Source organism: Leopardus geoffroyi, chromosome B1 (genome assembly GCF_018350155.1).
Source record: "Leopardus geoffroyi isolate Oge1 chromosome B1, O.geoffroyi_Oge1_pat1.0, whole genome shotgun sequence".
NCBI classification, from domain to species: domain Eukaryota; kingdom Metazoa; phylum Chordata; class Mammalia; order Carnivora; family Felidae; genus Leopardus; species Leopardus geoffroyi.
This window is the reverse complement of record NC_059327.1, coordinates 30,694,419-30,766,507: the sequence shown is the minus strand read 5'-3', so window position 1 is coordinate 30,766,507 and position 72,089 is coordinate 30,694,419. Positions and strand designations below refer to the sequence as shown.

Below are 72,089 nucleotides of genomic sequence, written 5' to 3'. Positions count from 1 at the left end.
CACTGAGACCATCAAAAATCAGTCAGGGTACCAGAAAAATCAAAATTCGACTCTTGAGTTTATTTGAGTGTCTAATTTATACTAGGCTGAAAATTGCATAGGAATGTGAACTTTGTTTAACTTACACATCAGGGAAATGCCTTTCACAGTAGATGGGCCTGTTCCCTACCCTTACGCAGTCCTGAAGACAACTCTTGGTGATGTAATCACCAGAGAGTCTCCAGATCTGATCCACAAATAACTAGCTCATGACCAAGATAAGAACTGGTTGCAACTCATTAATTCAGTTACTTAAGGGACATTCACCAAGCAATTAATATATTGCAGACACTGAGTTAGATGCTGGTACTACCAAAAGGAACAGAGGAGTGTTGTTTCTGAAGGGCGAGATTCACAAGAATATTGAGGCAGAGACTTCATGGTGTGAGTGAGAGTGGCCAGGAGCTCAAATTTTAGACTGTGTCCATTTTTTTCTTGAGCAAACATTTATGAAGAGCCCCTGTGTGCCAGCATTGTACTAGATGACGGTGCAAGAATGCGAAGCAAGGCCGACCCTGTCCCTGACTCTATGACTATCAGAGGATTCAGAAGACACAATAAGCAATTACAATAATGTGCTATGATAGGGAAGCTCGGCACCATGGAAACGTGTAGCAGGGACATCCTGGTCTGGGAGGGGGTGGGTCAGGGATGTAATTCAGAATCCGGAGACTGACACATACAGCTATCAGTGACAGGCAGAGGGCAACATCCACAGACTTCAGCTGGAGGGGGAACAAAATCCATTTTCTTTTATATCACTGTTTTATTCACACATCAGCATCCCCTCATTTCTATCTACTTATTCCTGAAAGCAGTCCTTTTATAAGCTCTACACATGGTGATTAAACAAAGGGGATTCTAGAAGGGCGGACAAAGCATTAGAGAAGGTTTCATTTTATATAAATGCCAAATTTTCTGCCTCAGTAAGGTTGCAGCTGTGACAAGAATTAGGCTGCTTGCTAGGTCATATATTTTCTAAAGTACCATGCAAAGAAAATATTAATACATCAGGGAAAGCGAAACAAATAGACTCAATTATTTTAAAACCTTGTGAGTAGACAATTTTTATAATAAAATGAATAATGCAGCATGTTGAATAAACAAAGAAAATTATATTGTTCATATGAAGTGAAGAAGGATTCTCTACTTAAATCTGAGCGTACGAAGAATGGATCCTAAATGTATTCTCTTGTTCTGCACAGGATTCGGAATGGAAGTTGGGTTGATCGGTATTTAATTAGCCAAACATCATTTTCTACATAATAATCTTCGATGCATTTGTGGCAACTTAGAAATTAGAATTCTATGAATCACAATTTTTTTTTCATTAACTACAAATAGTCTCTGCATGTGGGGTGTATGAACTAGAAGACTGTTCCCCGACGTATGGCCAAAGTGTGAATTTTAACCAATGATTTAATGATCTGATTCACAGCAGAATGAATCAGCACGGGCTGAATAATGTTTAGTCATAAACTAGATGCAGATCAGTAATTAACACCAGGTTGGTAATTAGCTATGCTTCCCGGTTGCAAACAGCACCTCTCCATGCAGCACAAAATAACTCCTTTTGTATTCTGCTCTGTTTTCTTTCATCCTGTGTTTGGACTTTAGTCACAGAGGGATTGATGTTTACCGCAAAGAGCCTGGAGTCAGAAGATCTATATTCGGGTCTCCAGGCTGCTGGAAGTTAACTGTTTGACCTTAACAAAAATAAGTCCTACACTTCTCTTCAGCTTGCATATCTGCAAGATGAAGGTACTTCATAAAGCCGAGTTGTGAAAAGAATAAAAGATCACGAATACAAAAGCGTGCTGAGAACAATGCTAACAGGCAAATGTAAGATATTCAAATGGTCTATGCATAAATGCATAAATACTTAAATACAATTACATATCACGATGATAATTAATGTTAATCAAATTACCGCTTAAGGGATATCAAAAAGAGCCTGTCAATATAATTTTCATTTCTAAACCAACAAAAGCCAGTAAGATGGTCTCTGTGTGTTTTTATGTTTTAAGTGATGAGACCCTTGCTAGGTATTATAGTCATATATAACAGAATGATATATGCCATATATGCATATGGTTTTTTAAAATTCAGAACTACGCAAAGGAGGCGATGATCACTAATTTATCTGGCTGTCCAGCACATTTTGCATCACTTCTCTAAATAAAAAATCAATAAAGAAGGCTGATAAATGGGCTCCTCTCAGGAGGGCTAAAGACAGAGACAGATAAAGATGCTTTGTTTCTGAAACCTCTAGCCTGGAATAAATTACCCAGTCATGAGCCAAAGTCATCTGCAATTAATTCCAGTTATAAATTTCAGTCGAGAGACGTGAGGAGCGCCTGATATAGCATCATGTCATTGGTTTGCATATTTTTACCAAGTGTATGTGATTTTAATAGTGAAGATCTTTAGTCTTAAACCTTGTGCAATTTCTGTAAGTTGTTTTAAACATGTAGTCTCGAGAAGACAGACATATGTTTGCATTAATATTTAGCTTATTTTTTCTTGTGTTCATCAGTAGGAAAACTTCATATAGCATCACTATAGAGAAAAATCACTTTTTCTCTATTTAATTCTCAGGTTTGCTTCTCAAACAAGTACTAGTCATAAATGTGTCTAAACTTATGGAGGATTAATCACATTAAAATGATACATATATCCACACCATGCTCATTTTTCATACTGTTTAGTGTGATAATGCACAGAAACCAACGTATTGCATTTGTGAAATCTTTTCAGAAGTCATTTTCTAGTTTTTAGCAAAAATATTATGATAGAACTTCCAGCCTGACAAGATGACACAGGCTTGTTTCTCCCCATTTCTTCTTCCCAAGCATAACTGTCAACTCCGGAAATAATGCAAAAATAATAATAATAATAATAATAATAATAATAATAATGAAAATAAACAAGAAGTCTGAATGGTGGTAAGCAGAAGGCAAGCTGATTTGGAAACTTAGGACTGGAGGAACACTTCAGTGCAAGGGTATCTTGTGTCTTCTCGCAACCAACAGAGTAAGGTCATTGAGACCCAGCATTTCCTGACCCTCAACCTGGCAACAAAATACAGCCCAGGTAAATTCATTCCTTTCCCGGATCGAATGGGAGACGCTCCGACAACATTAGTGAGCCTGACACCACTAGCAAGGCAAAATAATTAGGAGCCTCATCAACGAAAAAAGACAAGGGCGTGTACTGTCCCCAGCAGCCCCCATACTCCTGCACTGTTGAGATTCACTGAGGCAGGGGGCCAGAACTGGCAAGAGGGACCAACTTACCACAACAGACTTAGTCTGGGAAGCCTCCTTTATCCCCTGGGCACCACAAACCTAATGCTAATACTCCTGATATCCCTTCTCCTACTGGGAGCCACCAGGGTCAACATGTGGAACCAGTGGGAGGGACTCAGCCATAACAAATGGCCAATCCCACTCTCCGAAAGGCACCAAGGTGGATGCTTGGACCCAGCTATAGGGATGCAGCAACATAAGCAGCAACCTGAAAAGACGTTTTGATATGCAGGTGCAAGAATCCTCTATCGTGCTCAGGGACACCCGAGAAGACAGAAAGCACCAGTTAGGGGATCTCTACGTAGTGCTCCTTCAGAATCCCAGCCTGGGAAAATCCTTTCTGTCCCCATAGGCAGCACAAGCAGAGACCTGAGGAAGCCTCAGAAGACTCAAATGAGCCAAAGTAACGCTTCAAATGCACAGCCATTGGAACCACAGCCCACAAAAGCAGCCCAAGGTTTGACTGTTAAACCTAAACAGGGAGACTTCCTACTAAAATAAAAGATATAGGGGCGCCTGGGTGGCTCGGATGGTTAAGCAACCGACTGCCGCTCAGGTCACGATCTCGCAATTTGTGAGTTTGAGCCCTGCGTCAGGCTCTGTGCTGACAGTTCAGAGCCTGGAGCCTGCTTTGGATTCTGTGTCTCCCCTTCTCTCTACCCCTCCCCTGCTCATGCTCTGTGTCTCTCTGTCTCTCAATAATAAGTAAATGTTAAAAATTGTTTTTTTTAAAAAGATACAGCAGGACCCACACTCCTAATGCATTAGACAAAATGTCCAGGATACAATAGAAAATGATCTTTTGTGTCAAGAGTCAAGAAAAACACCTTGAATGAGAAAAGACAACCCATTGACTCCAAAATGGGGATGAATTAGATGTCGGAATTCTCTGACATTACCACCAAGGATTTTAAAGCTTACAGAATAAAAATGCTTCAACATTTAAATGCTTCAATTTTAAAATGCTTTTAAAATTTGTCGAGACAAATGGGAAAATAGAAAAGCTCAGCAAAGAAATCAAATATTAAAATAACCAAATACAAATTATAGAATAAAAAAATACAAGAGGTAGAAAAGCTCAAAACTCACTAGATGAGCTCAGTCATAGAATGGAGAAGACAGAAGATAAAATAACTGAACTTGAGGACAGATCAATAGAATTCCCCTTATCTGAACAACATGGAAGACATACACTAAAGAAAAAGAAATTCAACAGACCCTCAAAGACCAGTGGGACAATAATAAATAATCCAACATGGGTATAGTCAAGAATCCTAAGGAAAGGGTGAAAGAGAGTGAGACTAAAAGAGTATTTGAAAAAGTAATGGCTAAAAACTTCCCAAACTTGGTGAAAGATATAAACCTATAGATCCAAGAATCCAAGCAAACAAACTCCAAATGCCATCTGTATTTGGATATCCATATCCAAATTAAACGTTTAGAAATAAAGGACAAAGAAAAATCTTGAAAGCAGACAGAGAGGAAATGAATTGGGGAACACCATTCAAATAACAGATTTCTTATCTGAAATCACAGAGTCCTGTAGGAAGTAGTGCAATATCTTGGAAATGCTGGGGGAAAAAGAACTGTCGGCTACAAATTCTACATTTCACGAAACTATCCTTCAAGTACGAAGGGGAAATAAAGACATTCTCATATAATGGAAGAGCAAACCTATCCTAAGAGAATGGCTAAAAGACATTTTAACAGACACAAAGGAAAGAATAAAAGAATCCTGGAGCATCAAGAAGGAAGAAGAAAAACAGCAGAAATATGGGTGTATACAACAGATTGGCCTTTTCCTCTTGAGTTGTATAAATCACATTTGATTTATAGCTTCATAGGATACTCAAGACAATGATATTTTAAAATGAAGAAGGGAAATGAAAAGAATGCTTCTATACTTCATTCAAAGTGGTAAAATATTGGTATAATATACACACATATATTGTAGTACCCAAAGTAACAACAATGAAAACTAAAGAGAGAGATATTATACATAATTATTCCCCATTTCTTGTCCTACATGTAAGGATCTTAGAACTCATCACTCCATCCTAACAAGAGAAAAGCTGAATAGCAAGGTAAATTATCAGGGGTACAGAATGGCATTACATGTTTATAAAGTTCAATTCTCCAAGAAAACATAATCCTTAATGTGTGTGCACCAAACAACAGAGTGTCAAAATCTATAAGGCGATAACTGGGAACCGCGAGGAGAAATAAGTGAATTCATTATCACAATTGGAAACTATAACATCCCTCTATCAGAAATGGACAGATCCATCGGGCAAAAAATCAATTAAGGAAATAGTTGAACTCACCAGCCCCACCAATCAACTGTACATAATTGAGATCTATAAACTATTCCATCCCAAAACAACAGCATCCACATCCTTCTCAGGCTCACGTGGAGCATTCACCAGGATAGATCACATTCTAGGCCACAAAACACAACTTACCAATTTAAAAGAAAAACGATTATGCAATGTCTGCTCTGAGACCACAATGGAAGTAAACTAGAAATCAATAACAGAAAAATAACTAGAAAATTTCCAAATATGTGAAGATTAAACAATACACTTTTTTCCAAACAACTAGACACCTAAAAGTTCTTAATTTATTAATCCTCTCATGAAAAATCTGCACAACCATCACAGATAAAGTCACTACAGAATCTTTACTCCTATTGTCCAATCTCCAGCTCACTTTTTGTCAGCAGCACCACTGGATTTTGCAGTTCCCCTGACTTTCTCCATTCTGTTCTTGAGTTCCTTTGGCTGAATTCTTGAGACCTTTTTCTTCTCATTCAGGCCATGTCTTGCAAGTCTACATTTGGGATCATTTTTCTTTGCATAATCCAAAGAATCATAAATCATGCCAAAGCCAGTTGTCTTCCTACCATCAAAATGGATTCGGAGTCCAAATACAACAATGGCATCTGGTGTGGCCTTGTGCACTTTGGCTAGTTTTCCCCCAAATTTCTGTCTTAGGTACTGTTGCCTTTCCAGGGTGAAGAACATCAATGACCATTCGTTTCCACTGAAGTAGTTGGTTGGTCATAAACTTCCTGGTCCGGATAGTTACTGTGTCATTCGTTATGGTGGCCGAGCCAATAACACACATTTAAATGTGTTATTTAAAGAATAACACATTTCTCTCAAGAGACATTTAAAAATATCTTGAACTACACTAACATAAAATAAAACAAAATTTGTGGGATGCAGAGAAACAGTGCTTTGAGGGAAATTTATAGCACCAAAAGGATGTGTTAGAAAACAACAAAAACCTAACATTAAAAAGCTAAGTTTCTACCTTAGGAAACTAGAAATAGAAGAGCAAATTAAGTCCAAAGTAAACAAACAAACAAAAATGGAGTTGGAGCAGAGATTAATGAAATGTAAAACAGGAAATCAATAACGAAAATTATTGAAACCCAAAGCTAATTCTTGGAAAAGATCAATAAAATGGATAAACCTCTAGGCAGGTTAAGTAAGAAAAAGAGAGAGAGGGAGAACACACTACTAATTACTAATCTCAGAAATGAAAGACAGGATATCACTACACCTTCCACGAAAATGGAAATAATAATAAAGAAATACCATGAATAACTCTATGCCCAAAATTTGATAAAATAAATGAAATGGACCAATTGTTTGAAAGACACAGTCTGTCACAACTCACACAAGAAGAAAGAGACAATCTGAATAGCTCCTATCTAGTAAATAAATCTAATCAATAATTACTAATCTTCCAAAACATAAAGTACCAGGACCAGTTGTGTTCACTGGTGAAATCTACCAAACATTTAAAGAAAAAATTATGCCAAATTCTTTGTAATCTCTTTCAGAGACAGAAACGGAGGAAATACTTCCTAACTCATTTTATGAATCCAGCATTACCCCAATACCAAGACCAAAGACACTGCAAAAAAATAGAAAACTATTAACCCATATTTCTCATGAACATGTCTAAAAATATCCTCAACAAAATATTTGCAAATAGAATGCAACAATGTAGAAAAAAGAAGTATACACGTGACCAAGTGGTAATTATTCCAGGTATGCAAGACTGCCCAAACACTCAAAAATCAACTAACATAGTCCATCCTATCAACCAGCTAAAGAAAAATTATACGATTGTATCAATAGATGGCAGGAAAAGTATTTGACAAAATTCAACACCCATTCATGGTGAAAACTCTCATTAAACTAGGAATAAGGAGGAGTTCCTCAACTTGATAAAGATTATGTACAAAGATCCAAGTAAGGGCAGCTCCTGCTAGGTCTGAGTGTTTCTATTGGCTGCTCCACGGTAACCATGTGCAACCAAACGGCTCAGATGAAATGCTCAAAAATGCCAACATGTTGGAGGAGATGTAACAGGATTCAGTGGAGTGTGCTACTCAGGTCTTGGAGAAATAGAACATAGAGAAGGACTTTGTGGCCCATATTAAAAGAGTTTGACAAGAAGTACAACCCTACCTGGGACCTCGTCGTGGTGAGAAACGTTGATAGTCATGTGACACATGAAACCAAACGCTTCATCTACTACCCGGGCCAAGTGGCCATTCTTCTGTTTAAATCTGGTTAAGAGCCTGAACTGTGTCACACACCCAGTGATCCATCCCAAAACAAGGACTGCAGCCTTGCAGTATTTGGAATTTCCAAATACTGAAATCTTCAGTTTTGTCTAAGGGGACACCTTGATCTTCAAACCTTTATTGTGTTGTTTTGTATAGGGCATTTTCCGTGCAAATTTTTTTGATTATAAAACAATTAGCAAAACAGTTTACATTTGTATTTATTTTCTTTCTTTTAAGATTTTTCAACATTTATTTATTTTTGAAAGAGAGAGAGCATGAGCAGGGGAGGGGCAGAGAGAGAGGGAGACACAGAATTCGAAGCAGGCTGCAGGCTCTGACCTGTCAGCACAGAGCTGGACATGGGGCTCAAACCCACAAACCCTGAGATCATGACCTGAGCTGAAGTTGGTTGCTTAACCAACTGAGCCACCCAGACACCCCTTTTTGTATTTATTTTCTATTCCAAACAACTCTCCCCATGTTTTTCTCTTCAAAATCCATTCTTTTCAAAAAACAAAACAAAACAACAAAAAAAATCTGTTGGAGAAATAAATATATATACAAAACCCTAAAGCTAACATCATAGTGGTGAGAAACTTGACATTTTTCACTAACATTATGCATAAGACAAGGGTTTCCACTCTTAACACTCTTTTTCAATATTGTACTGAAAGTCCTTATTAATGCAATAAGTAAAAAAAATACTAAAATAAATATCATGAAGAAATACATATAATTATCTTTTTTCACAGATGACAGGATTGTCTATGTAGAAAGCCCAGAAGAATCAACAAAAAAAATTCCTAGAACTAATAAGAGATTGTAGCAAGTTTACAGAATATAAGATTAATGTACAAAAGTCAATTGCCTTTTTTCCTAGATACAAGCAACGAACAAGTGGAATTTAAAATTAAAAACACATTACCATTTACATTAGTCCCTCCATAATAAAATACTTAAGTATAAAACTAACAAAATATGGACAAGTACTATAGGAGGAAAACTACAAAACTCTGTGAAATCAGGGAACTAAATAAATGGAGAGATGTTCCATATTCGTGTACAGGAAGACCCATTATCAAGATATTAGTTCTTTATAACTTGATTTGTAGATTCAATGCAATCCCAGTCAAAATCTCAGCAGTTGTTTTATGGATGTTGACAAACCAATTCTATTTTTTTTTTAATTTTTTAAAAATTTTTTTTAACGTTTATTTATTTTTGAGACAGAGAGAGACAGAGCATGAACGGGGGAGGGTCAGAGAGAGGGAGACACAGAATCTGAAACAGGCTCCAGGCTCTGAGCTGTCAGCACAGAGCCCAATGTGGGGCTCGAACTCACGGACCGCGAGATCATGACCTGAGCCGAAGTCGGATGCTTAACCGACTGAGCCACCCAGGCGCCCCAACAAACCGATTCTAAAGTTTATATAGAGAGGTGAAAGATCCAAGATGGCCAAAACATACGGAAAGAGAACAAAGCTGGAAGACTGATACTACCCAATCTCAAGATTTACTATAAAGCTACGAAAATCAAGACAGTGTGGCATCAGAAAAATAAGAGACAAATAGATCAACAGAACAGAATAAAAGGCCCAGAAATAGACCCACAAAAATAGAGTTAACTGGTCTTTAACAAAGGAGGAAATTCAATACAATGAAGCAAAGATAGTCTCTTTAACAAGTGGTGCTAGAACAACTGAACATCCACATGTAAAAAAAAGGAATCTGGATGTTTAATGTGATTTCTGTCAAAGTCCCAGCAAGGCTTTTTGTGACTATTGACAAGCTTCTTCTAAAATTTATATAGAGGAGCAGCCAAGATGGCGGAACAACATGGAAGTTTTTTTGTGTGTCTCGCGTCCATGAAATACAGCCAGACCAACACTAAACCATCCTACACACCTAGAAAACTGATTGGAGGATTAACACAACAATCTGCACAACCTGAACGACAAAATTCAGCAGGTATGCGGCACAGAGAGGTGAACTTGGGGAGCAAGAAGGAGCAGGAAGGGAGTTGCTTTTGCAAGCAGAGAGAGGACAGAGACTGGGGGAGGTGAGGGAATACGGGAAAAGCACCCCTCCCCAAAAGCAGCTGGAGAGAAAATGGAAAATTGGAAACAGCCACAGGAACTAAACTAAAAAGAGAGAAAGGAGAAAGGAGAGGGTTTGAATTCCATTAAGACTATAAACAAGGGGATTGCAATGGCTGCAACTCTGCAGCTCAATACCTGGTGGTGCTCTGGTGGGAAGGGTGAACCCCAGGAACAGAGTGGGGTCAGGGAGGTTCTCAGGCCACACGGGGAAAAACAGTTCCACTGCTGGAAGGACATTTGGTAGAGACTGTTGAAGCCACCTGGTCCCAGCAGACCCCAGAAAATGGCCACATTCGTTGGTGCTGGAACAAGGTTGTTAAGGGTGAAGACTTGTGCCAGGTGTGTTGTGATTTTCCATAATCCCTGAAACACTGCTGCTACACTATCTTGATAACTTTTTCTGGGGCGGGCTGGCACCTGGCCGCAGTCTCGGGGCACCGGCAGCAGCAGGGTCCAGCGGGCGTTCCTGGGTACAGCCGACATTCGGCCATTGCTCATTCGGCCATTGCTTGGTGAGACCCTCCTGCAGAGGGGCAGAGCAGGTGAAAGCTGCAGTCCTTCGGAAGTAAGGGGCCTGGGAAAACAGCCACATCTGAGGGAGGTACTGCCTGGGGCCTGGTCACGGAGAGTGAAAAAGTGGGGAGTGCACGAGAGCTGAAGACAGAGGATGGGTGCCCGATTGCTGATCCGGGAGAACAGACTGGGTAGCTGGGTGGCGCCATTTTCACCGCTCCCGCGCATGCGTATATGCACCTATTAACCCGCGATAATCCACCTCAGTAGGCTAGCAGCACCGTCTAGTGGAGAGAAGAGCCATTACACTGAGCCCCGCCCAACTGGGCCAACTTTGCTCTTTAAGAACACAAGTCTCACTACCTGCATAGTTTATGAACTATAAAATGCTACATAGACTGACTTTTAGGGGAAAATGAAGCAATTTCAGTTCTACTTCAATCTGTTAGCAGGTTAATCTATTCAATTTTCTTTCTTTCTTTGTCTCTTTTACCTTATTTTCTTTTTCTTGAATACAGAAAGAAAAAAATCATTTTTATTTTCAATTTTTATTAAAAATATTTTTCTTTAATTTTATTACTATATTTTTTACTTTTGTGTAAATTTTCTCAAATTCTATTTTACTTCCATCATTTTATTTTAGTCTACTTCAGTGTATTCACCTTTTCAAATTTTCAATTTCCTTTTTTCTTTCTTTTTCTTTTTTCTCTTTTTTGCTTCTTTTCTTTTTCTTGAATGCATAAAGAGAAAAACTTCATTTTTACTTTCAATTTATATTAAAAATATTGTTATTTATTTTTTTACTGTATTTTTTGCTTTTATGTAAATTTTTCAAATTCTATTTTACTTCCATCATTTTATTTTAGTCTACTACAGTGTATTTACTTTTTTCAAATTTTCAAACGATTTCCTTTATTTAAGTCTTTCTTCTCTTTGTTTCTTTTCTTTTTTCTTGAATACAGAAAAAGAAAAAATTCATATATATTTTTAATTTTTATTAAAAATATTTTTCTTTAATTTTTTTCTACTATATTCTTTACTCTTGTGTATATGTTTTCAAATTCTATTTTACCCCATCATCTCATTTTAGTCTACTTCAGTGTATTTACTTTTTTAAATTCTCAAACGATTTCCTTTTTTTTTTCTTCCCTCCCCATTTTTTTTCCTCTAATCTGTCAAGCCACTTTCAACACCCAGACAAAAACACACCTAGGATTTAGCATCATCTATTCGATTTGTGTGTATGTGTGTGTGCGAATGTGTGCATGTGTTTAATTTTTAATTTTAATATTTTTTTAATTTTAATTTTTTAAAATTTTACTTTTTCTATCTCATTAATTCTGTTTCTCCCTTCAAAATGACAAAACAAAGGAATTCACCTCAAAAGAGACAGGAAGAACAAACGACAGTCAGGGATGTAATCAACACAGATACAAGCAAGATGTCTGAACATGAATTTAGAATCACGATAATAAGAATACTAGCTGGAGTTGAAAATAGATTATAATCCCTTTCTGCAGAGATAAAAGAAGTAAAAAATAGCCAGAATGAAATTAAAAATGCTATAACTGAGCTGCAATCATGGATGGATGCAGCGGCAGCAAGATTGGATGAGGCAGAACAGAGAATCAGTGATATAGACGACAAACTTATAGAGAATAACGAAGCAGAAAAAAAGGGGGAGATTAAGGCAAAAGAGCACGATTTAAAAATTAGAGAAATCAGTGACTCATTAAAAAGGAACAACATCAGAATCATAGGGGTCCCAGAAGAGGAAGAGAGAGAAATAGGGGTAGAAGTGTTATGTGAGCAAATCACAGCAGAAAACTTTCCTAACCTGGGGAAAGACACAGACATCAAAATCCATGAAGCACAGAGGACCCCCCCCATTAGATTCAACAAAAACCAACCATCAACAAGGTATATCATAGTCAAATTCACAAAGTACTCAGGCAAGGAGAGAATCATGAAAGCAGCAAGGGAAAAAAAGTCCCTAACCTACAAGGGAAGACAGATCAGGTTTGTAGCAGATCTATCCACAGACACTTGACAGGCCAGAAAGGAGTGGCAGGATATATTCAGTGTGCTGAATCAGAAAAATATGCAGCCAAGAATTCTTTATCCAGCAAGGCTGTCATTCAAAATAGAAGGAGAGATAAAAAAAGTTTCCCAGACAAACAAAAATTGAAGGAGTTTGTGACCACTAAACCAGCCCTGCAAGAAATTTTAAGGGGGACTCTCTGAGGGGAGAAAAGATGAAAAAAAAAAATATATATATATATATATATATAGAGAGAGAGAGAGAGAGAAATAAATACCGAAAGCAACAAAGATTAGAAAGGACCAGAGAATACTAGCAGAAACTCCAACTCTACAAGCATCATAATGGCAATAAATTCATCTTTCGGTTCTCACTCTAAACATCAATGGACTCAATGCTCCAATCAAAATACATAGGGTAACAGAATGGATAAGAAAACAAGATCCATCTATATGCTGTTTACAAGAGGCCCACTTTAGACCTAAAGACACCTTCAGATTGAAAATAAGGGAATGGAGAACCATCTATCATGCTAATGGTCAACAAAAGAAAGCCAGAGAGGCAATACTTATATCAGACAATCTAGACTTTAAAATAAAGACTGTATCAAGAGATGCAGAAGGGCATTATATCATAATAAAGGGGTCTATCCACCACGATGACCTAACAATTGTAAACATTTATGCACCAAATGTGGACAAAACCCAAACATATAAATCAATTAATCACAAACATAAAGAAACTCATCAATAGTAATACCATAATAGTAGGAGTCTTCAACACCCCACTCACAGCAATGGACAGATCATCTCGTCAAAAAATCAACAAGGAAACAATGGCTTTGAATGACACACTGGACCAGATAGACTTAACAGATATATTCAGAACATTTCATCCTAAAGCACCAGAATATACATTCTTCTCCAGTGCACATGGAACGTTCTCCAGAATAGATCATATACTGGGACACAAATCAGCCCTAAGTACAAAAAGATCGAGATCATACCATGCATATTTTCAGACCACAACGCTATGAAACTCAAAATCAACCACAAGAAAAAATTTGGAAAGGTAACAAATACTTGGAGACTGAAGACCATCCTACTAAAGAATGAATGGGATAACCAAGAAGTTAAAAAGGAAATTAAAAAATATATGGAAGTCAATGAAAATGATAATACCGCAACCCAAAACCTCTGGGACACAGCAAAGGTGGTCATAAGGGGAAAGTATATAGCAATCCAGGCCTTCCTAAAGAGGGAAGAAAGATCTAAGATACACAACCTAACCTTATGCTTTAAGGAGCCAGAAAAAGAACAGCAAATAAAACCCCAAACCAGCAGAAGACAGGAAATAATAAAGATTAGAGCAGAAATTAATGCTATCAAGACCAAAAAAAAAAACAGTAGAGCAGATCAATGAAACCAGAAGCTCGTTCTTTGAAAGAATTAACAAAATTGATAAACCACTAGTCAGTTTGATCAAAAAGAAAAAGGAAAGGACCCAAATAAATAAAATCAAGAATGAAAGAGGAGAGATCACAACCAACACAACAGAAATAAAAACAATAACAAGAGAATATTATGAGCAATTATATGCCAATAAAATGGGTAATCTGGAAGAAATGGACAAATTCCTAGAAACATATACACTACCAAAACTGAAACAGGAAGAAATAGAAAATTTGAACAGACCCATAACCAGTAAGGAAATCGAATTAGTAATCAAAAATCTCCCAAAAAACAAGAGTCCAGGGCCAGATGGCTTTCCAGGGGAATTCTACCAAACAGTTAAGGAAGAGTTAACACCTATTCTCTTGAAACTGTTCCAAAAAATAGAAATGAAAGAAAACTTCCAGACTCTTTCTATGAAGCCAGCATTACCTTGATTCCAAAACCAGAGACCCCACTAAAAAGGAGAACTATAGACCAATTTCCCTGATGAACATGGATGCAAAAATCCTCAACAAGATATTATCCAACAATACATTAAAAAAATTATTCACCACACCAAGTGGGATTTATACCTGCGATGCAGGGGTGGTTCAATATCCACAAAAACAATTAATGTGATTCATAACATCAATAAAAGAAAGGACAAGAACCATATGATCCTTTCAATAGATGTAGAGAAAGCATTTGACAAAATACAGCATCCATTCCTGATAAAAACCCTCAAGAAAGTAGGGATAGAAGGAGCATACCTCAAGATCATAAAAGCCATATATGAACGACCCAATGCTAATATCATCCTCAATGGGGAAAAACTGACAGCTTTCCCCCCAAGGTCAGAAACAAGACAGGGATGTCCACTCTCGCCACTGTTATTCCACATAGTATTGGAAGTCTTAGCCTCTGCAATCAGACAACACAAAGAAATAAAAGGCATCAAAATCACCCAGGAGGAGGTGATGTGCAAACTTGCACTCTTTACAGACGAAGATACTCTATGTGGAAAACCAAAAAGATTCCACCAAAAAACTGCTAGAATTGATTCATGAATTCAGCAAAGTTGCAGGATATAAAATCAATGCACAGAAATCGGTTGCATTCCTATACACGAACAATGAAGCGACAGAGAAATCAAGGAATCAATCCCATTTACAGTTGCAGAACAAAACCATAAAATACCTAGGAATAAATCTAACCAAAGAGGTGAAAAATCTATACACTGAAAACCATAGAAAGCTTATGAAAGAAATTGAGGAAGACACAAAAAAATGGAAAAAGATTCCATGCTCCTGGATAGGAAGAACTAAATAGTGTTAAAATGTCGATACTACCCAAAGCAATCTACATATTCAATGCAATCCCTATCAAAGTAATACCAGCATTCTTCACAGAGCTAGAACAAATATTCCTAAAACCTGTATGGAACCAGAAAAGACCCCAAATAGCCAAAGCGATCTTGAAAAAGAAAACCAAAGCAGGAGGCATCACAATCCCAGACTTCAAGCTATACTACAAAACTGTAATCATCAAGACAGTATAGTACTGGCACAAGAACATACAGATCAGTGGAACAGAATAGAGAACTCAGAAATGGACCCACAAACGTATGGCCAACTAATCAGGAAAGCAGGGAATCAACAAAGCAGGAAAAAATATCCAATGGAATATAGACAGTCTCTTCAGCAAGTGGTGCTGGGAAAACTGGACAGCGACATGCAGAAGAATGAACCTGGACCACTTTCTGACACCATACACAAAAATGGATGACACCATACTCAAAATGGATGAAAGACCTAAATGTAAGACAGGAAGCCATCAAAATCCTCAAGGAGAAAGCAGGTAAAAATTCTTTGATCTTGGCCGCAACAACTTCTTACTCAACACATCTCCGGAGGCAAAGGAAACAAAAGCAAACATGAACTACTGGGACCTCATCAAAATAAAAAGCTTCTGCACAGTGAAGGAAACAATCAGCAAAACTAAAAGGCAACCGACAGAATGGGAGAAGATATTTGCAAATGACATATCACATGAAGGGTTTGTATCCAAAATATACAAAGAATTTATCAAACTCAACACCCAAAAAACAAAGAATCCATTGAAGAAATGGGCAAAAGACATGAATAGACACTTCTCCAAAGAAGACATCCAGATGGCCAACTGACACATGAAAAAGTGCTGAACATCACTCATCATCAGGGAAATACAAATCAAAACCACAAGGAGATACTACCTGACACCTGTCAGAAGGGATAACATTAACAACTCGGGCAACAACAGATGTTGGTGAGGAAGTGGAGAAAGAGGATCTCTTTTGCATTTTTGGTGGGAATGCAAGCTGGTGCAGCCACTCTGGAAAACGGTATGGAGGTTCCTCAAAAAACTAAAAATAGAACTACCCTACAACCCAGCAATTGCACTACTAGGCATTTATCCACGGGATACAGGTGTGCTGTTTCGAAGGGACACGTGCACCCCCATGTTTATAGCAGCACTATCAACAATAGCCAAAGTATGGAAAGAGCCCAAATGTCCATCGATGGATGAATGGATAAAGAAGATGTGGTATATATATACAATGGAGTATTACTCAGAAATCAAAAAGAATGACATCTTGCCATTTGCAACTACATGGATGGAACTGGAGGGTATTATGCTAAGTGAAATTAGTCAGTCAGAGAAAGACTAAAATCATATGACTTCACTCATATGAGGGCTTTAAGAGACAAAACAGATGAACATAACAGAAGGGAAACAAAAATAATATAAAAACAGGGAGGGGGACAAAACAGAAGAGACATAAATATGGAGAACAAACTGAGGGTTATGGAAGGGGGTGTGGGAGGGGGGATGGGCTAAATGGGTAAGGGCACTAAGGAATCTACTCCTGAAATCATTGTTGCACTATATGCTAACTAATTTGGATGTAAATGTTAAAAAATAAAAAATAAAATTAATACAAAATTTATATAGAAAGGTGCAAACCCTAGAATAGCTAAAATGATCTCGACAAAAAAATATAAAATATAGGAATTACTCTCCCCAATACTAAGACTTATTGTATAGCTATAGTTATCAAGACCTTGTGGTATTGGTGGAGGAATAGATACATAGATCAATGGAGCAGAATAGAGAATCCAAAATCCAGAATCACAAAAATATGCTCACCCAATTTTTGACATCAATCCAATGCAATTTAATGAAGAAAAAAGTAGTTTTTCAACATATGGTGCTGGAGCAATTGGACATCTAAAGGCAATGTGCATTTCAACCTAAACCTTACGCCTTGGGGCACCTGGGTGACTCAGTCAATTGAATGTCCAACTTCAGGGCTCAGGTCATGACTTCATGGTTCGTGAGATTGAGCCCCGCATTAGAGTCTGTGCTGAGAGCTCGGAGCCTGCTTCAGATTCTGTGTCTCCCTCTCTCTCTGCCCTCCTCCACTTACACACTCTCTCTCTCTCTCAAAATGTAAATAAACATTAAAAAAAATTTAAACTTTACACCTTATACAAAAAAAAATCACAATAGATCAAGGACAAAAAGCAAATGTAAAACTATTAAACTCTTAAAAAGAAAAAAAAAAAAAGAGAGAATTCCCAGGATCTAAGACTAAGCAAAAAGTCCCTAAACTTTACACAAAAGACACAATCCATTAGGGAAAAAATTGATAAATTTGACTTCATCAAAATTAAAAACTTTTGCCATGATAAAGGCTTTGTGAAGAGGATGAAAAGCATAGCTACATCTTGGGAGAAAAAATTTGCAAACTATAGATTCAAAAAAAAGGACTAGTATCTAGAATATATAAAGAATTCTCAAAGTCAACATTAATAAAAAGTCCAGTTAGAAAATGGCAAAAGTCATGAACACTAAAGAGGATATACAAATGAAAAGATATCCAGCATCACAAGGCATCAGGGAAATGCAAATTAAGACTGCAATAAAATATCACATACCTATCAGAACGGCTAAAATAGGAAATAGTGACAACACCAAATGGTGGCAAGAAAATGACGAAGCTGGATCACTCACATATTGTTGGTGGGAATGTAAAATTGTACAGCCACTCTGGAAAACAGTTTGGCAGTTTCATACAAGACTAAACATGCAATTACCATATGACCCAGCGATGATAGTCTTGGGCATTTATTCATAATGGCCTGAAACCAGAATCAACCCAGATGTCCTTTTACAAGTAAACAGTAAACTGTGATACATTCATGTCAAGGAATACTACTCAGCAATTAAAAGGATGAACTATTGATACTCACGTGACAACAATTTAGAAAATCTGCAGTGAATTATGCTAAAGGGCAGGGAAAGCCAATCGAATAAAGGTTACGTATTGTATGGTTCCACTTATATAACATTTTTTAAACGACAACGTTTTGGAAATGGAAAAACTGGTTAGTGGTTTTCAGGTACGTGGAACTGTGAGCATTGAGAGACGTCAGGAGGGAAGTGGCTTTGCTATAAAAGCAACATGAGGGATCTTCATGGTGATGGTTTAGTATTTCAACTGTGGTTATGGATACACAAACCTACACGAATGATAAAATTGTATAGAACACACACAGGCACAAATGAATACAAGTAAAACTGGGAAAGTCTGAGTAAGACCAGAAAATTATGTAGAAGTGAGTATCCTGGTTGTGATATTATACTATTGTTTTGCTCATGTTACCATCGGGGGGAACTCAGTAACGTGTGGGATCTCTGTATTATTTCTTAAACTTCGAGTGAGTCTCCAATTATATTAAGAATAAGTCAGACAGAGAAAGACAGATATCATATGATTTCATTCATATGTGGAGTTTGAGAAACTCCACAGATGAACACAGAGAGGAAAGGGAGGAAAAATATGATAAAAACAGAGAGAGAGGCAAACCGGAAGAGTCTTTTAAATAGAGAACAAACTGAGGGTTGCTGGAGGGCAGATAAGTGGGAGGACAGGCTAAATGGGTGATGGGAATTAAGGAGGGCACCTATTGGGATGAACTGGCTGTTACATGTAAGTGATGCACCATGGGTTCTACTACTGAAGTCAAGACTACACTGTAGGTTAACTAACTTAAATTTGAATTAAAATTTTTTTTAAAAAATAAATGAGAAAATATTCAATTAAAAATAAAATTAAATAAAATTTAAAATACTCATTAAAAAAGACGAACATGGTAGGTATTCTGGGAGGATATAAAGAAAATGTTTGCCTTCAGCTAGCTTATGTCTCTGGAAAGACAGTTAAGTCTTATGAAATACATTAAACCAATTCAACATTTAATGAACCAAGAATTGCATTAGGCAATGAATGGGTATTCCTTTTGCGTGCAGGGACTCCTCTCCACCAATGATTCTATCTTTACTCCTTATCTTTTATTACTAAACTTTTTCAAATAGTTGTCCACTCTTGAGTCTGTATACCCTTGTGCGTCCAGGGCTCTGCTCTGTTCCAACAGACTCTGTTCTCACCCTTCTGAAATGCAGAGATGACCACAGTGACTTTCTAATTGCCAAATATGAAAGTACAACAGATGATGTTATGTGAAAAAGCCAACAATAAATTTCATCGATTGTAACGAATGTACCACTTTGGTCGGAGATGTTGGTAATGGAGGAGACCGTGCCTGTGTGGGGGGTGGGGATATATGGGAACTCTCTGTACATTCTTTTTAATTTTGCTGTGAACCAAAAAAGAAAAAAGAAAGAAAGTCTTTTTATAACAACAGCAACAAAAAGCCTGGAATATTTGTGAAAATATTTTTCTGAAGATATCATGGGCAATTTTTATATATCCTAATTTTTGCTTTTGCCTAAATTTTACAGTAAGCAAAAGAAGAGGAGGGAATAGAGAAGAAGAAGAAGGAGAAAAATTATCCATAATATATTTGTGCATAAGCGTTTTCAAATGCAAATAAGTCACAGTATCTTTATATTTCCAAAATGAAATCATGCAACAAATGTATGATTGGGCATATCAGTATATCATGACAATCCTTCCCTTTCCAGGAGTATTTTCTGCAGTGTCATTTGTAATAACTGTCTAATCCTTTCGATTACTCTATCATCGTTAAATCAGCCAACCCTGTTTGTTTAGCAATTGGTTTATGATTTTTAGCCATAATCAACATCTTTGTAGCTAAATCTTTGGTACATTGGCAGTGATTTTCTTAGAATATATCAATTTTTAAAGCTTTTAAAATTGATTTTCAGTTTTTACTGAAAGTTGATGAAGAGTCAACCTCTTCACCACTTTGCCAACTTTGGAGATTGTAACTAAAGGAAAAAAATCTTTGTGGGGCGCCTGGGTGGTTTAGTCGGTTAAGTGTCCGACTTCGGCTCAGGTCATGATATCACGGTCCATGAGTTTGAGCCCTGCATCGGGCTCTATGCTGACAGCTCAGAGCCTGAAGCCTGCTTCAGATTCTGTGTCTCCCTCTCTCTGCCCCTCCCCCGTTCATGCTGTGTCTCTCTCTCTGTCTCAAAAATAAATAAACCTTAAAAAGAATTAAAAAAAAAATCTTTGCTAACCTACAAGCAAAAAAAAAATTTTTGTCACTGTGGTTTTAAGTTGCACTCTTTTGTTTACCAGGTAAAATTGATTTTTTTAAATGTATTTTAGGCCAACATACCTTTTCTTTTTTGAAATGCTTGATTGGGCACTCTGCCTATTCTTCCATTTCTTAAAGCTTTACAAGAGCTGAGGCACCTGGGTGGCTCAGTCAGTTAAGCGTCCGACACTTGATTTGGGCTCAGGTCATGATCAGTTTCCTGAGATAGAGCCCAGCATCAGCTCTGCACTGACAGTGTGGAGCCTTCTTTGGCTTCTGTGTCTCCCTCTCTCTCTGCCCCTCCCCCATTCGCTCACGCCACACTCTCTCTCTCAATAAATAAATAAATAAAAATTAAAAAAAAAAAAAGCTTTACAAGAGCTGATTTTAAAGAGCTGATTTTTATACCAGAACTATTCAACTTCCTTATATATGTTACAGACATTTTCTCCTACTTTGCCCCTTTAACCCTGTTCGTTATGGGTTTTGACATTCAGGCATTTTAACAAAACGTGTTGTCAAAACTAAGTAATGGATGTCATATCTAGAGGAACAACGGGTGATTTGTTTTTTCCTCTTCTCGTTTTTCTACAAAGGATCCACTTTCTTCGTGTATTTTGAAAAAGAAATCAGTCACAATGAAAACATACATAGAAAATTAAATGCTGTTAATAAACATATCAGAAGAGGGGTGCCTGGGTGGCTCAGTCAGTTAAGTGTCTGACTTTGGCTCAGGTCACGATCTTGCAGTTGTGAGTTCGAGCCCCGCATCAGTCTCTGTGCGATGGCTCAAAGCCTGGAGGCTGCTTTGGATTCTGTCTGTCTGTCTCTCTCTGCCCCTCCCCCACTTGCACTCTGTCTCTCTCTCTCTCTCAAAAATAAATAAACATTAAAAAATTTTTTAAAAAATGTATCAGAAGAAACCTTATAGCTTTTGATGCTTTTGTTATTAAACATGAGCTCATGAATGTGGGTGCACTGGACATTCAACTTAAGGTATCAAAATAAATGAAATAAGAACCTAGCTAAGCAGAAGGAGAGACTAATGATAATGAATTTAAAGGGAAAATACAGTAAAACTGACTTTATATAAAATGGGTATAAAATCTGGTTCTTGAGTAACTTCATCAAGAAAAGAGACAGTAATAGACCTAGCAACAGAAAGAGTAAGGAGAATAAAGAAGTCATGGGGATGAAAAAGTACAGTATAAAAAATATACAGAAATATTGTAATAACTTTGCATGGTGACAGATGGTGACTACACTTATGATGAGGGATTTTGTGTCATGTACAGAATTGTCAAATCACTATGTGGTACACCTGAAATTAATATAACATTCTATGTTAACTATGCCTCAATAAAAAAATAAGTTAAATATTAAAAAATAAAATAGTGGGGTGCCTGGGTGGTTCAGTTGATTAAGCATCTGACTCTGGATTTCAGCTCAGGTCATGGTCTCATGGTTCATGAGATCAAGCCCTGTGTCAGGCTCTGTGCTGACAGCGTGGAGCCTGCTTGGGATTCTCTCTCTCCCTCTCTCTCTGTCCCTCCCCAACTTGCATGTGCATGCACACACTCTTTCTCTCTCTCTCTCTCTCTCTCTCTCTCTCTCTCAAAATAAATAAATAAACATTAAAAAAATTTTTAAATTTAAAAATAAGATAGCAAGAGTAAGGACATATAAACACGTTTTCTAAATTGTGAGATAACTCACCATAAAACTCTTTATTTAAATATTTGAAAATAAAATTGAAATGAGCAGTCTTCTTAGAAAATACAAATGCCCCAAATGTAATACAGACTCATGCTTTAAAATCTTGAATAAACATTCATGAAAGATGAAATTGGAAGAGTTTTATCAAAGGATGACTCCCTACATTTTTCAGACCATCGAGGAAGAGATCATTCTGATCTCATTTAAAATGCTTGAGAGTATACAGAAAGGCAAAGATTATTTTTCAATTTACATTCACTCACACTTATGAGTACAAGTGCAAAAATATGGAATTAAACATTACCAGGTTAAATGTTGGGTACACTAAAATAAAGAACTCTGCAGGTTAATGCAAGAAAGGCTTAAACTAGGAATTCAAGGAGAATTCAAGATTGAGAGGAAAGTTGACAAATCTGCTTATATTAACATGACAACATAAATCAACCTGTCATTTTGAGAGATGCAAGAACAGAACTTGATAAAAAGCAACATCTATGAGATGAGATCGACAAGAGACCCTTTCAAGAAAGCATGGAAAGAAACTGATGAAACAGGATGAGAGGTCTAGAACTAACAGCAACACTAAGCTCACGGGTGAAATAATAAACACGTCATAATCAAACAGAGAAACAAGGTAAGGAGGCCTACAATGCAATTTGTATTTAATATGGCTCTGAAAGAGCTAGCCAATACAAAGGAATCGAAAAGAGAGCTGTTACTATTATAAAGGAGGAGACAACAGGGAAACCCAAGAGAAGTCCTGGAAAATGATGGCGCCTCACTAGAGTATTGACTGCTTGGGCAAGCATGTTACAAAGATGTTGCTGGTAAAGCATATTGCAATCCCAGCAAGGTATTTTGTAGATGATAGACTGACTGAACGTCAAGTTTATACGGAGGGACGGAAGACCCAGAAGAGCCAACATAATCCTTAAGGCGAATAAAGTCGCAGGACTGATGCTCCCTGACTTCAAGACTTACTATGAAGCTACGATAATCAGGACAGTGTGGTGTTGTGCAAGAAGAGACAAGTAGACCAACGGAGCAGAATAAAGAGCCCAGAAATAAACCCACGTGAAGATGGTCGACTGATCTTTGACAAAGGAGTAAGCACAATTTGATGGAGAAAGGGCAGCGTCTCCAACAGAGAGTGCCAGAACAACTGGACATCCACATACAAAAGCATTAGTGTAGGCATAGACCCTACCTGTACTTTCCATAAAAATTAACCCGAAATGGATCCTAGGCCTAACTTTAAAATGCAAACCTGTAAACTTCTACAAGATAATGCAAGAGACAGTCTAGGTGACTTTGGGTTTGGCAATGAGTTTTTGGACAAATGTAGTGAATTTGTGAGGATTTGGGGATAATGAAAAAGAGAGCCACAAGCAGCAGTGACACACAACAAGCCATTTATCCGACAGGCCTGCATGTGAGAGGAAATGCTTCCTGACAAGGGACTTTCCAGAGCCGGTGGCTCAGGCCATCACCCAGAAAAGGAATGAGGCAGAGGATCTCCCGGGGTGGGGGAGGGACTTTAGGGAGAGGACTACGCGTCTGGGTGATGTTGGTCAGCAGCAAGGTGAGGAGTCTCTGGGTCAGAGATCTCTGAAGGGCAGCAGAGCGTTTGGCCTTTTAGAGCTACAGGGTTTGTCTTATTTATGGTTAGCAGATGTTAGATGCAGTTTCATAGGGTGTGCAAGATAGGTGAGCTCTGAACAGCTAAGAATGTTTATTTGGATTGTGTTTAAAGCAGTGGAATGTGTAAGAGTCCATGTTTTGTGCCCACGGGCTTTTTGGGCTTAGGGTCTCAGCCCGATGTGAAACAGTAATAACCTGGGGCCATTTTAAGCCAGCAGGGACTATCTCGGGCTCATTTATACACCACCACCAGCATGATCTAAGAAAGAAAAAAATGATAATTTGGACTTCATTAAAATTAGAAACCGCTGCCTTACAAAAGTCACTCTTAAGAGAATGAAAAGACAAGCCACAGACTGGGAGAAAATATTTGCAAAACATTTATCTGATAAAGGGTTTGTGCCCAATATATATATATATAATATATAATATATATAGTTTTTAATGTTTATTTTATTTTTGAGAGAGAGAGTGGGGGGGGGGGGGGGGGGGCAGAGAGAGAGGGAGACACAGAATCCGAAGCAGGCTCTAGGCTTTGAGCACACAGCTCTACACGGGGCTTGAACCCATGAATCGTGAAGTTGGACGCTCAACTGACTGAGCTACCCTGGTGCCTCCCAAAATATATTTAAGAAACTTCTGGGACCGCCTGGGTGGCTCAGCTGCTTAAACATCCGACTTTGGCTCAGGCCACAATCTCACGGTTCATGGGTTTAAGCCCCGCATTAGGCCCTGGACAGCTCAGAGCCTGGAGCCTGCTTCAGATTCTGTGTCTCCCTCTCTCTCTCTGCCCCTCCCCACTCATGCTCTGTCTCCCTCTCTGTCTCAAAAATAAATTAATATTTAAGAAAAAAAATTTTTAATTAAAAAAAATTTTAAAAAAACCTTAAAACTCAACAAAGAATGAAAAAAATGGCAAACGATCTGAACAGATACATCACTAAAGAATATATCAAGATGGCAAATAAGCATTTGAAAAGGTGCTCAACATCATATGTCATTAGAGAATTGCAAATGAGAACAAAGTGAGATACCCCTACATGTGTATTACAATGGCTCAGCTCTAAAACATGAACGCCACTAAATGCTGTGGTGAGGATGCTGGAGTGCTGTGGTGAGGATGAGGACAGGAGTGCTCATTCATTGCTGGTGGGAATGCAAAATGGCACAGCCCCTTTGGAAGAAAATTTGACAGTGTTTTACGAAACGAAACACATTCTTACAATACAAATCAGCGATTGTACTTCTTGGCATGTCCCCAAATGAGTTGAAAACATATCCACATGAAAAGCTAAGCCCAAATGTTTTTTAGCTGCTTTGTTCATAATCACCCTAACTTGGAAGCAACCAGATGTCCTTTAATAAGGGAATGGATAAATATATTGTGGTATATTCATACAATGGAATATTATTGGACCCTGAAAATAAATGAGCTATCAAGCCACAAAAAAACATGAAGGGACCCTAAGTGCATATTTCTTAGTGAAAGAAGCCAGTCTGAAAGAACTACAGAGTGTATGATTCCAACCATGTGACATTCTGAATAACCAGAACTCTAGAGGCAATGAAAAGATCAGTGATTGCCAGAGATTAATAATCTCATTTGTAATCCAAGAGTTTGCTAGTTAAAACTAGTTGATACGAATTCTCCTTTCTTCAACATTGGCAAAAATTGAAATATGGGTAGTTCCTAGAGTTCCTGAGAGTGTCTATAGACATAGTTGCTCTATATCCAATTAGAAATCCCCAGGGGCACCTGGGTGGCTTAGTCGGTAAAACATCCAATTCTCCATCTCAGGTCTTGATCTCAGGGTTGTGAGTTCAAGCTCCACGTTGGGCTCCAAGCAGGTGTGGAGCCCATTAAATAATAATAATTTAAAAATCCCTCCTTCAGGAGAAATCTTCTCTCCTTATGCCTCAGTGGTTAGTTGGTTGAGTGTCCGAATCTTGATTTCAGCTCAGGTCATGATCCCAGGGTTGTGGGATCGGGCCCCAAGTTGGTCTCTGCACTGAGCATGGAGTCTGCCTAGCTCTCTCTCTAAAAAAGAAAAGAAAAGAATTTTCCCAAAGGTGATGGCATGTTTCTAACCCTAACACTAGTCACTTATAAATTCTGCCTACTGTTCATAGTTTATGCCCTACTTCCCTGTGTGTCCTAGAGCAGCAACACTCTTAAGCTACTATCTGAAAATCTATAACCTGCATATAGGACAGGATGACTCTTACAAGCTTTACTCTATTCTTTTTTTTATGTTTATTTATTTTTGAGAGAGAGAGGGAGACAGAGACAGAGACAGAGCATGAGTGGGGGAGGGGCAGAGAAGAGGGACACAGAATCTGAAGCAGGCTCCAGGCTCCGAGCTATCAGTACAGAGCCTGATGTGGGGCTCGATCTCACGAACTGCTGGATCATGACCTCAGGCAAAGTCAGTCAGGTGGTTAACCGACTGAGCCACCCACCCGGGTGCCCCTATTCTATTCTTGGTACTGTAGCTTGAGATACATTCTAGCTCCAAGGGACTCCTATATCTTCTGGACCTTTATTTGGAATCCTGCTCACACACTTCCTAGGTAACCAACGTGTGGGAGTCATGTCTTTTACTTTTCCCCACCTATCACACTCAAATTCATGGCCAAGAAAATTCTGATTATGCCAACTGACTAAAGTCCCCTTATTTGGGCCCGTTTTCCAAAGTGAAGGGTTTTCTTCTAAAAGACTCTAACATCTGGCATAACGTATGCCTCAAAGTTTAGCTGAGACCCTCGCGGTCAAGGGCCTGGGTCCTCACAAGTCAGAGTTTAATACAAAGCCACTTCTGATGTTCAGCCCCAAGCCTGCTATTTCCGGAGGCACACATTCAGAGGATTTCCTATGCTGATGGAATACAGAGAAAAGCTAACATTGTTAGATGGTCAGACTATTACGTTTTCTTGATGAGTGAGATTTTTCAATCTGGAGCGGACAGTCACGGCAAGAAAGCTTATGGAAGAGAAGGTTAGTAGGAAAAAAAAAAAACAGTCTCACTGTTAAGACAGGACTGAGTTCGTTGCATTGGTAATTTTTAGTGAAAGTGAAAATGAGGAAGATTTGATACTGAGTCATTGCAAGGAGCGTGGCTATGGATTCCCGTGTAGATCCTGCTCTTTGTAGGACACACTCACGTGATCTCCTTGGCTTCAGTTTTCTTCTCTGTTAAATAGAAATATTAACATTACTCCAAATGATTAAATTATCCTGGTTAAGTGTTTCTATTGCTGTTCACACAACACACCATACATATCTTTCATTTAATGCACTGTATTTCAATTATCTGTTTATGGGCATCTCTCCAGTGCCTGGCGGGAAGTTCAGCAAATCCTAGGTAGTTAGTACAGGTTAGGAGACTTAAAATGAACTGCTAATGTAAGTGAAAGTCCGCTATAAATTGCACGTTCCGTGAGAAAGAAATCTGAACTATTTTCCTCTGTTCGTTGAAATTATAGTAGCAATGCATTCTGAATGCAGTAACCTTGTGATTTATGTTGCAGATGGCTTATCTTCGAAGACATGAATTTTTTTTATCTCTTAATGGAAATTACAATCCATATTTCAGAGCATTTCACATTCCGCTGTTCAGTGCCAGGGGAAAGCTGTGTAAGGTCAATTTTAAGATACACAGTAAAATGAATTTAGGGCGCTATATAAATCTGTATTTCAAAGGGTAATTATTCCAGAGAACCTATAACCAACTGGATCAGAAGAAGGTACAAGCCTCCATCCTGTAGAGCTAAAGCCACCATTATTTCCAGGGGTTTAGGCCCAACTCTTGAGAAAGCTGGGAATGTTTACCGCTGAATTTCTATTCTGTGCTACCAGTAACTAGAAACCGCTTTCTTCGTGCGCTAGTCCTCTACCAAGGAGTTCATTTATTCCACATTTAGTGCGTGATCTCAAGGGCCAGAAGATGGAACATATGACAGTGGTTTTTTAAAGTCTGGAGCCTGTAGGCACCAGGAGCCATTTTTCAACGTCTGGGATTCTATTTCCTATAGATTTGGGGTGATGCCCAGAACTGGTTCCAGGGCACACAATTAATAAAATTTCCCAGCCTCAGAGTTCTTTCAACGAACCTTCTTGAGTTGCCATAGTAACTGAGGGGTTTAGGGGGAGCAGGGTTGAGGGGCTGGTGCCAGATACCATTTCAGCTCTCAGCCCAGCCAGGACACAGGCAGTCAATTGGCTACCGTCCCAGAGGGCATTTTTGCTCTAGTTGGTATTTTGGTGTTCTGCGGGCTCTTCCAGTGACTTCCTCCTTGGCCTGGGTTCTCTGGGGAGGTTAATGACACAAGTCACAAGTCGAAGCCGCCGCTGCCCTAGTATTGGGTCCTTCCCATGTCCTACTGGTGACTTGATGACAAGTATTTGGCAGGATGTGGGCCCAGTGGAGCCCAGTGGATTCCATGTTGGTTTTTTGGCTGTTGCTATTTCAGGGCTTTCCACAGAACTTTTCCCTACTGTTGACTCTCCAGAGCAAAGGGGAGAGGTGCATAATGAGATAGGAAAAGGCCTGTAAATCCAGCATTTTGGAAGAGAGAACTTCACAAAGGAGACTTACTGCTAATCCTCCTGGGTCATTACGGAATCAGAGGACTGAGACCAGGAAAGGGCCTTAGGGATCAGAGGTGCTGACTGATACGTTCAGTGAGCAGCAGGATGAAGCAGGGGCCTTGGACTCCTGGCTCCAGTGAGGCTCCTTCCTGCTCTCGATAAAAAACTTCAGTGCCATTCTCCCTCCAATCAAAGGTAGACAGACAGCATTCTAGAAACACACGTCTTTTTAAAAATCTAAATGAAAAATATAAAAACCAGGTACTGTTGACAGTTTCTGGTTTTCTCATATTAAGATGAGACCGTTATTTCAGTGGGAAAGAAAAGAGAAAAAAAGATGAAATACCATCCTCAAGCTGGTCCTTGTTCAGTAATTCTGAATCTTCCGAATTCTCAAGGGCATCAATCCACAGCACGCCTGGGAAATAAACAAACTGCAAGGAAAATGTGTCCCTGTTGACTTTTTCTTACTGACCATTTCTCTAAACTGAGCGTTCCAGAGCTCCCTTTAGAACAATTAACGCTGTCTTGTTTCCCTCCAGCTGTAGGACATTTCCCCTTTTTCAAATTCGAAAGCATAATCAGCAAATACGCAATGCTTCCTAATGTTAGGAATAGATGACCTCTGATACTATTGCCCAATTTTATTTAAAACCGTGTGTTTTCTTTTCTCAGAAACTCTTAGAGTACGGTAGATTTGGAGCTTTGATAAAGGGCTTCAGGATTACCACAGAATTTCACTTTTTCCTACTCTTAAAGATAGTGAAAAAAGTTTAAATAGGTCTAGGTTTGCTGGATTTAACAAATGAGAACAGGACAGCTAGTCAAATTTAATTTCGGTTAAATCATGAATAATTTTTAGGATTAGTATATTTCATGCAATAGTTGGCATGCACTCATGTCGAAAACTGACTTGTCATCTGACACTAAAATGTAATTCAGTGCCCTGTATTTAACCCAGCAATCCTATGGACAGGAAGAGAGGGAGGGAGAGGAGGCAGAGGTGAAGCGGGAGGGGAAGGAGAAGGGAGAGGAGAGTGAACTTCAATGTAACAATATCCTCTAGAAAGAGAGAAAAAAAAGTATCAAATTACAAAAACAGTTCCTTGCACTGTGGCTTGTGCACTTGACAAGACTCAGAAGAGAAATTGTTTGGTTTTTTTTCACCAAAGGGGAGCTCATAATTGATCACTCTTAACACTTTTGTTCCATTTTGTTTCATTCATTCATTCATTCAAAAACGTTTCTAATTTTTTTTAAATGTTTATTTTTGAGAGATAGAGAGAGACAGAACACAAGCAGGGGAGGGGCAGAGAGAGAAGGAGACACAGAATCCGAAGCAGGCTCCAGGCTCCGAGCTGTCGGCACAGAGCCCGACATGGGGCTCAAATCCACCAACTGTGAGATCATGACCTGAGCCAAAGTTGGACGCTTAACCGACTGAGCCACCCAGGCGCCCCAAAACCATGTCTTTATTACCTGGGGCTGGGGGAAGGAAAGGGCCACCCAAATGTGGTTAATTCTCAGCTCCCCCAGAACACACCCATCCTAAGTTCCAGAAGAAAAATATAAGCCACTTGTTGTAGGTCATGAAGGAGGCAACAACCTTCCCTGCCAACTGCAGAAATAGGACTCTTTAGAGAAGAGGACACTCTGGAAATCTACCTTGAAAGAGGGTTCTACATCCGAGCCATTGCCCTGCTAGGTCATTTCTGATCTTTTTTATTTTTTAAATATAATTTATTGTCAAGTTAGTTAACATACGGTGTATAGAGCATGCTCCTGGCTTTGGGAGTAAATTCCCATGATTCATCGTTCACATATGACACTGAGTGCTCATCCTAACAAGTGCCCTCCTCAATGCCCATTGCCCATTCCCTGCCCCCACCCCCACCCCCATCACCCCTCAGTTTGTTCTTTGTATTTAAGAGTTCTTAAGGTTTGCCTCCCTCTCTGTTTGAAACTATTTTTTCTCCTTCCCTTCCCCCACGGTCTTCGGTTAAGTTTCTAAAATTTCACATATGAGTGAAAACATATGATATCTTTCTCTGACTGACTTATTTCACTTAGCATAATACCCTCCAGTTCTATCCACGTTGTTGCAAATGGCAAGGCTTCATCCTTTCTCATTGCCAAGTAGTATTGCATTGTATATATAAACCACAACTTCTTTATCCATTCATCAGTTGATGGACATTTGGGCTCTTTCCATAACTTGGCTATTGTTGAAAGCACTGCTATAGACATTGGGGTACACGTGCCCCTGTGCATCAGCACTCCTGTATCCTCTGGATAATTCCTCGTAGTGCCATTGCCAGGTTGTAGAGTAATTCTATTTTTAATTTTTTGAGCAACCTCCACACTGTTTTCCAGAGAGGCTGCACCAGTTTACATTCCCAACAAAAGTGCAAAATGGTTCCCGTTTCTCCACATCCTCGCCAACATCTGTTGTTTCCTGAGTTGTTAATTTTAGTCACTCTCACAGGTGTTATGTGGTATCTCAATGTGGCTTTGTTTTGTATTTCCCTGTATGATGAGCGATGTTGAGCATCTTTTCAGGTGCTGTTGGCCATCTGGATGTCTTCTTTGGAAAAGTGTCTATTCATGTTTTCTGCCCATTTGTTCACTAGATCATTTGTTTTTCGGGTGTTGAGTTTGGTAAATTCTTTATAGATTTTGGATACTAATCCTTTATCAGATATGTCATTTGCAAATATTTTCTCCCAGTCTGTAGGTTGCCTTTTAGTGTTGTTCATTGTTTCCTTTGCAGTGCAAAAACTTTTTATCTTCATGAGGTCCCAATAGTTCATGTTTGTTTTTATTTCCCTTGCCTTTGGAGATGTGTTGAGTAAGACGTTGCTGCGGCTGAGGTCAAAGAGGTTGTTACCTGTGTTCTCCTCTAGGGTTTTGATGGTTTCTTGTCTCACATTTAGGTCTTTCATCTATTTTGAGTTTATTTTTGTGTATGGTGTAAGAAAGTGGTCCAGGTTCATTCTTTTGCATGCTGCTGTCCAGTTCTCTGAGCACCATTTGCTAAAGAGATGGTCTTTTTTTCCATTCTTAAAAGTTGGCTTCCTAGAGATCTGCCTTAGGGTGGGAATCCTGAAACAAACAGCAGCAGTGAACAACAGAGGGGACTGGCTGCTTTCAAAAGACAGAAGAGTTGGGGCGCCTGGGTGGCACAGTCGGTTAAGCGTCCGACTTCAGCCAGGTCACGATCTCGCGGTCCGTGAGTTCGAGCCCCGCGTCAGGCTCTGAGCTGATGGCTCAGAGCCTGGAGCCTGTTTCCGATTCTGTGTCTCCCTCTCTCTCTGCCCCTCCCCCATTCATGCTCTGTCTCTCTCTGTCCCAAAAATAAATAAACGTTGGAAAAAAAAAATTAAAAAAAAAAACAAAAGACAGAAGAGTTATCAGGAGAGCAAGTTACAAGATGGTGGCAATTCTGAGGGAAAAGTGGCCAGGGAGGGTGGTCTCGATGGGGTAGAGTCATATTTCGGGAGGACACTGAATGCTGGGTGTGGCTGTATCAATTTGTTTGGCTCTGGAAACACTATTTTTAAAATGCATTTCTTCCCAAAATCATATTGTTTGCCTAGATTTAGTCCATGACTTGGTCATTTTCCCATGGGCACACGTGTCAACTTTCCAAGTATTGAAAAGCAAGTGGGAAAGCACTGATTAACCTAGTATAATATTTACTATATAATAACATATAATGTTAACAATAATATTAATAATATACTATATGGCTTATAGTAAATAACTTACATATATACTATTTATAGTAAATGTATATATAAATGTATATATACTATATATAGTAAGATATATAGTAAGATTATATAGTAAGATATTTAGCACTTGTAATATACACTATTATATTTTATGTATTATAACATGAATGGTGAATAAAAGGGAGGGTTTCTTGACATAATATACATATATTACACTATAATATATTATATATCACTATATGTGGTATTATTTTATATAATATAAAATTGATGCAAACAGAGCTAACTTCACATAAATAATGTAGTATTAGCTCTCAAGTTCATCAGTCCAGTTCTCTTAAATAGAGTTTGTTCTTAGAGAGAATAACTGGTAAATTTCAAATATAGAAGAAAAGAGGAGTCTCATATAAAAGTGCATATGAATAATTTCTGGGCCTTCGTGCTCTCTCTCTCTCTCTTTTAAAGAAAACCAGATCTTTTTTTTTATTTTTTTTTAATGTTTATTTATTTTTAAGACACACACACACACACACACACACACACACACACACACATCATGAGCATGGGATGGGTCAGAGAGAAAGGGAGACACAGAATCTGAAACAGGCTCCAGACTCCGAGCTGTCAGCACAGATTCTGACGCAGGGCCTAAACTCACAAACTGCAAGATCATGACCTGAGCTGAAGTCTGACGCTTAACTGACTGAGCCACCCAGGTGCCCCAAAGAAAACCAGATCTCTATTATTACTCACAAAAACAGTCATTCCCAGTCCTTAAATGACTTAACAGAATCAGGAATTTGACATCTTGTTCATATAAAGATTCAGAAATACCATAGAGGTCTCAATATTGCCAGAGGCTAAAAAGATTGAAAAAAGAATCCTACCCAAGCAATATACAATAATATAGCAATTTTAGCTCAGAAACAGAAAATGTGTGCTAAAAATAAAATAACATAGAGATCAATTCTTAATAATATCCTAAGAGGGGGGGAAAAAGGATAATTATCAGATATTACATATTCCAAATAAAAAGATGAAGAAGAATTTGGGAGACCAGGTTATAGTTTAACTCTCTGTGGTTCTTAAACCTACAGGGAAGAAATTGAAGCTCTTCTGAGAAGGACCACAAGCAACAGAAAGGATTGCCGAACTCTCATTTATTTGGGTGACCTAAATCCCCAGACACCATCATCTCTGCATATAAATGAGGCCATGCTAACAGGAATGTCCAAATGACAGTGGCTCAGAGGCTTTGCCAAGAAGGCAGGACCTCACTGACTGGCATTTCCCAGGGGGTGCGCCTCACTCCTGCTCCCAGCTCATTCCATCAGCTTCATTCTGTAGACAACATTGCCCTGTTTCACACCTGCGCTGGCCCACGTCCTGTATTTACAGAGATGCCTTGGAGAAGCTCTGCGCTGTACTGTTTGGAACAGCCATTGGGAAAATCTAATAATGATGCCCCAGGGTACCACCTCCCCTGCCCACCCCCACCTTACTCACTATTACGATGCATCATTTTGTCCTTTGTATCTCTGATGATTCAAAGTAGGATTCATGATAGAGCCTTCATATCGTCCTTATCTCTCTCTTTCTTTCTTTCTTTTTCTTTCTTTCTTTCTTTTTCTTTCTTCCTTTTTCTTTCTTTCTTTCTTTCTTTCTTTCTTTCTTTCTTTCTTTCTGAGAGAGCATGAGAGGGGCAGAGGGAGACAGAGAGAGAGAGAGAGAGAGAGAGAGAGAGAGAGAGAATACCAAGCATGCTCCACTCTCAGTGCCAAGCTTGATGTGGGGTGGATCCCATGACCATGGGATCATGACCTGAGCCAAAGTCAAGAGTTGGGCACTTAACCAACTGAGCCACCCAGACACCCCACATTCCTGTCTTGATCAAGTATCTTTTCTAACACCTAGCCAATTCTTGGCACACATGAGATGTCCAATAAATATTATAATATAAATATATATATAAATATAAATATATTTAAGATGCTTGTCCAAGGTCATCTAAGCAGTGAGCCAGCAGAGATGGGGTCTGATTTGACACCAATAGTCTGCTTTGGGAGTCAGAGCTCTCAACTCCTCTTGAATCACTTCTTTCAAAAATCCCAAGAGGTGGGGCGCCTGGGTGGCTCAGTCAGTTAAGCATCTGACTTCTGCTCAGGTCGTGATCTCAAGGTTCGTGAGATAGAGCCCCACATCTGGCTCTGCACCAACAGCTCGGAGCCTACTTGGGATTCTCTCTCTGCCTCTCTCTCTGCCCCTCCCCCGCTTGTGTGCATATGCATGCTCTCCCCCCACCCCCCGCCAAAATAAATAAACTTTATTTTTAAAAAGTCCGGTAGGTAGAGGAATCCATCTTCCTCCTCTCTATCCCCTCTCTGCTTCAGGTTCCTTTGGCAGAAATCATACCCTATGAAAACAAATAATAATAATAATAATAATTAATATAATTATCAATTATATTATATTATATCATGTAATATATAATATAATATACAGTATAATATATTAATATATAATAGAATTATTATAATTAATATAATTACTAATTATAAATAATGTAATAATAATAATTATTATTATTATAACATCCTATCTTCCTCCCTTCCTCTCTTCCTTCCTTCCTAAGTTCCATGGAACACCTACACTCACCATGCCAGGCCCATGCCAGGTACCAGAACCACAAAACTGAGAAAAGAACTAGTCCCTTCCACAGAATCACGGTCTGGTAGGAAGAACAGAAGGGTCAACATCACTAACAATTTACCCTAAATAAGCAAACCTCAATGGAAGCATCTGGTAAACCTCAATGCAGATAATGCTGGCAGAAAGAGACAGAGGCCAGCAGAAAACCGAGTTCGTGAAAAAATTAGGAAAAAAAAAAAGTCTAGTCCAAGTCAAGACTGACTCCCGGCTCCTGAGGCTGCCACTGCGAAGTGCTCTACAGCTCACAGGTAGGGAATAAACAGCTGCCAGATATTCCTAAGGAATAAGGAAAAAGAAAGCAGCAAAATTGCTAGGTTTCAAGTAAATCTCATCAGGTTTTACGGAGAGGACCAGAAGAGAGGAGAATGGATCACATAAGCAAATAACTGAAGGGGAGAACATTTAGCATTACACTAAGCAGGGTAATGTATCATTTTCTGGAGGAATTTTTTAAGGGCAAAATTCAAGATTCTATTTTGGTCTGGTATTTCTTTAGTGGCATTTGTTTTGTGCATGGGTTTATGGTTTACGAAAGGCCACATGATACATGTAAGAGGAGTCCCTTAGTGGGATGGTAAAAGGGGAAATGCACTATCCTTACCAGAGGTCAAACCAAGGCCTGGGAAACACTTGTCGGTAGGGAGGGAAGGAGGGGGGCAGGGAATGAAAGTCCCACTTCTCACCGCCATGTTTCATTAAGGGGAGGCACTATAACGTTATAAAGCAAGGTGTTTGAAATGCCACATTAAGGCTCACTTTACAATTTACTGGCTGTGTAACCATGGGGCAGTTATATAAGCTTTCAAAGTCTTAATTTTTATCATCTGTAAAATAGAAACGATAGTACCTCCTTCTTAAGTGTTTACTTGCTTGTTGGTTTGTTTTGTAATGATTAAATGAGATTTTGCCTATACGTAGACCTCTTGGTTCTGGATCTATAGTACCGCGAGCTATCCTTGGTTGTGGTGGTGATGGTGGTAGGGAAAAGGGGTGGTTCTTTACTATTTATTCCCACTGCAGCTGTCTTCAGCTCTCTATTTCAATAAGTATAATAATTCACTCAAACTAAAAAAAAAAAAAGAAAAGAAAAAGAAAAAGAAAAAAAAAGAATGCATAATCTGGGACCCTTTAGACATAAGTGCATTCTCAAATTCCCCTTTAAGTCAAAATGCCAACCCATATATCTGTCTTTGGCAAGATTTGTGGCAGTTGCTTTTCCATAAAGTTGATTTAAAGGCTTTGGCGACATGGTCCAAATGTCTCCAATCTCTTCTTAATAAGGTTAGGCACTATATTTAAACCCTCACTGAATCCATTGATGTTTTCTGCTTGTCGGAATAAGGCTTACTTAATGTTGTCTGCCTGTAAGTACATATGAAACATTGGTTTTCAGCTCTGGGACGGCTAACTCAAGAATGTGAAGTTCTGTCCCTCAGTAAGTGGATGAACTACAATCACAAGTTTCTAAGAACTACTAAGGCAGGGAGGGGGTATACTTGCCGTTGGGTGTTCACACCACCTGGAATGTTCCAAGCAGTAGCTCGGTTCCCCCATCCCTACTGGGACACTGGTGGCCTTGCGCCCCACACTCCCTCCCTTAAGCCACCCTAGAAAGAGTTGCAGCGGCTACGGCCATTTTGGTCAGAAGGGTCGTGCCAGGATATCAACTGCAGCATCTAATTACTTCAACCCAAACCGTACTGACAGGAAGGGGAAATCCAAGAATAATCCAGATTTGAGCAAAGAAACCAGGAAGAGGGTCAACATTTTGGAGAATTCAATATCAGGGCTTCCTACACAAGGAAGTAGCAAATTTCTTAGCGAGCAAATGCTATTAACATTCTCCTTAAATTCGACGCTTTAACTCGACACGACACAGAGCGTTTGGCATGGGCTGCATTTCCTGTCACAATTTATGTTGAAGTTAGAAAATGTTTTTGACTCAATAACTAACTGAAAGCCCACTTCTCTGCTGTCATAAATAAAATCATCTCGCCCATCTCAGTAGGACTTGGGGCCTATCCAAGAGCTGCCCACAAACTAGAGAGAGATGAATAACTTTTGAAAAGGGAGAATACCCGCTGTAGAAGGAAGGATTGAGGGTACAGCTTTCTCCAAAGGATTTGGAGAAAGTGGCTGGAGGCAAAAGATGGCCTCTGAGTTATCTGACAGACTCTTCCTTCCCATTTCAACCTCCTTGGAGGGTCAAGTCACAATGTGGACAACCTAGTGGGGTAAACAAAGCAATTTGGTTGTTTCTGTAAGTGCCAAAGCCCTTCTTGTGGATTACTGAAGGCAGGAGGCACCTCTTAGGCTTCAGAGACCCAGCAGGATGGTTAACACTGAGCTTCCTGGCAGAGTTCTTAGAACACAGGAGACTCTCAGTAAATGCTTGACTGATGAAGTATCACATCTGCTGTTGTTAAATGCGATTTCTGCATCTTTCTTATTTATCTGTCAGCTTTTATCACTGTTGAAGCATCTCTTCAAAGACCATTAAACTTTCCTCAACTTCATTACTTCATGGCCAAATTTTTCATGGAGCCACTGGCATCATCTCTGGCGCCTCATGATAGTCTTATTTACACCATATACCACACTATGCTGTATCGGCCTTTTGCCCAGCTCGGCTACCCTTCAGCCAGGGAGGGGGGACTCAGTCTTGTTTAGCATTTTCACCCAGTGCCTCGTGTAGTAGACATCATTTCGGAAGTGTTCTGTAAATAGCTATTCCATAAACAAAGTCTTATACCCAAAGTTAAAGCTTTGTGTTTCTGCAGCATTTAAACTGATATCTATCAATGAGAAGAGTCCTGAGGGGGAAAAAAAAAGGTTGTTTTCGCCATGAATCAAAACTGGATTGTGCAATCTGCATGAAACAAACCACGTCTTAATGCTTACCTTTACTTTCTATTGTGTGCTATTCTCCTTCCTGCTAAGTTTGCTGCCAGAAGTCCAGGAGGAGAGCAAAACACTTTAATTATGTCTCTTTGGCAAAAATGTAAAACAAAAACCATAATTTTTAAGCACACTTTTTTTCTTCAGGTGCTGTTTTGTTTTGCTGTATTTTGTTTAATGGGTGCTATTTCCTCTTTAAAAGTCAAGTCTAGAGCACCTTGGGCTTTATGGTACAAGAATACAAACTATCTTTCTTCAACATTTTGGCAAATATTTGTTGAGTTCCTATTATTGTAGGACACCGTTCCGGGAGCTAATGAGAGAGATGGAAAGATGGACAAAATTGCTGCTCTAACTGAGCTTAAATTCTAGTGAGGGGGAAATAAGCAATAAGCAAATACACAAGCAAATGTCATGAAATGGTCAGTGTTGTAAAGAAAATAAAATACATGTATGTCTAAAGTGCAAAGCTTGGGTGCACAGGGAAGGGTGGTCAGGGAAGGGCAATCTAGAAAGGTGACATTTAATCTGAGACCTGAAAGAGCCACAGGAGTCAACCCCTGAACCAGGGTTGTCCCCAGGCAGAGACAGTTGACAGGAGATCCCAAGGTGGGAATGGAACATGCATGTTCCAAGGAACAGGAGATCATCTTCTGCTGGCCTGCAGGCTCTTTCTAGGTAAGTGCCATAGACCAAATGTTTGTGTCAAATTCACATGTGGAAATCCTAACCCCCAATGTGAAGATATCAGGAGGTGGAGCCTTTGGGAGGTGATCAGGTTATGAGGATTGAGTGCTGTTATAAAAGAGACCCCAGAGAGCCTTCTAGCCCCTTCTACTCTGTGAGGTCACAACCAGAAAATGGGCCGTCTAGGAACCAGAAAACAGGCCCTCCCCAGTCACAGTCTGCTAGCATCTTGCTTTTGGATTTTCCAGCCTTTAGAAATAAGTGTCTGCTGTTTACAAGCCACCTAATCTATGGTGTTCGGCTAGAACAGATTAGACAGATTAATGTGCTGTACTGATTAGGACAGTAACCACATGGAGCTGACTGCCAGGGCTAGCTCTGGGTTTTCAAGAGACCTTGGCTTCACCAAAGGCACTGTAACAAAATCCACTGAACAAATCCACATTGCACATCTCCATAGGCAGGCAATGGCATAAACCAAACTTATTGTCCCCCTGAGATCATCAGATCATCAACAACCTTCACAATCTTTCTGTTCCTGGAACTTGAAGACTGGAATAACCATCTTCCTTACTTCTATGTGTGTTTTGTACAAACACCACACACACACACACACACACATGGGTTCAGAAGGGCATGATCTTCTTTGAGGATCCTGACTACATTTCTGTTACGTTTTTGTTTATGCTGCACAATTTAGCAGTAGAGAGGCCAAGCAGCCCCGGAACTCTCTGTCCTTGCCTTCCTTTTCCACACATGCACACATGCCTCCTCTACATATTTATATTAACTTAACCCCTTCACATCTGATCCAGTTTGTCCAACCAGTTTGTCTCACAAGTGGATTTTCCTGGGAGGCAGTGGCTGCTCTGCGGCCCCAAAGATGAGTGGAGGAGGCTTACTCATCCTGTACCACCCCTCAAGGAGATGCAGAACCACCAGACTTTAGCATCACTAAGCAGGTAGGGTTTTGCTTCCCACCCATGGGACTCGCCTACAAAGGCTACGGAGGGTTTTTGCCTTAAAATTGCATCCTCAATAGTTTATCAACATGTATAAATTGCGAAGAACTGTTGGTGGTGCTTTCCCTTGTTTTCTCATTTCATCTTTGCAGCAATCCTAGAGGCAGGTGCTACTCTTGCCTTGTAGAAGAGGGAAGGGCGGCCCAGGGAGGGTCTGCAAAATAACTTCTGGTCACACAGCCCATCACTTCCCGTTTGAGCTGGGATCTGAACTGAGAGCTCAAGAAGTCCGCTTTTCTTTGCTTCGGGGTGCTGCCCAGGCTCATGGCAGCCTTGTCTGGGCTCTCTTGTGGGCCCTGCTTTCTTCTCCCCAGGGGCTTGGCCATTTGGTTCCTGGGTCTGTTGATGGGATTTTGCTTGCTCTGAAACTGCTGTAATTTGGTTGCTGAGGAATCACTTGAATCACTGAAAACATACAATAGGTGGCAAGAGAGTGAGAGATGGTGGAGGTGGAGGTGGGGAGGAATGGATAGAGAAAGAAGAAGAAAAGGAAAGCTCACATTTATGGAGCTCCTGCTACATCCCAGATATTGTGCATGGCTCTTTACAAGTAAGGGATCGCCTTAAAATTCTCCACCTCCCAGCCCCAGCCCTTGCCTCATAGTGTTACACTGATTCCCCAGGAATCTAAGGTCTGCTGGCCCATGGAAAATCCCAAAAATCCCAACTACTAACTGGAAACAGCAGCCACTCAATGATTTATTTTTATTTTTATTTTTTTAAGTGCCTCAGATTAGAAGTCCCTGGGAAAACAGACTTGCTGCTCTTGGGCACCTCTCTGTGGCCACCGCAAGAACATTCCAGAAAAACCATTAAAATGCATTGCTGAGCTGCTCAAAGGAACAATAAACCCTTGGCTTTCTTCTTGTCTGTCCTTTCTGCTTCCTGTTACTTGAAGACTATAAATGGTTAACAGAAATGTGCTTCTTAAATATTAGTGACTGTCCTCCAACATAAATATATGCTGAGAGGCTTTGAAATCATAAGAGGTCTGAGCCACAGGCTGCTCTGCCAGTCAGCTGCTCTCTGCACCTCAGTTTCTTTGTCTGTAAATTGGGACCAACAATACCTACCCTTGCGGGATGTTGTGGAGACGGATGAAATGATGCATGTCCAAGTATCCAACTCCTTCAGTGATTAATAAGCGTTAGTTCCTTTCCTTTCCTTCTTTACTCTCTACACAGCATGATTTCCATAGGCAAGTCTGACATTGAACACTCTCAGATGAGAATAAATGTTGCTTTTTTTCTAAGCTCTGGCCTGAGTCTAAGGGAACAGCAAGCACATTTCTAGGAAAACCAAAAAAAAAAAAAAACAAAAAAACAAAAAAACAAAAAAACAAACAAAAACAAAAAAAGGGGGGGAGCTGGAGAAGAAGTCTGTGCGAACTGGGTTAGCTGCAGGGGACTTTCAGAGAGAGAGGTGATCCCAGATGAAAGAGCTGAGTGAAAGGAAGTGTTTATGGCATGCCCTTTTGGGCAGGCTTTCAACATAGGGTCCTGCCTAGAGCATTCTGAGCTGGCTGCTGACCGGGGCTTCCCTCTCCCCTCCTCAGCGAGCAGGTCCCCTGCTGCGGCAGCCATGTTTGAGGGCCTTTCATGTGCTTGCCTCAGCAGGAGAGGCAGCTCTCTGCTGAAAGGGCCAAACACAAAGGAGAAGGTCCTTATTCTCTTGTGTTTATTTTGTTGACTGCTGCAGCAAAACTCTACCTGTGGCTACCTTTCACAACAGAGTTCCTTCCTGCTTTTAGCTGCAGGAATATTTCCAAAGCAGACGCTAACACATGCTATTGCCCAAAGCACATATTTGCATGCCTCTAAAGGAACTAAAGGAGGACACCAGCCTCCCAAGAAGCCATAAGAGGGAAAACTAGGACCAGATTTGTTCTCCTGTCTGGTAGGGAGGGAGAGAAGGAGCCCTCAGGGAGGGAGAGCCCTCTGTGTGTCCCCAACCCCTCTGCCTTTACCTTTGCCATCTCCTTGAAAAAGAGCATGGCCTTTGGGTACAGTAAGGCCTGGGTTTGAATTCTGCCTTGTTATTTGTGGGCTCTGAGACCCGGGAGAAATCGCTAACCCTTGGCTGGGTTTCAGTTGCACATCTGTGAAAGAAAGCCCTGACTTTGTGAGAAGAAAGTATAACAAATGCAAAAACCTTGCAGAGTTAATAGAACATAAAAGATGCTCAATTGGTTATTTTTTTAATTAGTGGGGGAATGATATTAAAAAATCGCTTCCTAGAAAATGTATACGCTTGTGGTGTATTAATATAAAACATGTTTAAAGCAATTAATAAGAAGCACATATGTATTAAAAATAGATTGAAGAACGAACTCAAAAGTGTTGATTAATTCTGGGTCACAGAGTCTAAGGCAATTTTTATTGCTTCATTTCTAGTTACCTATATTTTCTCATTTTTCAGCAATGAACATGTATTCCTTCTACAATAAAAAGAAGAGAGAGCTGAAGCTATATATGAATTTTAATAGTCCAGAAAAATGTTCAGGATACTTTATTGTAAACAAAAGCTTGGCTATGCATAATACCATACTCTGATATGTGTAGATAACACATCGAAATTGCAGTGAGGATGTAGACTGAAACGCTTATAATCTCTGTGTGAGGTAATTGTAGGTGCTTTTAATTTTCTCTTTTTTTATGCCACGTTTCCTACATTTTTATATTAGCTCTTAAAGCCCTGAAAGGAGAACAATTAAATTGTTTTAAGAGCATACAAAAAGAAAACAGACATTATTGATAGGAAATAAACATCTTGTATGTATATAAAATAAGTTAATAGAAAAAGATATATGGGTCGCTAAGCCTGCAGCAACAATGGCGAATAAATAGCATATTCAATAGCCTGTGATATCCCCAAATCGCCTTGTGTCTGGCCTCAATGCCTTTGCTCACATGCTTTTTCTGCCCAGAATTCTTTCCCCTCTGCGCATTCCCTCAGTACCATGTACGTAAGTCTCTGGAAAAGGCTACAGCATTTTACTTGCACTGCTTTGTTCACATAACCATCTTCCCTCCTAAACTGTAGGAACCAAGTCTCATGTACCTCTTTATCGTAACACCTAGCAAAGTGACTAAAACATAATATGTGCTCAATAAATGCTGTACAAGTAAACACATTTCTTAATGTGAATCCTGTCTCATATCTACTTTAAGGTCTATTGATCTCAATGCCTGCCAGTCTTAAAAATCTGGTTATGGGGAAATTTTAGGCCGAAATTATAGTTGTAAGTCTCGACAATTCTACTATTTCAAGTTCTTTCAGGATCAATCTTCAAAGGGGATTGTTATCTCTGCTTTTGTTTATGTTAGGTTATTCATTAGTGTTTTCTAATTTTGGGTTATGAGCTCATCTTTAGCTAATTCATTGTTGCAGAGTTGTTTGAACTGGGAAGATGTTGTATTCCTATATATTGAATTTTTTTATCTGCTATTTAGAAGCACCGGGGGTATTTAAAATGATGGATTTTGGTATTACCAGCTTGGAGCTTCCTGAACTAAGCAGGAATTTTACATTGATTCCCTCTCAAACCTGTGACAGGACAAACCTCTAGTTCAATGTCTTTGTTCTTTCCCCATCCAGAGGCCAGACAGATATACCTTCCTTTAGGCCAAGGAAGGATGCCTTTATGTTTATATATCTTTGTTTTGTTTTGTTTTCCTCTTTAACACACCAGTTAAAGGCTACAACTTCCTCATGAAGATCCAAGAACTTACTTCCTATCCCTTCCTGTCTATAAGATGTCACTTTCTTGCTTACAAAGTTACCGATCACCCTTACAGCTTCTGTACTTGTAGCTCAAACTCACCATTCTAGTTTTCAGTATTTCTTCGTTTCAATTGTTATTCTTCTTGCAGATTTGCAATGAAAACTGTTTTTACTAAATCCTGTACAACTTGGGGGTATTTCATACTGGGAAAATATTTGGGCTTTCTCATCTACCATAATACATATTACTAGAAAATAGAAGTGATAACTTAGTATTAAGATTACATTTTGACCCAATAGCTGAGGTTGCTTAACCTAGTTGAATACTTAGGAAATGAGATTTGAAGCCTCTATCAAAAGTGTTTTATTTACACCTATGCTGGTGATGAAAGATACTTCAAGAAATATAGGCTTCATTTTCCATTTTGTAGAAAGCGAACGGAAGAAAAACTTATACTCACATGGAAAAGTAATTTCTAAATTCTTCTGGCTCAACACCCAGAGTATTTATGTCTTGTAGCACTATTTCTGGGACATCTATCCTTGACCTTTTCCTCTCTTTCAGCCTACTCGGCCAACTTGTCAGCAAATCCCAATGGCTTTCTCTTCTAATTGATTTTGAATCTGGAATTTTACACTCCCACTGCTAACACCATCGTCACAAGCCTCACTACAGAACCTTCTGGCTGATCACCATTTCTAGGCTTACCCTATACTGTCTATTCGCAACATAGCCAAACAAGATAGATGACATCAAACCCGTGAGCTATATTCTCCCGTTTAAGGCTTCCCCTAATATTTCCATAAAATGCAAAGTCCTTTCCGTTGTCTATGTGACTGGCTCCTGGCCTCCTCTCTGGTTAGAGAAAGAGGGGTCCAGCTATTGTGTAACTAGAGTTGAGAGGAAGGGAAGAATATCGTTGGCTAGTTATCAGAAATACTTCCTGGAGAAAATAGTCAAAGGAGTGCTGTTCAGTTCAGACTGGCCTTGTGTGGATACCCATTTGTTTTACAATGATCGTTTCACAATGGGGGCATTGAACTCCCTTACCCTTGCCCCACTGTGGACTGCACCAGCAAACAATCACAATAATCTCTTGACCTTGCTTTTTGTTGCACTGCCCTAAGGGTAGTCCAAGGAGCATGCACATCTTTCATCTGCCCACTAAACTAAATATATGACCATCTTCAAGTAATGAACCACAAGGATTGGACATCACTATCCCTTCTATCTGCCAATGGCAGCTGGAAAAACTGATTGGCCTTCTAAAACAGCTAAACTTTGTTCTAATATTGAGTCTCTGGTGTGTTCTAATGCTTTAGGATCAAAGTGGTTTATTGTTATAGAGCTAACTTGGAAAAAGAGATTTCCCTTTGAAATTAGAGAAGCAATTTCTTCTGTTGTCACCACTGTGCTGATAGAGATCATGATGCAGGGCTTGAACTCCTGAACCAAACCGCGAGATCATGACCTGACTCGAAGTCGGATGCTCAACCTACAGAAACACCCAGGTGCCCCCAAAACAGTATGTTTAGCTTAACATCACAGAGAGCAGAAGAGGATGTAGGAGAGTCAAATGTACCAAGTTCAGTGACATCAAAGCTAAGTATTAAAATTGAAGTCATATAGTTAACAATTCAGAAACTGAATTATTTAATACCAAGCGAAATAAAACAAGAGGAACAGAGAGTGGGGTGTTTGAAGCCGTGTTTTCAAATGCTAGTTAGCATTTTAAACTATTCCATGGATGTCCTTAGCAATAAGAAAGGGCTGGGCCAGTCCTAATGGCTTACCTATGTTAGGGAGTAACCTCACGGGACCCCTCTTCTGACTCTTCCTAGCCCTTGCTGGTCCCCATGAAATATTTCTAAAGCATCTGCTCTGCTCTGTTTGGGAATTATTCTAGATGTTGCCTGCCCTTGACACTCAAACTTTTCTCTTTGTTGGCAGCTGGTTTTACAATCTTCATTCTTTTCCTTGGATAGAGACTAAGCCCTGCAAATTGACCACCTAGATAAGTCTGCTTTCTTTTTTTCCCCTCCAAAAGTGTCTGCATGTGGGGTTAGCTTAATATTTTTTTAATCAAAATTTATTTAGTCAAACACATTAGTCTTATACACAGAGTAAATTCAACCCTTGGTATCAGAGATAAATGTTGAGTTCCAATGACCTCCAATTGTGGGACTTCATAGTAAAACCCTCACTCAAATTCATGTTATGGGTGTTTTTCCATGGCAACAAATGAAATACAAATCTTATACTACCTAGAAATTAAAGAAAAGGAAACAGTTTACTCATGAAATTTACTATAAAGTAAACTACACTTCTAAAACACTATCTTAAGAATTATATTTCTATCCAATTTCCATCTGAGTATGATCACTTGACCGTAGCAGTGAAATCACATGAAAGAAAATTCAAAATTACTTTAGAGGAGAAACAAAAAATTGGCAGTGTTTCTGAATCAACAGAAGAGATTTGTGAAGTAGCAATGACACATCTAGACTCCCTACAAATCAAATTAGGAGGATATAATTTAGTAGCAGGATTCACATTTATATAAATGTACATTTATAAAACACTACCCTAAGATTTCGAATTCTTTCAGACTACCGCTAGAGCTATTGTATAATCACTTTGAAAATAGCAATAAAACCAAGGGAGAAAAAGAAATCAAAATTACTGTACCAACTCCAAGAAGAAAGACAAAAAAAATTCTTTGGTTGTTCTGGATTATTCAAATGGATTTGTTAACAATAACAAAAACATTAAAACAAAAGCATACTTACAAATAGAATCAAAAGAAAGCAATTTATAAGATTGACATTTAAATCATCTACAAGTATAAAACATTACCCTAAAAATTATAATCCTACCAAGCTTCTAGTGAGCCAAAAGACAGCCTTCATTTTTACTTGGCACTTTTTAAAAAAAATTTTAATGTTTAAATGTAAAACGTTAATTGTAAAATGTAAAATGTTAATATTTTTGAGAGAGAGAGAGAGAGAGAGAGAGAGAGAGAATGAGTGGGGGAAGGGCAGAGAGGGAGGGAGACAAAGAAACTCAAGCAGGCTCCAGGCTCTGAGCAGTCAGCACAGAGCCTCATGTGGGGCTCGAACCCACAAACCATCAGATCATGACCTGAGCCTAAGTCGGACGCTTAATTGACTGAGCCACCCAGGTTCCCCTTTACCTGGCACTTTCTTAAACTGTAGATTCTGGGATCCGTTAGTTTCACAAACTAGTTGCAATAATGCCAGGTTATTGCAAGCAGCTCAGAATAATATGGTATGGCAACTTTGGCCTGGCCTTAATCTGCTTCTCCTGAGGATAGGATCATTCCTGACACGAATGATCCCATCCTCTGTCCGCCCCCCGCCTCTCCCCCTCCCCTGTTCTCACTCTCTCTCAAACATAAATAAATGTTAAAAATTTTTAAACATACTGTTTTTGACTCCAACAAGAAAATTCTTTGTTAGGTTCTTCCTGGGGAAGCCTACTTTTTTCTGACTGCCCACTTCCTTACTCAATACCCTTAAATCCAGGTTAAACACTCATTATGTCCTTTATTCTTCTCAGGTTAGGTGGGCTCCTCATGAAATAAACGATCCTGTTATGACTACTGCTCAGATCATTTTCATTCTTGGTTAATTATTATGATTTCTTGATGACAAAGACTGTAGGACTACCATCAACACTTTTCATGGTAGAAAAAACACTACTTCATATTGTATATAACATTCATCTGATCTCTAAAGAGGAGTAGAGGAGACTTGGTGTCCAACAGCCTCTAGGCTGGGTCCACTACATGATCCATGAGCCGGAACCAAATACTCTTCTCTTTAGACGACGTCTTCCAAAAGAGCAACCAAAATGAAGTATATCTGGGGATCGTTGATTAGATCTTTTCCAAATGTAATGTGTATGTGTATATAAGGTTGTACTCAGTGAATACTTGAAAAATGTGCAAATCGTTCTTCCATACCTGTGCATCAGCTGTATTCTTCACAGCAACAGAGCTGAGTTAAATGCAACTGCAAGTAGGTTACTGTAAGGTATTCAAGATAAATCGCTTCTAGTCAGTTTTCCTCTTACTATAAGTGCCTGTTTGATTTTGCCTGTTATTTTTGTTAAAGTTTGTATGCTGCATTTAAAAAAATTTCATATTATATATTTCATATTATATACGTTTCATGTTATACATAATATTTCATATTATATATATTTCATGTTATATATAATATTTCATATTCAAAAATGAAGGTTGTCTTTTGGCTCACTGGAAGCTTGGTAGGATTATAATTTTTAGGGTAAGGTTTTATAATTTTAGGTATTTTCCCAATTTGTAGAAAACAGGATCTGACACTGCAGTTGGTTGAGATGTCTTTAAAAGTTCTTAATTTCTATCAGTTCTCCCTCCACCCCATTTCTTCCATGTGAGTTATTTCTTGAAGAGACTTCGTTAAGTTGTGGAACTTCCCATATCCTTGTTTGGCTGACGATACCATCGTAGTCTCTTTTCATCTGTTTGTCTGCCTTATTTCTTGCCATTTATCTGGTAGTTAGATCCAGGAGTTTGGTTAGATGAAGGTTCAATTTTTGTGCAAGAGTATTTCATAGATGCTGTGTACTTCCTATTGCACATGGTATCTGTGTGTCTCACTCTTCGTGATGCTGTTAAGATAAATCAGTGGGTTCAGGTTTTTTAGCTCCATCCAGCCATTTTGTCTCCCACTTACATTCCACCTCATACTTTTTTAATTTTTTTATTTGTAAGTAATCTCCATGCCCAGCATGGGGCTCGAACTCACAACCCTGAGATCAGGAGCCACATGTGGCACCCACAGAGCCAGCCAGGTGGCCCCCACCTCATACTTTTAATAGCCATGCTGTTAAGCCATTGTTGCCTTGTCCCCGTGCTTCATTAGGAGTTGTGAAGAGTGAATCTCTAATTCTAACCTTTCTGTTGCATTTATTATCTTTTCAAACTATTTGGGTACCCTGAAATAACAGCAGAATAGAGACTTGATTTTTTCCTCTTATTTACCAGTTTTCCAAATAAAGAGTTAGTTCCTTAGGTGATACAAGGCTAAGCAATGAGGGATTTAAAAAAAATATTACTACATATTCATGGATTTCTATAGATATGTTAAGATCAAATCAGTCATTATTCTTTCTTGAGCCCAAACTATTCCATCTTTAGCCAAAGGGTGCCCCTTTCTATTTGCTCTTGGGTTCTTTTGACAAAACCTCAGTAGTATTTGATAGCTACCTTGCTTTCTGGCCTAACAAAATGTCACAGGCTCATCTTACACAATCCCTGCCCTGGTTCTGAAATCAGTCATTTCCTAAAGGGGTCTCTGTTCCTCTTCAGTGGGCAATGGCATTTAGATGATCCATTTGGACACTAGGGCTGCTCATAGCCAAGAGATTGCCATGCTTCTTGGCCTTTTCAGTGGACACAGCCTGGCTACATGCATTTTGTAGAAAGAGAAAATTTAATCATGAATTCATACTACCATTGCCAATTTAAATTTTCCATTCTACAACTTATCCCTAACATCATTGATTTTGATACCTGTATCTTTTCATCTCTCACTGAAGACCTTGATTTCCAACAATATCAATTCAATTATTTACTATTTTATTTATACATATATATATAATACAAATACACGCAATAGCATGTAAATAACAATACCAGTATTATTACTAACAAATAGTGTTATTAAATGCAGCTTGATTTCTTGGCCATTTTTTTTTTATCCTTAAGATGTGTCACACTAAGATTATGTAGTCAAAATAATGAGTTTTAAAGTCAGTTTCTTATATTTCCATGCAGTTATGTCAGTAACTTCTGATATACTTTGATTAATGGCTTTTTTTGTCCTTTTGCAAAATGCTTTGCTATTTTCTTTTAAAAATGTAGCATGTAAACCATTTACATGATTCCAAAGTCAAACTATAAAACACAATATATGAAAATAAGTCTAGCCCTTATTTCCATCTCTTACATCCTGTTTTTCTTACATGCAGCCATTTTTATTAGTTTGTGATTTATACTTTCATTGCTTCTTCTTTAAAATGTAAGCAAAGCACACATCTTTCTTCGAAGGAAGGCAGCGTATACAGGGTCCCAGTCTTGCTTTTTTCACTTAATGTATCCTGGAGTTTGGTGGCCTTCCACAGAGATGGTCTTCATTCTTTTGTAAAGCTTCACAGAACTGCATTGTGTGGATATACCGTGGTTTATTCAGCCAGTCTTCTGTGGATAGACACGTGAGCTCAACAAACGTTTACTGCATGGCTAAATTGTGCCAGGCACAATGGGGATAAAGGCATGGTCTCTGGCCTCAGGAAACTCAGAGTGAAGAGGGGGAGGTCTCTGCAATACAGGTACTTTGCTCACAAGGGAGGGAGATCTTGGATCCACTTAGCACAAGCAGTGGGTAGAACAGGGAGAAGAGGCTGACACACAGGAGGGACACAGTAACAGTCTATTGACTGGCATCTTGCTCCCACACGGGCCTTAATATGGGAGAATCCCCTTGGGATGAACTAGTTTTTGTCAATGTTTGAAATTACTTAGAAAATCATGAGAGCCACCAATTGGTCGGAGAAGGCAAGGCCAAATGAAAGACGCAAGAGGAAGGTTCCTAACCACAAAATTCCCTCAAAAGAGGAAACGTAAATTAATACATAAGCTGTGGTTTAACAATTAAAAGCTACTGCCTGTAGAGAATGTAACACTCCCCAGAGCTTGCTCTAAGCTGTTGACACACATATATATAACTTCTTTATTTTTCATAACAATCCTAACAAGTAGGGGCTATCATTTCTCACATTTTACCGTTAAAGAAATTAAGGCACAGAGAGGTTACTGGACTTTTTCTCCAAGGTCACACAGCTAGGGAACAAGGAAGGGAGCAAGGAAGACATCGCAGATTGGACACCCGCAAGTAGTGCCCTCTCCCAGGTGGGACCAAAGTCCTTTAAGTCTCTCCGGATCCGAACCACTCCCTGGGGAGGAGAACCTCCCTCCCTCCGTCGCTGCAAACATACACCCCACGATCGGAAAACCCCACAGGGTTTTCTCTGGATTCTCTGGGGTGGGGGGTGAGGGAGCAGGAATCCCAAAGGCAGGCGGCGACCTTCCGGGTGCGTGGCGGAGGCGCGGGGCTGCTAGCCGAGGCTCCCCCTCCGAGAAGCAGCCAAGCCTGCTCTCAGACCCCTTCCGGTGTGCGAAGCCCATTTCTCCGCGCTGCCGCTCCCGCCTTGGCACCAATCAAGTCTGCTTCCCGGGCTCCTACGATGCGGGGGAAACTACCGGAAGTCACGAACAAACTCCCGAGGACAGCCAGGCACCGTTAACCGCCGCTGGGGAGCCCAGGTCACCTGGGCACAATTCTACCCTCTGGGAACCCGCAGCTAGGGGACAAGCAGTGCCGACGCAACATGACACGGCGAGACAGGACACGTTCTCACACTGGGCCATGGTTGTCCAACCCGCCCCGGCTGTCTAAACCGAACCAATGACCGCTAGGTGGTTGTGGGCCCCCTGCTCGAACCTGCAGATTGTCGAGGCCCGCTGGCTCGCTCCCGGCGCCGCCTGCCGCCCAGACCCAGTACTGCGCGCGGCCACACCGCAGCACAGAGCGCTCACACTCGAGAGGCGCCGCCTGCCGCCCAGAGCCCAGCACTGCGCGTGGCCACACCGCAGCGCAGGGGGCTCACACTCGAGAGCCGGCCCCCGGCGCGACCGCGCCGCCCGAACCACTAGTCTTGCTGGAAGGCCCCCCGCGCCGGGGTGGGGGTGGTCAGACTTCAGAAGTCCATCCTCGCCGGACACTGGCTACTGACTCCCCGCAACCCACGGGTAGCCACTTAAAAACGCCGGCTCCCGGCTACTAACACCTCGTATAGAACTAAAAAGCTAGTGCTCGAATCCAACTGGAAAATCAGCGTGACAACCTGCAACCAGAACACCGACGGATATAAAGGACACTAACTTTTTGCGTCACTGGAAGAGTAAAAGGATCCTCCCAAGTTCACGTCAGATGGGTAATGTGCCAACGTCGTAACAAGGTTTAAGGGTGGCACATGTCACACAACGGCATGAACACCCAATCATCACACTTATGAACTACAAAAGGATCGGCGCGCGTTTCCTGTTAAGGAGTCCCGAGGATGTCCCACTGACTTTACAGAAAGGGTGACATACATAGTACTTATACACTCAGTCTCAACCGTAAAATCCTGTACACTTTTAAGACATTATCGATGTTCTTCTTTTGTTCCTACCTTACTAAATGGAAACAGAAACAAAACTAGCAAGAGGATCTATCTATGCAAATTTTTCGCCCAAACACCACCTTTTCTGGAACCCGATTCTCTGTTGCTTTACGACAGTAGGTCGTGAAATGACGAAGTGTTGCCTCAATATCAGCGGAAGCTAGCTTTGTGCTTTGCGGCAGCGAGGATAGCTAGGTCCGGATCCTGATGGGCACAGAGCGTGCGGGAATGTCTGGAGGTTCCCGTGGAGGTGTTCTGCTCATACCTTAGGGGGTTATTTCTTAAACTCTTAGGGTTTTGTTTGTGTTTTTATCATCCGTTGGGAGTCTGAGATTCTCTTACTCCCAGAGAGGCTCCTTTCCCTTTCCTGCACCTTTTCCTCTACAGACTTTACTTTTATTATGCTGGTTAGACTCTTGGTCCTCCGTCCCCCGGACGTCTTGCCGTTTTATTTGGCTTAGTTGTTTTCTTCGGGAGAATTCCAGCATCCGAGTGATCTTTCTCTAGCAGACCCCCCCCCCCCCTTGCCTCCATCTTGGTTCTCTGGGGGAGACCAGCTCATCACTGCCAAAGTCCGAGAAATGGAGCATGACCGCTCTCGGGAATCCCCATCGCGGGAAGGCACTTCCTTGCCGGGAGAGTGGCCTTCCTCGGCCCTCGGACAGTCCTTCTCCCAGATTTTGCACCGCCTTACCAGCCAGGAGTCCCGACGGGGCAAGGGCAGAAGTGCAGCAGTTCAGGACCTCGGTGCTCTCATAGAAGCCACAGAACGCGATCAGTTTTTTGATGGGAGTGGCACATCGCTCCACGGAATGCCCGAAATGCTGGGGCAGGTGGCAAAAGCCCTGGAGAAGTATGCAGCCCCACCCAAGGAGCAGGAAGGTAGAGGTCATGGTTACTCTGAAGTGGCCGAGAAAGCGGCAGCAGTTGGCTTAGTATTTCTTAAACTCTTGGGGAAATTTGAGGCGGCCAAGAATTCCTTGGTTTGCCCTAAGTGGAAGACAGGCCTACGTGACTTGGCAGGACCCATCTATATTTTTGCGGTCACACACAGCTTGGAGCAACCATGGACCAGCCCAAGATCCCATGACGTTGCTGGAGAGGTGCTTGCCTTACTCCTTCAAGTTACTGAGTGTGGTTCTGTGGCAGGATTTCTGCACGGAGAAAATGAAGATGAGAAAGGGAGATTTATTTTAATAATGGAACTTCTTAAACCCGATTTGAATAAGTGAGTATTCTTGTTGAGAGAGCTACTTACTTGAGCTTCAGCCTAACGTTTTAGAATGTTAGATAGAGCTCAAAGAAACTTGAGTTTCTTCATCAATAAGATAAAGGTGTTGTAATAGGAGATTTCTTAAGGCCCAGAAGGGTTCTGATTTGCTATAAATGACATTAGACATTGGCAAATTCTACATTAGAGCCCAGGTCTTCAGACTCCCCATTTTCTAGTGCTCTTTGCCATCCTCCTGACAACTGCCCTTGGCATTGGAAGTTCTGTCCAAATTATTTATACTGAACTTTCTTCAGTTAGGTGAGAATGGGATTTGGAGAGGATTTAAACTTAAGTGGTTTGAATTTAAACTCGGGGATCTTGAAACTCATCAACAGTTATTAGATAAGGATGGTTATTAGATATGGAAGCAGTGTTTGGGATGAAAAAACACCCTATAGATTGCTGTTAGCTAAAGTATTTTCTGTCAGTTCTACCTGCTATTTTGTTAGTATTTGTAACACCAGAGTAATGAGAGAAAAAATGTGTACATAACTCTCACTTACCAGGAACTTGGAGTTCAAAGGCTTGGTTTGGAGGTAGTCTGGTACTTCTTTTTATTGCTTCTGAGTAGAACCAGGTCAGAGGGCTTCTCTGAACCTGTTTCATTTTTTTGTAATATAAAGATAATATTATCTATTACAGAGTTATTTTGAAGGTTAGTTGAGTAAAGTGTGTAAACCCACTTTATAAGTTGTAAAATGCTGTTCAAATATTGACTCATTTACTTCCTTACAATAAGTATAGTGATGCTTGAAGACGTTTCCTTTACTTCTCTCCCGTGTCAGCACGTCTCCTCTGTAACCACCCACAGATTCTTTACAAGCTGTTGGTTATAAATGGATCCTTCTCATTGGATTAGCTTTAGACCCAGAGCCCTGGGTGATTATTAAATGTATTTAGTGTAAGTTATTTTGATTTAGTATGCGTAACATCAAGAGATATCTTATGGGGGATGTATTTTTTTCAAGGGCAAGATAATGCTTTATTTAGCTTGAAGAGTTTAATTTTTTTTTTTTTTTTTTTTTTTTTTGCTAGCTAACACTGTATCACTTTATTTCCTGTGGTTTCACATTTCCATATAGAGAATCCTGGAAGAATAACCCTGCCACAAAACATGTTTTCTCATGGACTCTGCAGCAGGTCTCTCGACCCTGGCTGAACCAACATCTGGAGAGGATACTTCCCCCATCGCTGCTCATCTCGGATGATTATCAAACAGAGAACAAAATACTGGGTGTCCACTGCCTCCATCACATCGTGCTTAACGTGGTGAGCGACCTCTGCACTTTGTCATCTATGTTGATGGGACAGACTGAGTCATGATATCACTATTCTTGCCTTTTCATATTTCCTATTAACTTTCCATTAATGCCGTTAGGTGAAAAAAATCACTTATTTTATTTTTTCTTTATATTTTCCTTCTGCCAGCCTAGTAGATTGTGTCTTGTAGGTAATATGTGGAAGACACCTGGGCCATGCTCACGCGTGTCAAAATGAATAACCAGACCTTGAGTAATTAACAGTTGACTTTCAAGGAGCAAAAGAATCGGAAACTGAAAGGGATTACACCCAAATGCACAAGCTGTTACTCAAGGAAACTTTTTTTTTTTTTCCCTCTTAACTATGTTTTGTGGAACTTTTAAAAAAGTATACACAGAAGAGGGTGCTGTTATGGGCCCAGCACCCTTCCGCTGCACCACTTTGCTGAGAGTGCTATTATGAATCCTTTGGTGTAATAGACCCTACGTACCCATAATTCAAGTTTGAAAATCATCCATGGTTTGGCACGGTTGGGAAGCTTTTAACTGGGTAATTTGCTTGCAGCCAGCTGCTGATTTGCTCCAGTATAACAGAGCCCAGGTCCTGTACCACGCCCTTTTCAACCACCTGTACACACCGGAGTATGGCCTCATCCAGGTAACCGTACGATTTGTTTATTGGCTGTGAGTCAGTTCTCAAATTCGAGTAGAAGGTGGCATTGTGCGAATAAGAATAGTTGAGCCCTTTTCCTCTCTTGGAAAATGAGGATGATAACTAAGTCAGGGCCAACTTGAAAATAAAGAGGTAGCAAATGACTCGTGAAAATGTCTCAATACTGAGCAGGCATCCACATTGCTGAGTCTCCACAGAAAAGCCAGTGTTTTATCTTCATCTGGGTCAATTACACATTATTTGAGGGTGGCTTTATGTGTGAAAAGTTCTGTTTTACTGATCTTAAGTGTTCTTCTCTGCTCCTCTCTATGAACTCACAGTTGAAACTCTAACTTGTAGGTTAGATGTTCCAGTGCCATTCTTTCATCCAATACACATTAGATACCTACTGTGTGCTAGTGACCACTGTCCGTTCCAAGAATGAATGAATCAAATCAATTAATCTTAAAGCCTTTCTGGCTTTAAGAAACCCTTTGAGGGGCGCCTAGGTGGCTCAGTCGGTTGAGCAACCGACTTCGGCTCAGGTCACAATCTCGCGGTCTGTGAGTTCGAGCCCCGCGTCGGGCTCTGTGCTGACAGCTCAGACCCTGGAGCCTGCTTCGGATTCTGTGTCTCCCTCTCTTTCTGCCCCTCCCCCACTCACGCTCTGCCTCTCTCTCTGTCAAAAATAAATAAACATTAAAAAAAAATTAAAAAGAAACCCTTTGGAAAGACATGTAAATAAATGAGTATTTTTACATGTCTACAGTGCAGAGTGATAAATCTATTAGAAGACATTTGTATAAAGGGCAGCACATGTCCAGCAAAAGGCAGTTAACCAGGTTTGGTGGTGTTGGGATGGTTTTAGGATTTGGGAAGGAGGTGATATTTGATGGATGAATAGAACTTTCTTAGGATGGGAGAACATTCTGAAGACAGAGAAAACAAGTTATATAAAATCAGAGGTGGAAATAACCTTTTTTGTGCCTGCCCTCCCTTCCCTTGTCCCCCTGCCACCTTTCATTTTAAATATTAATTTAGGTATTAAATTGAGGATCCAGGTACTAAGAGCCAAAAAGTTTAGGGCTCTTTAGATGGTGGTTTAAAAACAAAACAAAACTCACAGAAAAACCAAAAATCTCAGGAGAGCTAGAAGGGAGTGCCTTGACACTGAAACTTCAGATAGGGTAGGTCAAACTGGACACAGATGAGGACCATCTTAGATTCTGTTCAGGAGTGGTTTTACTGTAAGTACGTATAACTACTGCTTAAACTTATTTAATGGCAATGGACTTAGACTCCTAAAATTTGGGTTAAAGTCTGGGGCGCCTGGGTGGCTCAGTCAGTTGAGCGTCCAGCTCTTGATTCCGGCTCAGGTCATGATCTCACAGTTTGGGATTCTCTCTTGCTCTCTCTCTAACCCTCCCCTCCTCAGGCTCTCTCAAAATAAATAAATAAAGATGAAAAAAAAATTAATTTGGGTTAGTCCCAGGTGTGCTCATGAAGTCCCATTTCATAGCTTAGCAAAGAACAGACTTGAATAGATGTTAACTTGTTTGGAGATAACGTAAAACAAATTTGAAAATATAAAGTAAGGGGTGCCTGGGTGGCTCAGTTGGTTAAGTGTCCAACTTGGCTCAGCTCGTGATCTTAGTTCATGAGTTCAAGCCCCACATCGGGCTCTGTGCCAACAGCTCAGAGCCTGCAGCCTGCTTCAGATTCTGTCTCTTTCCCTCTGCGCCTCCCCTGCTTATACTCTCTCAAAAATATACACTAAAAAAAAAAAAAAAAAAAAGAATATAAAGTAACATACACTTGGGGTGCCTGGGTGGCTCAGTCAGTTAAGCATCTGACTTTTCATTTTGGCTCAGGTCATGATTTCACGATTTGGGAGTTCCAAGCCCATGTTGGGCTCTGCACTGATAGCACAGAGCCTGCTTGGGATTCTGCCCCTCTCTCTCTGCCCTCCCCCACTCATGCACTCTCTCAAAAAAAACATTAAAAATAATATACACTTCCTGTGTTTTTACTAGTATCTTTCAGAATTCCATAATGTGGACCCCACGGACAGATTAATAAGGGTGCTAGACGAGTCAGTGAATGCAAATGAACGAACGCTTCTTTTCTGTTACTTCCTCCTAGGCTGTGCTCTCGTGTCTGCTGGACTTATTCCCTGTCCTGGAGAAAGGCCTGCACTGGAAGGGAGGTGGGGCTCGACCCACCACACACTGTGACGAGGTGCTGCAGTTGATCCTGACCCACATGGAGCCAGAGCACCGCCTTCTCTTACGTAGGACCTATGCAAGAAACCTGCCAGCGTTTGTGAAGAGGCGAGTGCCCGGCCGCTGGTCTGGCCGCACCCCTCAAGTTCATCCCTATGGTGCCACATCTTCTCTTCCCTTTTCAGGTTGGGGATCCTAACTGTCCGGCACTTGAAGAGGCTGGAGCGAGTCATCATCGGCTACCTGGAGGTTTATGATGGGCCAGAGGAGGAGGCTAGACTGAAGACACTGGAAACCTTAAAACTTCTCATGCAGTACACTTGGCCCAGGTAAAACAGCCAAGCAGGCAGGTGGGCCAAGAGGGACAAAACTCAGCCAGTTTTCACTTCAGAACTTGCCCAGGTATACTTTCAGTACAAAGTATTAAAGACAGGCCTATTTTTACATTGCTGTTGAATTTTGAACTGAAGTTGCATTGAAAAGATAAAATACACCCATTGTTACTTCAGGTGTATATCCCTCAATTTATAATGCATATTAGAATTTCAGAGTCCACTTAGAAGTGCTGTAATAGACATGCTTAACTTTGCTCACCCATAGGTTTTTGAAATCTAATTGAGAACAGAGAACTTCATAGCTCATTACTGAACATGTGTGGAGCAGTGACCAGGAGAATACTGAGAATATCATTGCTTAGAAAGCATTCCAACTCTGGCTTGAGGTGGTGTCAGGAACAATAAAGTAGAAGGGAAACATGTTAAGTCCGCAAAATACTTTCTTGCATCAACAAAGTTTAATTCAGCTGGAGTCCAGTGCTCTAACATCTGTATCTGTTCTGAACCACAGTACTCTCATTTCCTTAGGATGTACCCAACCTTTTCCCTTAGTTACATCTGGAACTGGACTGCCTTGGTTTACTTAGTCTTTCTCCTCCACTGAACTGTAAGATCACTACTTTGGTATATTGAGTATATGAAAGTTTAACCAGTACCTGGTTCTTAAATACACAAATATTTGAAGAATGAATGGACTAAAATAGACTGAATAGATGGATGAAAGAAATTGAATCCAGTTAACATTGGCAGGCCTTTAAAGAGCAGAGACTTAAGCTTCCAAGTCGGGATTGGCAAGCCCGAGTAGGAAGGTGAGAAAATCAGTGCCCTGTATGGCACGAGGGGGGGCTGGGGAGTGGGAAACAGCAGGTTTTATGTTGACGATAGGTGGAGGACTGAGCAGCAAACAGTATAGGAAACCGCTAAATACTTACTAGATCAAGGGATGTAAACTTTTATTCTCCCAGTCACATTTCTGTCCAGAGATAGGTTTACTGTGCATATTTTTGCACTACAAGTTCCATTATTTTACAGCTTCCATTAAGGCTTTTAAGGTTTTTTTGTTTTTTTTTTTGTTTTTTTATTGTAAGAAAAACTACATACAATTTGCCATTTAAAATGGATTCAGTGGCATTAAGTACCTTCACGATTTTGTACAACCATCACCACTGTCCTTTTCCAGAACTTTTTTTCATCAAAATAAAAACTTTCAAAAATGCTAAGAAGTTGAAGTTAAATGGGCTGGGCTTAACTGAGGGTAAAAGCTCGGATCTGGAATTAAATAACAGAAAATTCTAATTACAATTAGGTCCCAGAAGCCAAGCATACTTCACTTCATTTTAAATTTCCAGGCCTCGGGGCGCCTGGGTGGCACAGTCGGTTAAGTGTCCGACTTCAGCCAGGTCACGATCTCGCGGTCCATGAGTTCGAGCCCCGCGTCAGGCTCTGGGCTGATGGCTCAGAGCCTGGAGCCTGTTTCTGATTCTGTGTCTCCCTCTCTCTCTGCCCCTCCCCCGTTCATGCTCTGTCTCTCTCTGTCCCAAGGATAAATAAACGTTGAAAAAAAAAAAAAAAAATTTCCAGGCCTATGACTGTATAAAAGTTAAAGGACTGTGGGCCATCTCCTGTTCTCTGGCCCAAAGTAAAAGCCCCTGTAAGGGGAGATCCCACTTCTCACTTTCCAGGTGGGGCGATTTCCTTACAGTAGAACCAAGCTTCTGGCTTGGCAGGCCAGAGTATGTGTATTGGAGCTATGCTGCAGAAAAAAGGGCTCGAAATGAGTTCAGAAATCTGGCGTCTGGTCTCTAGTTCTGCTTCCAGCTCCCTGGTCTCCTAAGTCATTTAACTTCAGTTCCTTCATTTAGGAAATCAGGGCTTTACAACTTAGATGGCCTTGGAAGTCTCAGTTTTAATATCCTGATTTTAGAGTATGAATGTAACTTTTTTCTTCCTGATTCCAGAGTTTCCTGTAGACGTGTGGTCTTATTGAAGGCTCTCTTGAAACTGATCTGTGATGTAGCAAGGGATCCAAACCTTACACCTGAGCCTGTTAAGAGCGCCTTGTTAGAAGAGGCCACAGATTGCCTGATTCTCCTGGACCACTGTTGTCAAGGACAAGTGAAGGTAAGAGTCTGCAACCTGGTCCTTAGGAAGCTCCTATGATTGATTATAATTTACTGTTCACATGCCTGACCAAGTCTGTAAATGAACATGCATGGTTCAGGTTTTCACCTGGGAGCCCTCTAACCTTCAATAAAGGCGGATTAACTTATTCAACTTTTAAAGCTATTCAGAGGTGTTTAGGCCAAAAGGCAAGAGGCTCAGGAGATGTCTCTGGGGTGAGGATAGAAAATGGGCAAAAGACTAAGAGTTCTTAAAATTCAAGTTCTGTTATATCTGATTTTTTTTTTTTTTAAGGATGAAATAATGAGCTATAAGCCACCAAGAAGTAATAATACAGAGTAATTCAGATCCCAGAAATGTTTCCAGTTTTTCCAGGGCACCTGTATTTTTATTTATCCTTATTCTTATTTTTCCACATGGGAAATCTTTAGTTTCACATGCCACAAAAGTTAACTAGTCATAGCCAAAGCATATAATGGCTGTGTGTATATATATATATATATATAAACTATTGCCTTATTTCTTATCCCACTTAGAAATCTTCAGGTTATAAAGCAGCATGAAAAAAATTCATATCCTAACAATATTTATAGAGTATTGTTTGTTGTGTTATCAGTTTATTCAAATTACTTCGTATTGGCTCTTTAATCTCTGGCAGTTTTCAAGTCCTGGATCCAATCTAATTTGCATCGGCTGGGATCAGTCTGCTGCTTCCTGAGCCAGCAGGACATCTGCCTACATGCCAACACAGCTTTTAAAATTACACCTGTTCCATGAACTGTTCCCTAGTCTCATCCATTCTTTCTTTCTTTGAATATGGTACCGAGAAACAAGAACCGAGGTAAAAGGAACAGAAGTATCAATTAAAAAGAAAAAGCCTGTTTGGTTTCATATTTCAGGGTCTCCTGGTCAAAATTCTCCAAAGCTGTGAAGACAGCAAGGTGGTGAACTGTATCAGAAAAGTCCAGCAGGTTTCTGAAGGCACGCCCTACGATGGAACTTAAGATTTGTCTTACTTTCCTAAAACAGGAAGACTTTTCTTCTTGTTCCAACTGTATAAATGGAATCATTTAAGAAAAAAGGTATTTTTACACTCAACAGTGTAACTTAGTTGTTTTTCCTTCTTTTATTCCCACAGAAGTAGGGAAAGGAGAACAAGAAAAAACTGAAATCTGAACATTTCTAAATAAAGTTGAGGGGGGGTGGGGGGGAAGGATACCAAGGAAAACAGGTGGGTAGCATTTAAAATTTAGAAATATTTACACCCACAGATTCATCTGTTAAGCTTCTTGGGCTCAAGCTGTTACTTCAAAACATATGCCAACACTATAAAAATACTCTGTTCACAACTTAAGGCTTTCTCCACTCCCAGATTTCCTTGCCCCGCAGAAGCAGCATAAATATTAAAGACACAAATATTGTGTGAAATACTGTATGAAAGAGCAAAACCTGGAGGTATATACATGGTTAAGGTAAAAGAAAGGAGGATACTGAAAATGTTCAGTCCTGTTGCAGATGTCTGAAGGGAAGTCATGTGGTTTTGGCCTTGGCCACAGGCTCTGTCTCCTGCTCATACTCTATCTCTACATAGGCTCGTTTCCTCCGCAAAGGTCCTTTCAAGGGTGTTTTGCCTTTATGTTTGGCATCAAGGGCCTTCTCTTCTTCCTCACTGGAGGATTTATCATCCTGATCTTCATCACTACTGGCATCCAGCTTATCCATATCCTGATATGGAGAGAGGAAAAAAAGAGAGAAAATGCTAGATGCATCTCCCAAACTCCTTTCATCGTCCTTTCAATTTAGAACTAGGCAATTTATCTGCCTCTGTGTGTGTTCAGCAACGTTCTGTTCTCTGAAGGTCAGAGGTCAATTTTTTGCCCATAAATCTCACCTCAAAATCACTTATGTCACTCTCATCCACCTCATCATCTTCCACAAACTCTCTCTTTCCCACATCCTAAAACAAAACATAACTGTTTAGTTGAAAATACAGAATGAAAATTCAGCTCACACATCTAATTCTATTCTTTGATAAGTGCAACAATAACAAACAGAATCATAGTCTACTTACTTAGTCCCAACCAAAATCTAATTATTTCCAAGTTTAATACTTCTGAATTAAAAAATTTTAGGGATATCAATTCTCATGCCTAATACAAATCATTAAATCATTTTAATTTGCTAAAAAAAGTACATTAGAAAGGCTTTACAAACACTTAAATCTATTAATTTCAAATATCAAAAAAGGGTCACTACTAGGAAAAGTACACCTATGTGCCTGTATGAGCGCACCATGTGATTAGCAATTACCTGCTAAATCTGGCCTTTTTCTAAAAGACTATCACTCAAGTACCTCCCCTATATTAATAGTGAAATTAAATCCTGTATAAATTTTAGGTTCCTGAATGTTATATTCTGTCAGCTGATGAGGATTCATTTGTCCCCTTGCAGGAAAAATCTCAGAATGCCAATAAGATTAAAATCCAACGTGTTAATAGTTTGTTGACTGAACTAAAATTAATCTCATGATAGAAAAAAAAGGACCAAATAATTATGTTTGGGTAGGGGAGTGAAAATGCTGTTCTGTCACTCAAGTACATATAAAGAGATCTAGGTCTACAGGTTACTGCTTTAGGAAGCACAAACGAACAAACAAGGCTTACTTCTTCATCATCTTTTTCCTCAGCATCTGAAGAGTCACTCTCTGCCTCCTGCTGTTCCAGGGCCTTGTCGAAGGCATGAATGGGGAAGTTGTAGATGTCGCCATACTGAAGAACATAAATACAGACTGGCTTTAACATCTGGATTTTACACTTGAAGTCCACTGTCCGATGACATACTGTTTTCTCCTCAGTGATTAAATGAGAATACTTAATGTGATGGATAACAATTTTTCTATATTAATTTCAAGCCTAGAGCCAACAGTGTCTTTACAAGCCCATTTCTGACATTTAAGTAATCAGTGGTTAATACCAAACACTATAAATTTAGTAGTTTATAAAATCAGTGGGTTGGAACAAATGTAAATTTGCTGATAGGAAATAATATGGGAAAAATAAGTTCTACCCGTTTTGTCTCGTAAATGACACTAATTTTTAAGAAGATTTAACTCCTTTTAAAGAACCTTAGACTAGGGTAATATGCAGGAGGATCAGAACTATATGCCTTTTCTTATCTAGAGCTCTGAAACTGTTGCGTCAGGAACAGGAGTTCACAGTATGGGGTGCAAAGGGAAAGGTCTCTTTGCTGGATGGAACATCAAGGGTAACCAGGGCACCTTTCGTGTTCATGTTCACGAACTAAGACAGGGAAGCCAAGGCCTGTATATTTGTTCTATTCCAGGAACAAAATCAAGGTGAAGATCTTTCTAGCATCTCTGAAAGTAAAACACAACTTCCCACTATTTCCTAGTGTGATGTTACTGTCTAAAAAGTGAAATTTATATCCCAAACTTCCTAGCTTTCTCACCGTATCTTGTTTCAGTCGCTCCAGCAATTCCTTTTCAATGGCATTGTCCAGCTGAGCAGCTATTAATGCCTTTTCCTGTAACAGAAAAATTTGAGTAAACCCATTTACTTCCTTAGTACTCATATTTCAGCCTGTAGAAGTAAAAAAAAAAAAAAAAAAGAAAAAAGAAAAAATTTTATTTCAGAAAAAAAAGATTACTTTTTTCCCCTCTTGCATTAAAAAAAATCACATACCACAATCAAGTGGGATTTATTCCCAGGATGCAAGACTGGTTCCACATTCACAAAATAATCAACATGATACATACGTATCATTAGGAGAAACGATAAAAACCATATTATCATTTCAATAGATGCAGAAAAAGCATTTGACAAAGTACAGCAACCATTTGTGATAAAAACCCTCTGCAAACTAGGTCTAGAGGGAACATATCTCAACATAATAAAGGCCTTATATGAAAAACCCACAGCCAACATCATCATCAATGGGGAAAAACAGAGTTTTTCCTGTAAGGTCAGGAACAAGGCAAGGATGTCCACTCTCACCACTTTTATTCAATATAGTACTAGAAGTCCTAGCCACAGCAATCAGACAACAGAAAGAAATAAAAGGCAACCAAATTGGTAAGGAAGAAGTAAAATTCTCATTATATGCAAATGACATGACACTGTATATATAGAAAACCCTGAAGGCTCCACCAAAAAACTACTAGAACTGATCAATGAATTTGGTAAAGTCACAGGATACAAAATCAATGTACAGAAATCTGTTCCATTCCTATACACTAACAATGAAGCGGCAGAAAGTAAAATTAAGAAAACAATCTCATTTACAATTACATCAAAAATGATAAAATATCTAGAAATAAACTTAACCAAAGAGATGAAAGACCTGTATTCTGAAAACTATAAAACACTGATAAAAGAAATTCAAGATGATGCAAAGAAATGGAAAGACTCATGGGGCTGGAAGAGCAAATCTTGTTAAAATGTCCATACACCAAAGCAATCTACACATTTAATGCAATTTCTATCAAAATACCAATAGCATTTTTCACAGAACTAGAACAAATACACCAAAGCAATCTACACATATAATGCAATTTCTATCAAAATACCAATAGCATTTTTCACAGAACTAGAACAAATAGTAAAACCACAGAAGACCCTCAACAGGCAAAGCAATGTTGAACAAGAAAAAACTGAAGGTATCACAATTCCAGATTTCAAGTTATATTACCAAGCAGTAGTAATTAAAACAGTATGGTACTGGCATAAAAAGAGACACATAAGGGGTGCCTGGGTGGCTCAGTTGGTTAAGCGTCCGACTTCGACTCAGGTCATGATCTCGCGGTCCGTGAGTTTGAGCCCTGTGTCGGGCTCTGGGCTGATGGCTCAGAGCCTGGAGCCTGCTTCAGATTCTGTGTCTCCCTCTCTCTCTGCCCCTCCCCCATTCATGCTCTGTCTCTCTCTGTCTCAAAAATAAATAAACGTTAAAAAAAAATTAAAAAAAAAAAAATAGACACACAAATCAATGGATAAAACAGAAAACCCCAAAAAAGTTTACAATTATATCAATTAATCTTTGACAAAGGAGAATTAAAATATTCAACAGGAAAAAGTCTCTTCAACAACACTGTTGGGAAAACCGGAGAACCACAGGCAAAAGAATGAAATTGGACCCCTTCCTTTCACCATACACACAAAAATAAACTCAAAATGGATTAAAGACCTAAATATGAGACCCAAACCATAAAAATCCTTGAAGAGAGAACAGGTGGTAATCTCTGACATTGGCCATAGCAACATTTTTCTAGATCTGTCTCCTGAGGCAAGGCAAATACATGCAAAAATAAATTACTGAGATTATATTAAAATAAAATATTTCTGTACAGCGAAGGAAACAACAAAACTAAAATGCAACCTACTCAATGGCAGAAAATATCTGCAAATGACATATCTGATAAAGGGTTAGTATATAAAGAACTGATACTACTCAATACCCAAAAACAATCCAATTTAAAAATGGGCAAGGGTCGGGGCGCCTGGGTGGCGCAGTCGGTTAAGCGTCCGACTTCAGCCAGGTCACGATCTCGCGGTCCGTGAGTTTGAGCCCCGCGTCGGGCTCTGGGCTGATGGCTCAGAGCCTGGAGCCTGTTTCCGATTCTGTGTCTCCCTCTCTCTCTGCCCTTCCCCTGTTCATGCTCTGTCTCTCTCTGTCCCAAAAATAAATAAACGTTGAAAAAAAAAAAATAAATAAATAAATAAAAAATAAAAATGGGCAGGGGCACCTGGATGGCTCAGTTGGTTACGTGTCCGACTTCAGCTCAGGTCATGATCTCGTGGTTCGTGGGTTTGAGCCCAGCATTGGGCTCTGCACTGGCAGTGCGGAGCCTCCTCGGGATTCTCTCTCTCTCCCTCTGCCCCTCCCCCCAACTTGCACGCGAACACACACACACACACACACACACACACACACACACTCACTCACTCTCTCTCTCTCTCAAAATAAACTTTAAAAAAAAATAAAAATGGGCAGAAGACATGAACAGACATTTCATCAAAGATACCAGATGGCCAAAAGACACGTGAAAAGATGCTCAACATCACTCATCAGGGAAATGCAAATCAAAACCACAATGAGGTATCACCTCACACCTGTCAGAATGGCTAAAATCAAAAACACAAGAAACATCAAGTGTTGGTGAGGATGTGGAGAAAAAGGAACCCTTTTGCACCGTCGGTGGGAATGCAAACTGGCGTAGCTGTTGTAGGAAACAGTATGGGAGAGCCCTCAAAAAGTTAAAAACGAAACTACACTACAATGCAGGCAATGCCCTACTGGGTATTTACCCCAAAAAACGAAAACACTAATTCAAAGGGTTACACACACCCTTCTGTTTATGCCAGCATTATTTACAATAGCCAAAATATGGGAGCAGCCCAAGTGTACGTCGATTGATGGATAAAGAGAAAGTGGTATTTAAGAAACAAAACAAACAAGGAAAAAAAAAAAAAAGACAAACAGATCCTTAACTATACAAAACTGATGGTTACCAGAGGGGAGGTGGTTTGGGGGGAATGGGGGAAAGAGGGAATGGGAATTAGAGAGTACATTTACCATGCGAAAAAAAAGAAAAAAGAATGCTCAAACCCTGCTTTGAGTAGTATGCAATGTATAAGATTAACAACATACCAAAATTCTGATTTCTCTCTCTTTTATTTTATTTTATTTTATTTAAAAAAAAAAATTTTTTTTTTTCAACGTTTATTTATTTTGGGGACAGAGAGAGACAGAGCATGAACGGGGGAGGGGCAGAGAGAGAGGGAGACACAGAATCCGAAACAGGCTCCAGGCTCTGAGCCATCAGCCCAGAGCCTGACGCGGGGCTCGAACTCACGGACCGCGAGATCGTGACCTGGCTGAAGTCGGACGCTTAACCGACTGCGCCACCCAGGCGCCCCAATTTCTCTCTCTTTTAATGTTTGCTTTTGAGAGACAGAGACAGAATGTGAGCAGGGGAGGGGCAGAGAGGGAGACACAGAATCTGAAGTGGGCTCCAGGCTCCAAGATGTCAGCACAGAGCCTGATGCAGGGCTCGAACTCACCTCAAGATTATAACCAGAGCCAAAGTTGGACACTTACCTGACTGAGCCACCCAGGTGTCCCCCAAAATTCTGATTTCTAAAATACTTAACTTCAAGAATCTCAGACAAGGTACTTCTCTGTTCTCCATTAAATATATCTCCAAGAACCCTTATTTTAACCTGCCCTGAAAATCATAATCTTAAAATACGAATATCCAATATCTTATGCAACTAATACTGTTATCTATTAGCAAACCATTACCCAAGGCCCAAACAGTTCACAGGAAATGGTGACTGAATCTTTCTCATGATCCCTACCTATAGAGTCCTACCCTCAATGAGATACAGAAGCTATGAATACAAGAAGGGTAAGTTACCTCTCTTCTTTTTTCCCTCCGCTCCACCTTCTTACTCAAGGGAACAAGCTTCCTCCTATGGAAAATAAAACACATTATCAGAAAACCCAAGGGCATGTTTTGTGTGTTCCTTTAAAAAAATGAGAAAATAGGAATGGAGTTGATTTTGTAGGGCTCAGCTCAATATAGCTAACATTATATACCTGTAATTCCCTAAGTAGTTAATACTACAAGTCACACATTTTTACACATATTTTTATGCTTATTTTACTTTTTGTTTTCTTTGAGCATTCTGAGACTTCTGAGGGCACTCACCATGCTTCGTGATTAATGCTTCAGTTAACTAAAATAAAGAATTTTCTGTAGGGATGCTTGGGTGGCTCAGTTGGGTAAGTGTCTCACTTTGACTCGGGTCACAATCTCCCGTGAGTTCAAGCCCCGCATGGGGCTCACTACTGTCAGTGCAGGGCCTGCTTCGGGTCTTCTGTCCCCCGCCCCTCTCTCTGCTCACCCCCCGACCCCCAACTATCGCATGCTCTCTCTCAAAAACAAACATAAAAAAAAAAAATTGTCTGTAGAAGACTGCCACCTTTAGCTTTCTCTGCAGGTCACAACGAAAAAGTATTAGGACCTAGCACTCCTTAGTAAGATATCCAATTAATTCCATGGATTTCATATCACTTTTTAAAATTAATTTTCGGTGAACCCAGAGTAAAGTTCTGACATTCTTATTTATCCCCATTTTTTAGGTCATTGTTAAATCCCTAATTTTATGATTGTGTCAAGGAGTTATACAATTTCCTGAAGCTGATTTTCAGACAGGGAGGAGATCATCAAGTTCTACTATACTGTTTTTTATTTTTGTTTATTTTAAGTTTATTTTTATTTATTTTGAGAGAGAGAGAGCGCAAGCGAACACGTATGTGCGAGCAGGGGAAAGACAGAGAGAGAGGGAGAACGAGAGAATCCCAAGCAGACTCTGCCCTGTCAGCATGCAGCCCGACATGGGGCTTGATCCCACAAACCGAGAGATCATGACCAGAGCGGAAATCAAAATTCGGATGCTTAACCAACTGAACTACCCAGGTGCCCCCCCAACCCCCACACTGTTTTTTAAGCAGATCAAAGGGCACAACTTTAATCAGAGGTAAACTTTCTTCGTAGCATATCATACAAGGTTACCTGAAACTGAATTTAGTAAGAACCATTACTAGACATTTCAGAGTCTCTCCATAAAATAATCCAAAGAAAGACAGACTTAAAAAAAATACACATAATAGATGAATGATCTAAATACTTACTGTCGCTTTAATGTAAGTTTTCTAATTCGAATTAGGTACTGGGTGATCTTGGTGAATCTCTGCTTACACTTGTGTCGAATGAAACGGGGCCAATAAATTAGATTTTCATCTATTTGCTCCAGTGCTCTCTCATAGTTTTTATGAAGCCGGACCTATAAACAGAAAAAGAAAGCTTGAAGAGTGAGGGTAAATGATTAGGTGGGCCTTCACTGCTATGATACCCAGGGGCCTAATGAGGTTGGCTTCAAAAGTTTAATGTAGCTATGGTCAAGGAAGAGAGAAAAGCATGTGGCAGTTTTGTTATTGATCAAGGGTCACTGTCATTTTATGTCCTAAGTCTTACCCGTTCCCAGAGCCGCCTAGGAAAAGCTGCTCGTTCTATAACCTTCATATACAAGTAGCACTGTCCTGCAAGGTAAAGTAAATACCGTTAATATTACTTACAGAGAGACGAAAGAATATCCTTTTAAAAGCTGTTGGCTAGTTCTCATGGAAGTTCAAACTAAGGAGTTACCTTTCTCTTCTTTGATAGTGGCATACTGACTGTTTGCCAGGGGACAAGACGACCGATTACACAGTCCAGTCAGGCTGTATTCATTTCTGCAAAAACTCTGAGTCTTGGTTCTAGAATGAGAGGGAAAGAGCAAAAATTGTAAGAGGGGTTAACAAGAGGACAGCTGAAGGAATCTTTGCCCAAGTTGCAAATCTAGACTCACCTTATTTTGAAGGAACAAAATTGCTTGTTTCCGAGTGTGTCCCAGATAACCTGCAAGGCAAGGTAAGAACACATTTCAATTGCTCTGACCCAACAGGTGGGAGCATTAACCCAGGAAAACACAGTGCCCTGGTTTACTTAGGAGGTCTCAAAGGAGTCTTTGAGGAATGAGAGGAGGAAGACATGCTTTGTAAAACAGTTTGATCTGTGGGGGCACCAGGGTGGTTCAGTTGGTTAAGCACTGGACTCTGGATTCCACCTGCTCAGGTCATGTTCTCACGGTTTGTGAGTTCAAGCCTCGCGACAGGCTGTGCTGACGTCACAGAGCCTGCTTGGGATTGTCTCTCACTGTCACCCTCCTCTACTCCTGCTCTTTCTCTCAAAATAAATAAATATTTTAAAAATGTCTGATTTGTTTTCTTTTTATGCAGATTCTTGTAGGGAAAAAAAATACAAATTATCAGTAACCACAACCCCTTCACCCACAGATAAAACTTCATTAGAATTTTGTAAATATTTTCGAATTTTTTCTATATATGCATTCCAGCAACAGTATGCCTATATGTATATTTTTAACAAAAATGAGATACTAATTTTGTGACTTTCTTAATATGTTCATTACCCACTGTAAAAGGCTGCACAGAACTAGATTGTTGGATATATGTACCATAATTTCATCTCATCTGGGCAAAGAAAATCATCTACTGCTACCCTCTATTAACTAATGTGTTCTTTATTCATTCAGCATTGATGGTATACTTAATTTATGTAAGGCACTGACAATCCTAAAACCTGACACACAGGAGGCACTCAAGTATTTGTTGAATGAAGCAAGGTAGTGTCCTTAAGCAGTTTTACCTCTCTACTTAGGGAGAAAGAAATGTAAACAAAGCATCACAAAGCACTAGTCTAAGTACCACAAAAGAAGTTTGTAAGAGCCTTTAAGTGGGTTGCCCTGAGGAACTGGGAAAGGCTTTAAAGCAGCTACAGTAGTTAAAGCCTGATACATAAAGAAATGTAAACAAACAACAACATTTTTGGAATTTTATAGGATGTGTGTTTGGCAGGCGATGATAGGAAACAGGTAGGAGGAAATGAAACTGAGAAAGTAGGAGTTCATTCTGGCTTGTGGCTTTATTTGTTATTATTTTTTTTAATGTTTATTTATTTTTGAAGGAGAGAGAGACAGAGTGTGAGTGGGGGAGGGGCAGAGAGAGAGGGAGACACAGAATCTGAAGAAGGCTCCAGGCTCTGAGCTGTCAGCATAGAGCCCGACAAGGGGCTCGAACTCACAAACTGTGAGATCATGACCTGAGCTGAAGTCGGACGCTTAACTTTAAATGTCATCTGTAAGTTGATGACTCCCAAGTTGTCATCTCCTGGTCAGACTTCTCACCTGAGCTACAGACTTGTATATACATTTAACTGCCTACTTGACATCTCCACTTAGAAGCCTGAAAGGCCTCATACACATTAACATGTCCACACCCCTTAAAAGAATACTGTGTTCCTTCCCCATCTCCATAAATAAAACTACCAATGAACTATTCGAAATCCTTTGATTTCTCCCTTTTCCTCATCATTGAATCCATCACATAGTCTTTTTGGTTACACTGATAATACAGATCTCAAATGCATCCACTTCTTTTCATCTCCACCATTATAACCAGGGTTGAAACTACTTTCATCATGCTCTAGTTTCCTTGCTCTTATGCTTTCTCTTCTTGAAAAGACTATCACAAAACTAGACAACTTTTCACAAAAGTCAGATGTCATTTCCCATTAAAAGCCCTAAAAGACACTACATGATCTTGTCCTGCAAACATATCTAACTTCATTATCTCTCTCTCTTCCCTGGATTCCTATAGCACAGGTCACATCAATATTCTTTAATACAGTCCTTCTCTCTTATATCCAGACCTTTGTATTGTACTGTTCCTACTGCCCAGATATTTTGCTTTTCCCTCAGCCCCTCAGTGATGGTTCATTCTCATCTTTCAGATCTCAGCTCGAATGTCTTTTATTCAGAGAAACCTTCCCACAACAGCTTTGTCTGAAGTGGTCTCTCCTAATTACTCTCTCCTTCATCAACTTTGGTCTTCTTTTCACAGTATTATTACACAGTACAATGGTTTTAAATACGTTCACTTGTTTACCATCTGTCTCCTCCACCAGGAGGAGTGCTCCAGAAAAGCAGAGGTCTTTTGTCTGGCTTATTAAAAACTAAATCTCCAGTAATTACCACACTGCCTGGCACACAGCGCTTCTGTATTTCCCAGGACTAATTAAATGAACCGAGGATGCTTCCAAAAATTATGGCGTGGGCAGACCATGAACAAATGTAAGGAAAATCCTAACACAGGAAAAAAGGATTTTAAAGTAACGTGAACACGGAAAAATGGGATCCGGAAATCTGAGGTCTAAACTTAGCTGTACCATCCCCAACCTCACCTCCACCCGCGCCTCCCACGTCCAGAGACACCATGGGCAACGTCCTTCATTGCTGGGCACCAGGGACTGAATAAGCCAACCCTGTGGACTGGCGCTGTTCTGGCCCCTTCACCCCGCTGAGGCAGCGCTGGAGATCCCGGGTAGACACGTGAGAGCCCCACGCTCGGAAACCGGGGTTCCGGCAGCCTCGGTTCCGGAGCGACACGAAGCTAATGGGCCAGCTAAGTGTTGCTTCTGATCCCCCTAAAGCAGGAGAACCCAGGTGGCAGAGAAACAGGACACTCACATCATCTGACTGCATAGCGTCGGTAGCTCAGCGTGCAAACCCGGCCAGATTTCGGGGGCAACCATGGTTCTTCCGGAGAATCACTTCCGGAAAGCCTAGTCTCACCTATCGCGAGAATTCTGATTTCCCCGGCTTGCACAGCGCCCCTTGGCGGTCTAGCTTCTGCGCGCATCTCCAAGTCCTGCGCCACGTCCGGACAGTCACCGTGCGCCCCCGCTGCCCTGTAGGTCTTGTTCCCGGTCTCACCCTGGGACGGTAAACCCGGCTAGGAGGTCCCTGCCACCCCGCGCAGGAGTCGGTCGAGTCCTGGAGCGCAGAGGCCGAGGTCCATGGGCGCGCCGTGGTCCAAAGCGCGGGTTGTGATTGCCCCTGAGGCTGTCCCTCGCCGGCCGCCGGGCGTCCTCAGTCTCGGAGTGCGCCCGGGAAAGCGCGGACCACCTCCCGCCGGGCCTTAGCGCCTGGAGG

The 72,089-nt window shown here is 40.1% G+C and overlaps 2 protein-coding genes, 1 non-coding gene and 2 pseudogenes across 5 annotated transcripts; 2 read left to right on the top strand and 3 right to left on the bottom strand.

Moving 5' to 3' along the window:
- Positions 1-4,357: 4,357 nt before the first annotated feature.
- Positions 4,358-6,688, bottom strand: LOC123586927 (annotated as a pseudogene).
- A 1,005-nt stretch (positions 6,689-7,693) lies between these two features.
- Positions 7,694-7,940, top strand: LOC123586935 (annotated as a pseudogene).
- Positions 7,941-51,357: 43,417 nt separating this feature from the next.
- LOC123596639 lies at positions 51,358-51,461 on the bottom strand. The gene has a single exon (XR_006711794.1). It is a non-coding gene; the product is annotated as a small nucleolar RNA U13 (small nucleolar RNA).
- Positions 51,462-51,749: 288 nt separating this feature from the next.
- TTI2 (TELO2 interacting protein 2) lies at positions 51,750-62,335 on the top strand. 3 transcript variants are annotated; one of them, XM_045456525.1, is made up of 8 exons: positions 51,753-52,826; positions 53,954-54,140; positions 54,696-54,788; positions 56,925-57,112; positions 57,190-57,333; positions 59,298-59,460; positions 60,360-60,542; positions 62,147-62,335. In XM_045456525.1, the coding sequence occupies exons 1-7, from the start codon at positions 52,180-52,182 to the stop codon at positions 60,462-60,464; spliced, it is 1,527 nt and encodes a 508-aa protein (XP_045312481.1). In that variant the 5' UTR covers positions 51,753-52,179; the 3' UTR covers positions 60,465-60,542; positions 62,147-62,335. The 3 variants fall into 3 exon arrangements, with proteins under 3 accessions (XP_045312501.1, XP_045312492.1, XP_045312481.1); XM_045456545.1 differs by lacking the exon at positions 54,696-54,788 and having other exon boundaries at positions 51,750-52,826; XM_045456536.1 differs by lacking the exons at positions 60,360-60,542; positions 62,147-62,335 and adding an exon at positions 60,119-60,238 and having other exon boundaries at positions 51,751-52,826.
- On the bottom strand, positions 59,859-71,743 carry MAK16 (MAK16 homolog). Its single transcript, XM_045456554.1, has 10 exons — positions 71,625-71,743; positions 68,889-68,938; positions 68,687-68,796; positions 68,516-68,580; positions 68,173-68,324; positions 66,893-66,947; positions 62,929-63,003; positions 62,124-62,228; positions 61,352-61,417; positions 59,859-61,185 (listed from the first exon to the last, which is right to left on the bottom strand). The coding sequence occupies exons 1-10, from the start codon at positions 71,637-71,639 to the stop codon at positions 60,991-60,993; spliced, it is 888 nt and encodes a 295-aa protein (XP_045312510.1). The 5' UTR covers positions 71,640-71,743; the 3' UTR covers positions 59,859-60,990.
- Positions 71,744-72,089: the final 346 nt, after the last annotated feature.

Excerpts from the sequence above, each read along its gene's own strand:
- TTI2 (XM_045456525.1), top strand. The coding sequence starts at position 52,180 with ATGGAGCATGACCGCTCTCGGGAATCCCCATCGCGGGAAGGCACTTCC. Across the intron at positions 54,141-54,695 it reads ATCACATCGTGCTTAACGTG|CCAGCTGCTGATTTGCTCCA; the intron begins GTGAGCGACCTC and ends ATTTGCTTGCAG. Across the intron at positions 57,113-57,189 it reads CTGCCAGCGTTTGTGAAGAG|GTTGGGGATCCTAACTGTCC; the intron begins GCGAGTGCCCGG and ends TTCCCTTTTCAG.
- MAK16 (XM_045456554.1), bottom strand. Across the intron at positions 68,581-68,686 it reads CACTATCAAAGAAGAGAAAG|GACAGTGCTACTTGTATATG; the intron begins GTAACTCCTTAG and ends TTTACCTTGCAG. Across the intron at positions 61,186-61,351 it reads GTGACATAAGTGATTTTGAG|GATATGGATAAGCTGGATGC; the intron begins GTGAGATTTATG and ends TCTCCATATCAG.